Source organism: Argopecten irradians, unplaced genomic scaffold, assembly GCF_041381155.1.
Source record: "Argopecten irradians isolate NY unplaced genomic scaffold, Ai_NY scaffold_0270, whole genome shotgun sequence".
NCBI classification, from domain to species: Eukaryota; Metazoa; Mollusca; class Bivalvia; order Pectinida; family Pectinidae; genus Argopecten; species Argopecten irradians.
The window spans coordinates 1-65,210 of record NW_027187737.1 but is presented as its reverse complement, the minus strand read 5'-3'; the positions used below and the strand labels follow the sequence as shown (position 1 = coordinate 65,210).

The window sequence follows — 65,210 nt, the reverse complement described above, 5'->3', positions numbered from 1 at the left end:
ACAGATAGACATCTTACCTTACCTAGCCTGGAAGTCTACAGAACACAGCAGCATACCAGTGTCATACCTGTATACTCTGCTCCCCACCCCACCCAGGAGGTCTCCGCTAGTCTCCGCCCTAACTACCAACCCTGACCCCCTCCCTCTAATAACTCCACCCAAAATCTCCACCCTAACTAATAACTCCACCCTCCATCCCAGTAAGTCTCTAGTCTGCCTGACCCCCTAAAATGGCCAATGATTCTAAATGTTAACTACTGATATAATGATAAATTATAAATACAATCAAGATGTACACTATATCCATTATTTATAGAACCAAAATTAAGATTCATTTTCCCCCATAACATAATAACCAATTCCCAAATAATTTTTTTTGAGAAATTAATTCTTATCCCCCAAAAAAGACAATTTAGGAAGTTTCAAATTTTTTTTGCAAACATTACCTGGTTATATGATACTATATTATAATCCTTTTTCCTTGACTCAAACTTTAAGTTAGTATGAAGAACTTAAGGTATAAACTCAATGTGCGCAATATGTGCAATGTAGAATTCTCAGTACCATTCACTGATATATACCAAAAAACTTGAGAAAACTTCTCAATATATCAGTATAGACAATGAGTAAGAGTATATAACTAGATATGTTTACCTAAAACTATGAACTTGGTGCTCCGTCTTCTAAACACTCACTGGACATCAACCTCAGTTAGTATACACTTATCAAAATAAAACTTCAAAACTCGTACAAACTCCTCAGGTTTGTGTTTTCTCACCTTTGACCCTAATTAGAACACCTGAATACAGGTAATACTACACTAACCATACTGTACCTGTCTGCACATCAAATTATAACTGGATATACTACAACACTTACTTTGTAAAAGCCTCGGGAGGTATATCTGGTTTGATGTTCTTGGCAAATCTGTGCATGCTGGAAAGACAAGAGATGAGACTGTCAGGTAAAAATTTCTCACCTCAAGAAATAGGTTACACCTACCAAATTACTTGGGCACCAGGTCCATCAATGGACAGGTAATTTTAATCAGGTGATCAATCTAATTAGGGCATGATGCCTGTACTCTAGGCAGACAGGTATAACTGTAATCTAATTAATACAGGTAAAGACTGATATTTAATTAACAAGGGAACTCTACTCTTCAACTTATATTTGTCATTTATAACTTATATCTGACAGTGGCATTTGAAGTTCTTACATTGAGCAATGTATTTAAAATTTGATTTTTTTTGTGTATCTGACATGATTTAAAAAATTATTATTTTTACTATTTTTATATTAAATTTTTTTTTTATTATAATTGAATGGGTGTTTAGTGGTAAAGTTTGTACTTGATATCCTGTATTTAGTTGACTTACCAGTGGATGAAATGTGTCTATATTGAATATCAGTGATCAGCTGAATTTGAACATTTCATTTATGTTTCAATAATAACTGGGCTTCAGGTTTCATTGTATATAAATGTAACATTCTGAATAACCTGAAGCAGGTGGTCCAGACCTTGTGTGGTTACTAATTTACGGGTAAGGACAGGGTGGGAAATGTGAAGACAACCTACCATTGTTATGTACTACTGTAATCATACTTCAGTTCTATATATGTTTATTTATTTGTGTTGATTTGGCTTCAAAAGACAAATGAGTTAGGTTGTAAGATTTCTCTGTATGTGTGGACAGGTGCCATGATAAAATGTAGGATAAACTTTCGACCTAACACTTGGTTATACAGCGATAATTTGTACGGTCATTGGTGTTTGGACTGACATTTGGGGGGGGACTAATAGTAGAAGAAAGTTTGGCTTCAGTATAAGGATAGAGTAATGTAACCATTTTTGTTTTGGTCATCGTAAACTGCTGAGAAAAACTAGATGTGTGTCCATGCCAGGGTTTTGGACAAGGTCAAAAGTTCAAAGACACAGAATGCCTAATATAAAGCAGCATGAAATTGATATGAACAATAGCACAGCAATCCAGGCCAGGCCTAATGTTTAGGCCATTGAGTTAAATTTAGACAGAGACCCAACCTAGCACAACTTTGCATATAACAGGTGTAAATACCCTTTAGCATGACTCCACTCCATCTTGGATTACAAGGCCAAGTACCAGAGGTTGTGAACAGAGACAGACTTCGGCCAGCAAAATTACCATGCATGAAATTGAGGCAAAGGACAAGGTCTTCACCAATACGCATATGACTCATGGATTTTCATTACCAAGGCCACAATTAAAATTTCGATAAAAAGGACTTTAAGCTGTTAATGTCCTAAACAATGTGTCAAAATATAAAATCCGAGATCTAGGCTTTACCCTACAGGCCTACAGTCTTCTTACCCCAAACACTTTTAATGAAAGTGCACTGAATTAGGTAAGGAAATATAGCATCTTTGGTTATGAAAAATGAATGTCTTCATGCACCATACTTCGATAGTAGTAATGTCGAATTTTCAAAAACAGTGACACGAGCGATCCAAATTATTATAGCTGTCATAACCTTTATGTACCAAAAAAATACATTCCAACATTATTAATTGACTAGATTCCTCATTCATGCATCAATATTCTTAACTTCATTTTTCCTCAGAAAGTGTATTCATTGTCATGGTTTGGATGTAAACTTAATTATTGGGCTTTTTCATACAGTAGTGTTGAATATTCTGCCATCCCCCTTCTAAATATGTTGATTCCAAAAATAAATTATTTCATCTCTAGGAAAATTGAAAACTCTCCTTTCCTCAAATAATAATTCAGTTCTATTAGTTTAGATATATATAGATTATATGACCACTGTAGATCGATTTTATTATCTGTATCTAGTGTAGTGATTACAAGGACTGACGATCAATTCTTCCACTTGCCTAAAACATATTATTTATATTCAAAGTTTAGTAACACAGAAGTGACATTTGCATTAAACTTACTTAACAATTTTAAACCAAGTCAAAATAATTATGGTTCCAAACTATAAGGACTAAGAAATTATTTTTTGCTAATGAAAATATTTAAAAATTTCTATTCATAATCGTCAACATAAATATATAGCTTCATCACAGGGTACATGTACATTTTTTGACAGGGATCAAGAGACAGGGAATAGGGTGAACAAAATGGTCTCTGGATAAGAAAGCTGCCTACTTGTTGTAACTCAATGGGAGATAAATCTGTGTGGTTTATCCTATATGATTTATTGCAACCACAAACATGTTTAATTTACACAATTATTACTTAGTGGACCCTACCAAGTGTATACACAGATGTAAAGTAATAGCTAACATCAACTCTATAACTTATCTGGACAGATCGGTCATGGTATCTGATTGGCTGGGATAATACAGGGTATAGTATACACATGTCTACCGGAGAAAGTACCCCTATTACCAAAATGGGCATTGTTCGATTGTGGTAGCTAAATATGTGATAATCATAAGTCCACAGGACTAAGAGCATGATTCTAAAACAAATACCTCATATTTATAGAAGTAAAACACACGAACATAAAACGATAGCCCAAATTAAAAATGAAGACACCAAATTTTTAACAAGCTCCAAATCAAAAGAAAGGTTATTTATGAGCATAATAAAATTCATTACCTAATTGATACTATTTTTGGATAGTGAAAGTAGAGTACCATAATTGCTTAATTGACTGTATTGGAATAAACTGCCTAATAAGATAACCAACAATTCTAATCCATAAAAACATAGAAATAATACATAAAACATTTAAAACCGTTAAACTTATGACAGGACACAATATATTAAGTATAATACAGTTTTGGATAATCAAACAGCTGAGACAAGAGAGAGACAGATGCAACTCCCAACATTTCATCAATCAGCATACCTTTCTAGGGACTGATGACATTGTCATCCAATCTCGGGCCCATTTCCTGTAATCGCTATACAAAGGTTTGAGGTCATGCGCCCAATTTCCTGGTAACTATGGGCACATCTGCTAGAGACTCGTCTAGCAACTTTTGCAGTGTAACCTCATTTACATTTTTAATGAATGTACAAGAGGACAGTTGGGGCTACAAACCAGTCTCCTTTTATCACATCCCACAATTCTTTAATAAACAGGCCACAGCTCCAAATTCATTCACAATATAGGGCTAGAATTAGAGCAGGGTCATATCAGGGACTTTGTTTAGGGCTCTCACACAAATGGTGTTCTGAGGTAAACAGCTTGGGAAACCCACAGGGCCACTTATCAGGGGCTAGCTTACCGCACTAAATAAAGGCTGCTAGTATATAGTGTGTGATTGGACCCCTATCTGCTAGCTTTACAGGGTCAAACTTTGGCCTGAATGGGGCTAAATAGGAAAGTATTATCTGTAGTGTAAACTCAGCTAATCTACCTAACCCGCCCAATACAAACAGGGGCATGGTGGGCTGCTTTCTAGGTGATTTCAATGGGAAAACAGGAAAGAAGGAGAAAGCCAGCTCAGCCATTGTCAGTAAGATTAGGGGTAATACAAGGCCATAAATCTGACCTGTCTGCATACTTGTCCAGAATGACATAACAGCTGTAGCAGAAGATGAATGAACTCATTTAAACGCTTCATTAGACATCCCCTGAACCTTGACCCAAACAAGGTAGACAACTATGTAACAACTACAACTATTGTAAGGGTCTTCTATGAAATCAAACAATGACTCAAATTACTTCTGAGGAATTTGGGTTTTTATGAACATGCCTCCCAAAAAAATATATTCAACACCATTCTTAATGGAAAAAGTAATTTTTCATCTTTTCTTTTATGCAAACAATAAATACTAAAATTCTCTAATCAAATTGTAATGGTCAGCATTTCTTTTAATAATATTTCAAAAAGGGTCATTTTAAAATTTCATTTTGAGAAGTATAAATTGGTAAAAAAAGGTTATCTAGTATGGGACTAAGTCACAAATTAGAATTCATTTTTTTTACATATTTGACGGGTAAGTGGGGGCGAGGGGCCAAGAGGGCAGTGAACTGAAAATAATTTATAGTAAATGAATACATTTCTCAAATTAATGTTAGGACCAATACAGAAAGAAACCCCTTAATTCTGGACATACTAAGTCTGATATGACAATAAACAAACCTGTCTGAAAAAGTTTGGTTACTCGATACTGTCCCAGGAGGAGGCAGCCTAGCTCCTTAGGGGTCAGTTGCCACCAGGAAAACACAATCCACAAGGGGTGCTCAGATAGCAGGCAGGGCCCTAATTAATACAAGTAGGTAGAAAAAATAGGCCAGACATCTACAGGCCTAATTACTGTAGGCAGAGAAAGCACATGGATACCAAGTCACATGTTCAACTCATTAAAAATTATGCAGCAAATAAAAAGTTGTAGATGTTATTAAGACCATCATTTATCAGGAGTGATTCTATAATGAGTTTAACTCTGACAACTGTAGTCTTTTTTTTTTTAGTTTTTTTTTTTTTTTTTTTTTTTTTTTTTAAACTTTAAAACTCATTCTTTTTCCCTCTAATTTTCAGAGTAATAAGTTATTTTTTCCTTGCAGGGGCCTCACAAGTATAAATTAAGTAACCTCAAAGATGAATTTAGCTGACCGAAGATTTATCTTGCGATTGTTAATTTACCTGGGTGTTATGACCCCCAACTAAATTCCAGTGATTCTCTTTGAACGTAAACATTGTAGTCCACTTCCAGTGTGACATAACTTACATCGAGTACGGAAGTGAGTGGAAAGTTCAAAATTTACAACCCACCCATACATGTACTGTAGGCCTGAAAATTGATTTTCTGATCAAAGGGAACATGGATAGTGTTGTATCACCTGGCCGTCCTACTGGCGATGATGCAATAGGTGGGTTTAATATCAATCCATCAACAACTGACCAATACTGACCAGGGGTCAAGCTAAATCACCATCCACCAGTCATGCATTGCACAAGGTCTCCATATCATTTTTACACCAGCAATGACAAGAGAAATATAGGCCAATATAATTGGTAATGAAGTCATAAATATCCCCTTAGCCCAGGTGTATAATCTAGCCATGATGAAGTATGATACTGCAAATATTGACCCAGAAGGCATGATACCTTATATCAAGAATTTATCCTAAGATAAACAATTAGCAAAATAAGTAAAAATTAGGACGTTTAACATTTGCTTTTTTCAAAACCTCAACATATACTTTACAAGCCAGCCAAGTAGTATGTATATCAAGAGTTCAGCATATCACTCTTTATTATAACAATTAATCTCTGTAAATGTAATCTATGATGGAGTTAGTACCTTTCATGTTTATTTCTTTCCTTGGCCACAAAATATACCCCAATCACACATGAAAAATACAATCTATCATTCCTCTATACATTCTACACCTATATTTTGGGATTTTATCTTATTTGAATCTTTTTTTCTCCTTCGCTCGCTCTTCCTTTACCCAAGCCAAAGAAAAGTCCATGTGCTAGTTATTGATTTTGAGGATGAGATAATAGGGGACAATATTGTACATGCTAAACAACCCATATTTGTTTTGGCCCTGGAAACCTATCTTGTCTTATATGATAATATTATATAAGGTGGTGCATTAGGGGTGCAGTATCAAAAGACTGGGTTTATCAATGTAACATTGCCTAATGTAGGAAGTACTAGAACACCTTACAACCATTCATCGGAAAAATGATTTCCTTCAAGTCAACTCATGCTAAATGTTCTACATGTAGTTATGATGCAATGTATAGAAAATTATTATCAATCAAGTGAATCTGCTCCCCTTCATTTCAAACTCATTATCAGGGTGTGTGTTGAGGCCGCCCCCCCCCCCCCACCCCCCCCCCAACTCCATTCTAATTTTAACATTAGGGGATCCCAATTAATCCCCATTTATGAAATACCCAGCACAAACCAAATTATTTTTTCATTTTCATAGGATAAATCAAATGTGATGAAAAATTTGCTGTCACTATACATAGGTAAGCTAACTTTGTCTTACTGGCGGGAATTTAAGGCATGCAATTCTGATTTGAACTGGTCAGAAGTTTGCCACAAATTAGGCTACCTAAGTCCTGAAAATGATATTATAAGTCATGGCATTTGTTTTCATTACAGTATAATCCATTTACATAGTTTGCCAGGCCAGTAAGCACATTATTATTTCAGCTAATCTAATACATGTTTGAACATATGGCTCCTATTCTGACCAGCCTAATCCACCTCATGTGTGGGGTTTATCAATAAAAGTGGAAAAGGGCCTAATTAAAACTTTGGATAGTATCATGTCACTACCACTTGCTGAGGAATTAAATTCTTCGTAAATTACCTTTTAGGCCAAAAAAATTAACATGTGTAAAGCAACCTATAAATGAGGGTATTTATTAGAATTAAGGGTGACCAATGTGTAAATGTAATCCTGGAGCGATACCAGTTGGGGGTGGCCTAGTCTTTAGACATGGTACTTGTTATCCTTGTCATCTGTAGTAGGTGAACAATGTGGTGTTCAACCAGTACATGTTCCATCAATAAAACCAATTGGTTAGGCCATTCATGTTACCACTGATCTTCCTGAACACCATTGTAAGAAGAGGCATATTATTAACATTACCAAGTTTGCAAATTGATACCAAAAGAAAAAACAGAGATGAACAAAAAATACCAACAAATCATCCTAAAAACCTTACCTTCATTTTCCAGTGTTCGGTGAGTCTAAAGAGTTGGTGAATCCACAAAGCATCCTAAAATTTAAAATGAAAAAATATCTTCAGAATAATATATGGATATATTCATACATTTGGTTAATCCATTAATCACATAAAAAACATTCTCTTGTTCCATTAGCGAAAAAAAAAAAAAGGGGAAAAATCCAATATATCATCAATTCAGTACCTTGCCATTGTATAGACATATTTTTTTTTTGTTTATTCTTGATCAACAGAATAAACGATGTTCAAACGTCAGTCTCCAGATTTCATAATGAGTATACTAAATAGATCACAACTGTCCTGTCAGAATTACCAACATTGTAACACTAAACAGTGCTAACAGTTATGACTCCTATAACAATAGGCTTTTCAAATTTTGACAGATTTTGAATGAAATCTAAAGAAAAATACACTGACAGGTCCTTTGAACTTTACATGCTGCCCTGCAAGCTCTGTCAGCCACTTGCCTTGTGATCTGCCAATACCCTCATATAACTGTTCTTAGAACTATTGAAAAATAATAATTCACCCCCGGGTTAATTTATGTATTTCTGTAAATAGAACTTGTTTTGGTTTGTACGGGTAGCACTGTGTGCAGGTAAACCTGTCACTTCAACTGTCATCCAGATAGTTTGAAGACTCAAATGCACATTTTACAATCGATTAAACCTACCCAAGGGCAAAAAGTGACTCTAGATGCAAAACTTGATAATTTTAACAATGGGCTGGACATTGACATAATCCATATGATACCATCATTACACATTCAGACCTGCTATACTTGATTGACCATAAAGGCAAATTTTATGCAAGCAATTTAATGCTTTCAGTGGTTTTTGCGATATCATAAATAAATTGAGGGAAAATGCAACCAGAAAAACATATTTTGACAATATGGACATGCACAGAACAATACAGAAAAGAAAGACATGCAACATGATATAATCCTGCATAACTCTATAAGGTTTAACGCGCATTTTTATCATATGCAAAGACAATATCACTTATTGCTATAAGACTATATAGGTAAAATACAATATTTAAAACTAAATAAAAACTTCTTTTGACCCAAGAAAGACAGCATTATTTTGATAAAGAAAAATTATCAAAATAATATCTTCATATATATTTTTTTTTGATAAGGAATAAATTGACAAATCTTTCAAACAGTATATATGAACACCAAACCATCTAAAACAATGAAATTTAATGCTATAAATTTTGAAATAACTTTTCCGTTTTCATTTGTTTTTTAAGTAACTATTCCTTAAGGAGAAAAATCTCTATAGTTTGTAAATTTTCAACTGCCATTGACCTTTGCAAAAGCCATAGTGAAACAACCAATCTCATATTTTCTCAGAGGAAATAACTCATACTTGTAAGACTTGTCTGGCACAAATTTAACTGGGAAACTGGTAACTATCTAAGTTACCTGTTGATAGCATGGTCATAATGTTATGTAGGAAGTGTAATGTTGGGGCAAGCTATGGTTATCATCTCTGATATGAATATCTTAATGAACTACATAGGACCCTACAGCTATGAAGGTTTTTCATAACCTTAAGTGCCCTAATGGCCATTAAAACTGTGACTAAATGCAATAAACATTACTTGACCCATCTGTCTTTTCCTTTTTCACTTCACTTCCCATTTCCTCCCAAGCCAATCATTAATCCCTGAAAAAACTGACCAGGTAAGCTGAGGGGCGGGGCAAATAGACTAAATGTGTTTAGGAATTTAGGTCAAGAAAGGGATCAATTGTATATCAATTACAAATGTGTGTATTTGTTTTCTACCACACTTCCTCTTCTCTTTACAAAAGTGAATTGAAGAGGATTTCCTTTCCCTATGACACCGACATGGTTGTGAATAGATAATTTATTATGTAAGAAGATTGAAGTCCAAGCTAAATTCATAGAAAAAGGGAAACTCAAATCACATAAGCCAACGAAAATGTACATATTGGTTATAAAATGGATCTGATAGAAGTTATACTTGTGAAAAATTAAATAGATAAATTATGAACTAAAATAAATATCAAAGGAAATGTCATGGTTAGCTTACTATTTGCTTAGGTATATACGTTTCATTTTAAACAAATTTTGATTAAACATAGTATGAAGTATTGATAATGATATATACATCTTGTATTGATTACATTATTGATTTACAGACAGTGACATCTTCTGTTGAAAATTTGCTACCACATTTAAGTTGAGGTCAGTTCCTCTGATATAGGTCTTAACTAGGCCTAATTAAAAGAAAAATATAAGTTATGTTTTTGTTCATGTGTTTTGAATGTCTGTCCTACTAATTAATAGTAATATCTTATATATTTTGACGAAAATAAAACCACAAACATAATACCTGATTCTGTAGAACTCATTCTTTCTGGTGTAGGATGGCATGATGAAGATGGTGTATCTGTACTTGATAATGATAACTTTCTCCTTGGGGTACCTCTGCGAAAAAATGAAATTCAAATGGCCATAATACACTATTACTTATTGAGTAAAAAAAAAAAAAAACTGTCAAAATTTTTTAATAAAGAAAAAGTACGATATGGTATTTACACTGTGTTTACAACTGTTTGCAAAAACCACCATTCATGGCTTCAGTATTTAATTGAGCATTATTAACCAAAATGTCAATGACATATTTTGCTCGGTCATTGTCGAATAGGTCTATAGTCGTATTCTATTCCTGAGCACTAAATATATAAACAAGAGATGACATAATATTGTTTTACAAATGTCAAATGAAGCATTAACAGATGGGTTACTAATTTTAAGATCCATTGACCAGGGATCTTTTGTGGTCTTAGTTTTAGTATTTTACAATGTCTATCTTACCTTCCTGTTGACAGTTCGCTTAAATTAATGGCCAGATTTGACATAGGTGAATTCATCTTAATTATGTCTGATGTTCCGAAGCCGAATGCTGGCGAAAGTGTATTGCTGGTTGCTAAAGTTCTCAATGGCAGGTGCAGTGGGGGAAGTCGACCATGCTCACGTCTGCTTTTCGACATTTTCCATTACTTGACTCACACACAAAATGCAAGCCACTATTCTAGAACAAGTCCAAGCTACGAACATTCACAGTTCCATAAACTTTCGTTAATACTCATGTGAGAACAACTTATCAGCTGGCGAAGCTGTCGAGTGTCGTGTTGTCACGGTGTTGCAAAACCTCGTATGCTGGAACGCAAGCACGTTTTATGTTCGAAGCACAGCACGTCCCAGATAAACAACAGACTCAGGATGACATGTCGAATTGAGGGAGCAAATTTTACTTCCGTGGTATCTACCTGGACATCATCGTTTACTGTTTTTTCTTACGTTCTATTGTTCATAGCATTAGATGTGTCCAGGCAGATAGACCGCCGCCGTAGAGTTTGAAAAACAACACAGAGTTGACCAATCAGATCACTCGTTTCTTAGCATGTGTAGACAGGAAGTTGTTTCGGTGGCAAGCACCTTATTTTTTTAATAAAAAAATGAAAAATAATTTTACCGAGTGGATTTTTCAAAACACAAGAAATAATTTCGCAGAATTATTCTCTATTCAATTTTTAACGATACATTCAGTTGTTAAAAAGTCTTATGAATATTCATAATGTGTATTCAAAGAAACGCGCTTGCGTGGGCAGCTGGCGCGAAATATGCTGGGCGATAGGGTTGCTTTGTAGGGGACGTTAGGGCGAAAAGAAAAGTAGGTAGATCTAGTCATTTGTAAATAACATTTTACACCAATTTCACTGTAAAATCTAAAAGCGCGAAAATGTCGGAAAACTCACCACGAAACGAAAGACGACAAAGATCTGCATACAGAAGAAGAGCAACCCAGAAACGAGAACACAGAAAGCACGTGTTGTTAAACATTGCAGTGTATGCGCAAACTCCCGGGCGAATTGCCTTTGTCAGGGGCACGCTGTAGGTTATATAGAATAAATTAGGATAAACAAAAACGAAAGACGGATCTACTACGTAAACATATTTATAAATTTTTATGTATTTAAGTATTAACATTAAAATGTACATTTTTTTATGATATGGAGATATAACACACAAATCTGAGTACTTTAAATAAACCGCGATATTTTTTTTTCTCTCAGACTGGAGATGTTTTTCCTCGGACATCTGCATCTTTATTTCTTTTTTGACTTTAAAGATAACGTTAATTGATATTTATGATTAATCAAAAAACCCAAACATTGATTTATAATGTTTTATGTTAATTGCTTATTTCTAATCTATGAACAGCACTAGTCTACAATTGCTTTGTGCATGCTTTCTGTAATGTAGTAGCCAGGGTGTCCAAAAAGAAGGACTTCATTCACTCCCTAAATACCTAGTATTCCTTTTATCATATTTTGTCTTTAATCACTTTTACATTTTGTTGGAACAAACAAACTCAAAAATATATTTCAATATTATCACTTTATTGATAGAACTGTGTTTCTATTCTATAAGAAGAAAATTTAGCCTTATGTATTATTTTGTATTAGAATTTTTCTAGATAAGGCAACACAGAATACCAAAAAAACAGGGGTTCCTTATTATTGGAAGTCATCAAGACACTTGAAATGGAATGGGAAATATATCAAAACGCCCGAAACAAACAAGCGCTGTTAAGATATACTGGGGGCAAAGAGAAAAACTGTTGAAATTTCAGATTTCTGTGTTTTTGTTTTTTTTAGTGATTCAATTTGGGATTTTTTCATTGTAAATGGGAAAAAATAGGGAGTACACGTTTGGCATTGTTTACGGACCCTTGTTATATAAGGAGAAAAATCACAGGTTGTCTTTCACTACAAGTGTAGCGAGGGAATGAAAGTTAAAATTATGTGGAAGGACATTTCTCGGGTAAAGTTGAATCTTTTTTTTTATTGATTTTTTTTTTTTCAGAAATGAAAGATACTTTTCAAATGGTCCACTGAGTCCCCTAAGAAGTCCACTCAACCAAAAACAAGGCCCAAAACATGCTGATGAAAGAAGGTAAAACTGGCAAAACAGCTTAAAAAATTTAAATGTGAAAGTTGAAGCATATTTCCTTGTCTACAAGCAGAAAAAATCACTATCTTGGTGCTATGAACAAAGAAATACAGGTTTGCATGATATGTATATATGTATACAGAATTGTATGTCTGAAGTATGTTTGAATGAAGGAGAATCACTTTTGGTTAATTAAACATTGAATCTTCTTTAAATTATCTTCTTCAACCTAAATCTACAAGCATAATGTATTCTGTTTCCAGGGAACGACGTACCTGTTGGAGAGAGTTGGACAACCAAGAATTCACAAAGATCAGTCTGAAGGATGATGATTTTCCAGATTTAGGATGTAGCCGGTTTGTTCTTTAGAATTTAATGATATGAAATTTTGTTCTGTGCAATAAATGATGTTCCTGGAATCCCTTTGGATGACCAAATTCAATTTTTTTTGCAAAAGGTCAACAGTTACCCTTTACTATTTTTAGTGAAAAGTGTAATCAATCAAGTATTTGTCTGAAGACCGTGAACAAAATTTATTTTAGATGCTTTGTTGGCAGCACATCCACTTGGTTTAAACATATTTTATTGAAACAAAAGGATTGGGCACTAATCCAATAATATTAGATCTCGATATTGAGAAACTTCTGATGTGCAATATCGAGATCTAATGCCCGAACCCTATACGAGTCTTCGCAAGTTCCGCCCTCGAATTTGAGCGGAACTTTGACGCTTAATTACCAAGTGAAAAACTTACCAGAATGTCAAAAAACATGTATAGCGTGAATCAGTAGTTATCCATGAACACATCCTGGTATAAGAATAGGTATGACATAACATTAATCCACGGAATAATCACACATTTAAGAGCTGACCCATAGCATCGCTGTATAATCAAGGTTATTCCTATTCAAATTTTTGTCACTTCCGGTTCATCAAATTATAGTAAGGTCTATCAAATGGAAAGATAATATTAATAGTGGTAACCACGGTTGTTTATATGCACGGAAACAGGTATTTTTTATCAGTTCTGATTGATTCTGGAAATATTTAAATAAATTAATGCATTTTAGTCGAAATACTGCAAAACATTTCATAGATAATGATACTTTTACTTTCCGTCACCATTCCGTAATTTGTAACAACCGAGTAAAAATGGCGACCGGGTAGACTTACAAATAGTGGTGGGGGTAAAGAAATGTCTAAATTCGGTATAACAGTGCAATAGTGACGTTTTGCATTTTGGATTTAACATGATTTGGGATAATTCTTTCAGGATATAAAAGGTTAGTGTAAACACAACTTGAAATTTTGAATTTATATCGAGCCCATTTCTGCGCCGTGTGAATCCTGCCTCGATTGTTAGAGGTTAGACACGACGTAATGATCAAAAGTGTCTCGTCGTGCTATACCTCTAACATTGTTGGAGTAGATTGGGCACAAGTTATTTCAACTTATATCAAGCCCTCTCCAAAATATTACATATATATATAATCAACATTTGAAGATGGCAGACTTATTTGAAAGTCTTGTCTTAGAATTATTTTCTTCAGATCAAAATATATTGATAAATATCAACAGGTTCTTCTTAATATCAGGGGTGTAAAAATTTTTCAAAGTTTTGCCCCGGGCATTAGAGCCCAATAATTCAGATAATTTAATTCAAAAACACCATTTTTTATCGCAGTCTACAGAAGGTTGCTAATAAAAAAATAAAAACTTCAGTAACTCGCATTTCTAACATTAGATATTAAAGTTGCCTTCTATTATTTGTACAACAATTAATTTGCAGTTTTTTAGCATTTTGAAGATCAGGTTCCAGTCGGAAAAAGGTACCCAAGTCGGAGGTACAGATTTCTATGGCTTTTAATTGTGTGAGTTCTAAATTTATAAGGTTAATTATTGTTTTCAGTTGAATGGTCTTCTTCTCTGAACTGTAAGTTTGATTTCGATTTTTTGTTGTGAAAATAAAAATTGGTTTCTGATCCTGAAAAAGTAGGTATCATAATATTTTAGGCAGGTGTTTGGAGTTAAAGGATTGAAAACTTAGTGCACCATTTACAAACGATGCTAAATATATCTAAAAGCAGAAAAGGAAACAACATTATTTGTATTATAAATATTGACTTTCCATGGTGTAGAGATTTTTAAGAGGAAATAATGGTTTTGTAGATTTCGTAGGAAGTTGGAACTGACAGATAACAAGAAAAACAGCAAGAAAGCATACAGGTTTGTTGTTAACTTTGTACTTCAAATACTACTTCATTATAGTCGATATGAAATGAGTCTAATACACATTGGATAAATCAGTAATAACTGGTTTCAGAAATATGTAATCAACAGAGTTGTGTCCCCTTGATTTCAGAAAAACTTTGTACAACAAGTGGTTCAGGTTACTAATTTGATTTAAATTTGTTTACAATATTGTTAAAGTACTTTGCCTAGTTTGAATTTTTTCAGATACACAGTTTCTATGTAATATCACAAACAAAAAGCATCAGCAAATTTCTTGTGACCTTTGTGACAAAGTTGACAATTCCTTAGGCAGTCTCTCCCAGGGTGCATTGCGGTCCCCACATTTCACTTTTGGAAATTATCCACGAAAATTTTTATGATCCTTGAAATCGTAATTCAGGTGCTTACTAAATTTGTATTAAAGGTGCTCCACCGCTGACAAATGGTTATTTTTCTCTATTAAAACTGGAGCAGATGATTTAGTAATTTTCTTCAATTACAAAAGTTACTCACATTACACCATTACCACCATTAAAATGTTTGAGGTCCTTATTTTAATTCAAGATAAAAATGTCAAAAATAATTAATTGCATCCCTGAAAAATTCTGTGGCACTAAGGCCTATATGGAATGCAGTACTGACTGAAGCAAAATGAATTATTTTTAAATTACTTCTTTGTGTTAATTAGACATATATATATACACGATTAAGCACCAATTATTGTTCAAATGATGGGTATCATTTATGCTATGTTGGAGATGGAGCATCTTTAAATATTTAAGTTTTCTTTGGTATTATTTGCCTATAATGGCTGCTAGTTCTGACCATAATTTGATCATTCAATATAAACCAAACAATATGGATGATTTTGCGGATACACAAGATTTACTTGTCAGTAAATGGTAGGGCTGGATCAATATATTGATATACCGCTACGTAACGGTTTTCAGCAGCGTATCAAATATCGATACACAAACATGCTGTATATCGCTGTATCGTTTTAACAACCCAACCTACTTTTTTCATTATAGAAAGAGGATACAAAATTTATTCTAAAATATCATTCAAGTAAGAGCATTTCAATCAAAAATCAAAAATCAGACGGCCAGTCCATGAGGTGAATGTGGGTACCGCAATGAACCTCAAGAGATTTTGTTCCTTTAGAAGGCATAGGATGGTTAAGATTTAATAACTTGCATTCTTTTAGTTCAAAATTGAATTATTAGTACAGTCAAACCTGCTCTAACGACCGCCTGTCTATAACGACCGGTTTTTAGACTCCCCGTGCATTTTTACTATATAGTGGTACTCTGCATAACGACCACCTGTCTAATGCGGCTAGCGACCGGTCATTTTAGCCCCTTCAAATTTGTCTAACGACCGGTCGCTGAGATCGACTTTTCGAGTACCGAGTACAGTGTGTGTGTGTAGTTAATTACTGGAAGTATGTCAAAGGGACGCTACTAGGGCGCGGCTAAATACCCAATACTACCCAATACCACCCAATACTACTTTTTCAAATTAGGCCTATAAATTTACGTTCGATTTCTTCACGATTATAGAGTCAGTTGGATTATCGCCCGATGTAACCCGGGTATTCTTGATGTGTTTATCAATAAAATACGGTCCCATTACTTGGTAGAAATGCTACTGAAAGTTAATATGTGTACCTTCATTGTGATTTTAATAGTTTTGAAGCTATATATTGTGAGAAAACGCCTCTTAATCTATCTTTCATGTCCCGAGATTAATCCGTCAAAACTGGTTACACGGCAACATTACATACGACTTGCCAGCGAGAAAGTGTTGTACAAAATATTACACGCAAAAAATCTGTTTTATTTACTGGCTCGCTGGTTGGCAGAAAGCCCCAACCTGTCTATAAAGGCAACCTGTCTATAGTGACCGTTTTTCTGTCTCCCCTTCAGTAGTCGTTTTAGACAGGTTTGACTGTATTGAAGTTTTTCGTTTTTTTGCATGCTGATTTTCTTTGAAAACTTTGTATTTTGTTATATCTCATAAAGATGCTCCACCGCTGACAAATAGTATTTTTTCACTATCAAAAACAGGAGCAGACGATTTAGTATTTTTCTTCAGTTACAAAAGTTACTTACTTTACACCCTTACCACCATTGAAAAGTTTGAGCTTCTAATTTTACTTCAAGTTAAAAATATGAAAAATAATTAATTGCATCCCGAAAAAATTCCGTGTCACTATATCCTATATGGAAGGAAGTATTGATTGCGCATGCACCAAAGGCGAAATAAATTATTTTATATTATTTTTTGTGTTAATTAGACATATATATACATGATCAAACACCAATTATTGTTCAAATGATGAATATGATTTATACTTTGTCGGTGGTGGAGCATCTTTAAGTGGATAATGAACGTTTATATATCAAAGAATATTAGGAGATAACTTGATAATTTTAAACAAAACTAAAACTGTAGCATGATAAATGCCTCAATATCATAACATCTAGCCAAAGCAATTTTGAGAATACTGAACCAATATTGAGTGATTTTGATCTGGATGTAAGGTTTTATGTTCTTGGAAAATACAGTGATTTTCTGAAAATTCAGTGTTTTTGGCCTCAAAAAATTAGTTTGACAAGAAGAGTCTTAATTTGTACTTGAAATTATTGTTTCTGGGAAGGATGATATGTTTTGACTGATCAAGTTTTTAATTTTTAATCAAAAATTGTTATTCTCTTATAGAGAGACCAGTAAACCAGAGTCACGTGTTGAATTGGAAAAGGATGAGGCAACACTGAACAGACGGCAGAAGACACTCGATTATGGAAAGAATACCATCGCCTATGACAACTACATAGCTCAGATTAAGAGGTAAGATAAAAAAAGTTTACTTAAAGATGCTCCATCGCTGACAAATGACATTTTTTCGCTATCAAAAACAGGAACAAACAATTTAGTATTTTTCCTCAGTTACAAAAGTTAATTACTTTACACCATTACCACTATTGAAAAGTTTGAGCTTCTTATTTTACTTCAAGACAAAGATATTAAAAATTATTAATTGCATTGAAAAAATTCTGTGGCAGTATGTCCTATATGGAAAGAATTATTGATTGTGCATGTGCCAAAAGCAAATAAATGGTTTATATATTTTTTTTTGTGTTAATTAGACATATATACATGATTAAACAACAACAATTGTTCAATTAATGATGAGTATGATTTATGCTCTGTCAGCAGCGGAGCATCTGTAATGTGCTGTATCCCAGTGAATCTCTGTTCACAAATAAATTATTCCTTCTCTTCTTAGTATAGAGTAACCTCCCTTGCGGGAAAGTATTGATTGTGATCTCATTGTTTTGTGAGAAAAACTTCCAGCTTTTTCTCTAAAAAGCAAAGACGTTACACTCATAAATATGACACAACAATCAGTACCTATCCACAAGGGGAAATAACTCAATTTGTTGACACCTTAATAAATTAACATTTTGTAGTTATCAAGAATTAATTCTATGATGAAAACCACAATTTGATGTTTTTGGTGTATACATGGCATTTTCTTTAACTTTTGTTTGTCAATTGACACCTGACTTGTTTGAATAGACAAGAGAGACCTAAAGGATATCCACGAACACCTGATAAGAGCCAGAAATGCAGTCGTCGGTCATGGGACCAGCAGGTTAGATTATGGAGGATAGGACTACATCGTTGGAACAACTCTTCCACACCTGGACAAAGGTAAGTCATGTCTAAAAAATGCTGATGGTTTAAACCTTAAACGCTAAAAACTTGGGAATTAACACTAGTTAAATAGGAGTTGTTTGGGTAAGATGTCAGTTTGAAACAACTGTTCCACACCTGGACAAAGGTAGGTCATGTCTAAAAAATGCCGATGGTTTAAACCTTTAACGCTAAAAACTTGGGAATTAACACTAGTGAAATAGGAGTTGTTTGGGTAAGATGTCAGTTTGAGTATTTTACGTTTGTGCTGGAACGGTTAGTAAAAATGCCAACCGGTTAACCGGATTCAGTGTTTTTCCTGCCTTTTTATTTGGGGCCGAAATAAGGCCCCATTCCCAAATGTATTTCTTGTTATTTTTTCCCAAATCTATGTCTAAATTTCCCAAATCAGTGAGTTGACGCCTATTTTGTGTGACGAAACAAAAAAATTCCAGAAATCCCAAGTCTGAACGTCGTATTTTAGTATACATTCTTACACTTGATTCTTAGAGAAGGATAATTGTTTATTTCTACCTTTTCCAAAATTTCTATAAACGCTGTTGAAGTTTTTCATTTCATACTTTTATCGCAAAAAATTTCCCAATTTTCACCAGGTGGCAATTTCCCAAAATGCCCAGGAAAAATACTGGGATTGGATTAACGGAACCGTAGCCGGATAACCGTACAATTTTGTTACTGTTTACGTAACGTTTCGGTCGTACATCGATGCCATGAATTAGTCCGTATTCCATAACAATTGTTCATATCTTTCAGGAAACGCTCATTTAACACTAAGAATAATTACTTTGAATTAGATTTATTTTGTTTGTTTATAATAAAACCATGACGTTGAATGAAAATCAGTGTAAACACTTAAAATGTCAAAGTAGGCCTACTTCCTGCACATGGTTTCTTTTGCACACGGCACTTGCGCACCCCACCCTCACTGAAACATTTGCATAGAAGCCAAATGACACCTATAAGCATTTTAGTGACAACCAAGTTTCCGATAACAACACTGTTGTCGTAACACTTTTAATTTCATTACAAAAATACGCTTCTGAAATCATGTGTACTTCATACTATAGGTGAAGACGATCGTTAGTACAGGAATTTCATTACTTTTAGGAGTATTTTTGATGTACGAAAATGCATATGACGCTTATCGGATAGCTAAAATGCTAACCGTATACAAGCTGAAACCGAACTGTGAACCGGTTATCCGGTTACCCGTTCTAGCACTATTTTACGTGAAGTACTCTGACCTACCTCCATCTTAATTAATATAAACTGGCACATCTTTAATTGACACAAACTGTTAATATGACATAAAACAAAAACAAACTTCTAATATGTTTGATTATGATATTAATAGAAAGGCAGTCAAACTGGATGAAATAGATTGATCTTGGTACCCTGCCTTGGTGCAGTTACTAGGTATTATAGATGGAATAAATGTTAGTTAGAGACAGACTCTTTTTAACCTTGACAAAGAATACAGTATTTAGAGTTGTTAAGGTTAACTAGACACCATTATACTCTTGGTGACATTGATCATTCTTGGAATTAAAATTAGGACAAACATATCTTCTGAAAACTCCATGTAAAGGGTATTGTCAAAGAACAATTTAAAATTCAGGGCTTTTCCTCACTGCTTTGGGAATGGGGTCTGTGGCTTTGAATTTGGGAAAATGGTGCACCAAAAGCATGATTTGGGAAAATTATAAATATGAAATAAAGCATAACAAATAAGACGTTTTATTTCCAGTGTAGTTTATGTACTTTTCTGAAGCCAATTCACAAATATTTAAAGCCTTTACCAACTAAGTTCATGCAATATTTTTGGATAGTTTTCAGGAAATTTTGATTTTGGGAATTTTATGCTTGAATTGGGAAAAATTTAGATGTTTTGCCATAGGGAATGGGGCCGAAAATTGGCCCCAAATCATGCTGAAAAAAAGCCCTGAAATTTCTTCTGTATAATATCTTTATCAAAGATTGAACAGGTAAACATCATTTGAATTTTCTGTTTGAATTCATTTTTAGTGGACAGAAATAAATGTTGTGGTTGTTTGATGTATTACTGCGTCTTCAGCTAGAGACAAAAAACATAAATACTGCAGATTATTCTTGTTTCAGTATTGAGGGTCTTTTTGCCGATACGTCGTCCGAGAGTGCTTCAGAGATCGGAGATCGTAGTTCCACCCCATCTGTTATATTGGAAGAGTGTGACTCTGTTGAGTATGAAGACAATACAAATTGTGCTGACGACAAAGTATCCTGGGCAGAACAGGTAGCTCAGGATGAGAGTGTAATGGACAACTTTGATATAGAAATGTGTCTGAAACCAGAAACAATTTCCTTTGATTGAGAAATGCCCTAAGCCAAGGGTAACAGAATTCTTCATTGGAACAAGTTTTAAATTTGAGACTAATTTTTTAATCCAAATTGATTTATTTCTAAGGATACCAATGTATACATAAAATATCAGCATTTTAAACTATGTGTATCATAGACTGAAGTAAAAGTTTTTGTGGAATAATTAATTTGTTCATAAGGTAGCTATTCATTTGGATATTTTTTATTTGAACATCATAGCATGTAAGATTCCTTACTCATTGCATCATTTCATCACTTTCACTTGTAATATAGAAACTTCATAACTGCACATCAGTCTTGAAGATTTTTTTTTTAATTTATTCATTTGTAACCTTAATAGTACTGCTAAATATGTATTTGACTTTGTGGAAATACTGGAATGTGACAGAAGGTGCATATCTTAATTGAAATGGCTTTTGATTTTAAATATGTATTTAAGTAATATGGATTTGTTGATTTTATGAGAGTCCCATACAGTAATAGCTAACTGTTTATATTATACTACACTTTTCATCACTTCCTGGACAATTATAAAAGATGCAGTATGTGGTGAGGGTGACATTAGCTGTTCCTCACGAATAGCAAACATTTTACATGGTTTCCCACAGGGAATCTTGCATTTGTTTCTGTTTCTACACCTTTAGCCTATTATAAATGAACAATGTTGATTAGGTATACGCAATGAACCATACTAATTAAAATGTTATCAAGCCATCAAATTATTATATGAAATTTGGACTAATAGTAATAACCATTTACATTTTGTAAGTTTTCTTTTTTAATTCAACAAATACACCTGTTTTCTCTCTAATCTATTTATGAACTAGCAGTAGGTAGATTAGTATATTTTATGCCATTGATATAGCAAAAGATTTGCCAATAGTTGTCCAATAATGTCCTAAACCTGTGTCATTAATGGACTTAAAACCTGTGCTCTGACAGCATTAGGTATTGACCTAGTATTTATTGGAACATCATTTTAGTTTTGTAAATATTTTTTAATCAATATCGTATACAAATCCTGTTATTAAAAGTGAATTACATAAACTGAAAGTGGATGTTGTATTTTTGTATACAAGTACATGTGGATTTTGATCTAATAACTAGTGAGGGTGAAATAGTGCTCTTTTAAAATAGGAATTAATATTCCAGAGAAAATGAGTGTAATAAATTAGAATGGTGTGCAAAAAAAGAATGCTTTTATGTATTTTGAATGTAAATATGAGCTATTGTGCCTTTTAAATGCAGAAATGGTGTGTAAAACTTAGGCATGCATGATGTTGTGAATTATATAAAATTAAAACCGATCATTAAATATAAATAATACAGTATGATTGTAATCAATTCCATATTATAGGGGTTCTTTCCAGAATTTCAAAGTATTTTGTCAATATTTCTACTATTCTGTCTTTCCATATTACAGAGTTATCTTTCTTACAGGTAGGTATCAGTTATGATGTCATTACTTTGTGAGCAAAAATTACGTTTTCTCGGAAAAAATATGACAATAGTCAGTACCTACATACAAAGGCAGATAACTCTGTAATATACAAATGCAGAATTTGTAATAACAGAAAAGGGGACCAAAGAACTACTAGTTTTAACTTGTATGAAAGTAATCTCCCTTTCATTGAACTAGAGATATATGAGAAGACATCTATTAAAGAAGGGAGTTTCCCTTTATTGTGGGAAATTCTTCAATGAATCATTGGTGTAAACCAATTTCGTTTTTGTGTAAATAAAATGCTACCGGTATTTACTATCACAACATTTGCTATCGGAGAAAATTCACGAAAGTTAACCTCTGCTTTACACCCTATTTATTGAAAGGAATTTGTTTGATAAATCCACAAATGTTAGGTTATCTTCACTTACTTGTTTTGAAATGGAAATAGCGAAATTCAGTAGCCACAGAAGAAATTGGTCTACAGTAACTAGGTTTTAAGACCAATTATTGGCATAGCAGTGCTGCCAGCCCCGATTCCTTGAAACTAAAAGTATATAAACCTATTTCTCAAAACATTTGACTTGGTTTGTTTTGAGAAATAGGGTCCAGGTACTTCTATGAGTTCCCTGTGTCATTAAAATAATTAAAAGTAGCAAATGGACAGCACCTACTTCTGGTGTTCATTGTGTGGAATGCAGTATTGACTGATGTGTTGTCATGATTAAGACAAACAAGACATTCTTTTAAAAGAATTCAATTAGGGAGAAAATAATCAGTTTGAAAATGACTGAAGAGTAGTGAAATATATTGAATGCTGGGTGAGCTAAATATTGTTTTATAAAAGTTAAAATATAGGTAAAATATTGAATAAAACTTAATATCTTGCAATTCATGTGTTTGTAGTGATGATTATTAGGTCACCTGAGACAGTCTGTTGACCTGTTATAGTTGCCTTTTATGCATTTTCAATTTCTGAATAACCATGATGACTATACTGAGTCTGTAATATGCTATCGATGAAAGGATACAAAGTTTGTTCAAATAATCACCTTTACATTCAAGGTCGAGGTGGATCGCCAGTTGTCGATGAAAATCAATTTTTGACCTGGTTACCATAGCAACCAAAGTTTTGACAAACGAAAACTTGCATGCCATCTACACATGGTCACAAACATTACTGCCAAGTTTGAATTGGAATTAATCCAGTAGTTTAGGAGGAGTTGTCTGGACAAATTTTTTCACAAAAACCTGTGTATAGTGATCTGGTTACCATGGCAACCAAACTTTTGACAAATGAAAACCTGCATGCACATCTTCACAAGGTCCCAAACACTGCTGTCATTAAAATTGTTCAATAGTTTAGGAGGACTTGTCTTTTTCTACTATTGGCTTAACTCATTAAAAACACTTGGAAATTTTCTGATTAAAATGCTGGAGTAGTTCATTAAAAATTTTCAGGATGCCCCCGATGGAATGTGGAAAATTGTTAGTTTGTTTTCATATGTGTTAAAGCCAGGTACTGACCACATGTCTGGTTTTTTGTATCGCCTGCGACGAAAGTTCACGAACATTTCACTTTTAAAGTTTTGTGTTTAGCTGTTTCTCAAAAAGTTCAATCCTAACTTTAAACATAGCTGAAGGACATCATTATCACCTCAACATACCTAATTATTGCAGGATTCAGTTCAGGCCGTGGGATGCAGAGGTTGTGAAACTTGGGGATGCTAAACCATTTATAAGTTTTGCATTTAGCTCTGTTTCTCAAAAACTATAAATCCAATCCTCACCAAACTTTACAGTCGTGCTACCTCAACTGAGAACGACGCATGTAGATAAACCCCTACCGCTCTACCACTGACATGTATTGAATGAGTGTAGCTGTAAAACATAGCTAAAGGACATCATTATCACATCAACGCACCTAATTGTTGCAGGATTTTTATCTGTGTGGATTTCAGAGGCTGTGAAACTTAGTGATGCTAAACTACACTAAGCTCTTATTTAAAAATAAAACTATAAATCCAATTCTAACCAAACTATAAACATAGCTGAAGGACATCACTATAAAAGTCAACACACCCAGTTGTTGCAGGATTCATTTCAGGGTGTGGGATTCAGATGCTGTAAGACACAATTATGCTGCATTTCACTTTTCCTTCTTTTTGTTTTGCTTTTAAATGATTTTAAATGTTCCATTAAAGTTATGTAATAAATCCACAATGCCGTACGAGCGATACTTATAATTAAGCGTAATTCTTGTCTCTAGTTATTGTGGTTTTCTTCCACTTACTAAACCTGGCATGTACTTAAATGTTTGGTTTGTTTAGTTTTACGTCCTATTAACAACCAGGGTCATGTAAGGACGTGCCAGGTTTGTTGGTGGAGGAAAGCCGGAGTACCCGGAGAAAAACCACCAGTCAGCGGTCAGTACCTGGCAACTGCCCCACATGGGATTCGAACCCGCATCCCAGAGGTGGAGGGCTTGTGGTAATATGTCGGGACATCTTAACCACTCGGCCACCGCGGCCCAAATGACCCTGACTGTTAATAAACATCAAATCATATATGTACGGTGTAAGTTGTCTTAACCGGATGTCATCAGAACCAATATATTTGGCCAGTATAGCCTGGTTTCTGGATTACTGTATTCGCCGCAATTAGCACCCAGGGTGCTTAAATAATTGTATCAAAGGGGGGCGCTTATTAATGAACCATAATGTAAATTATGGCATAAAACTGTTACAGTAAACATGCCTATGTCTTTTATCTTTTGAGATGCATTATTTATATCATGATTCATATGTAAAAGACTCCCAACTTCATGTCATATTAAACACAATGCTGATGTAAGTGGCGTGGTGTATTGTAAAACATTGTTAAATTCATGGGATGGGAGCGTTTATACAACTTCAACTCTTCTCTACAAGGGAAGGGACGCTTATAGAGGGAGGGGTGCTAATTACCGCGAATACAGTGCTTAGATTATAGGTTTTGAATACTTTAAATTAAGAAGGAAAATGCTATACAATTACGCCAGAATACACCAATTATTTACTTTGGACTTAAAGATAAAAAAAACATGGTTAAGTTCTTTCCAACAAGTTTAATGTTGAATCACAGAAATTATATACCTCTTATGAAACATTATAAATTCCTTTGCATAAACAATTTATGACTAATTGCAACATAACTTTATATTAGTTTCTACATTAAATGGTATACATATGCATAAAGACAAAAGAAAAAAAACTACTGTGTATTACAATAATATTTCTGATGTGAATATTGCATGTATTTTGCTGTGTATATAGAACTCAATGTTTAAGAATTCGTTAAAACCCATTATCATCATTATACATTATTGAGTCAAAAAATCCATTCTTGTAATAAAACAAGAAAGATAACTCTGTATAACAGAGAGAAAAAAATGGCCTCAAACTCACTGTTGAATCAATATATTGCACAGTACTAATTCATAATGAAATCAATTGTGATATGAATTTCCTGAATGATAATGAATTTTATACAAATCATGAAAAAAATCATTTTTGCCATATGAAATTATTTTAAAATATGAAATTGATGTGATCATGTCTTTCGTCTTATGCCATCTCTTTACGGGTGAATATTGCCGACAAATGATAATAATTCAACACATTATTTTATATATCAAACAAACAGTAAATACAATAAAAAATCTGTTTTGATATATACACAACATATTGCTAAAACTGAAAACAGTAACCTGTTCATGATAGATACATATTACAACAATTAGAGAGATTTAAATTAGAGCTTTCAGAGTTTGTTCAGTTTTATTTAACCCAGACATGATCCTTAATTACAGAAAAAATATAAAAATGTTCAAACAAATACTGGTATGAGTAAAGATGGACCATTTATAGCATTGTTCTTTGTCGAGATTCTAAAGTAAGCCAAGATCACATTTATATGCCCGATCACTGTCATTCCCATAGACAAATGTAATTTTTGTGAAAAATTCTTTGATATTGCTAAAAAAAAAAGACTCTTTTTAGATTTACCTAGTACTTTAAATGTCTGCTTTAAACGCATGTAAATACCTGGTTTTTAATTATTCAAAGAAAGAATTAGAAGTAATATTTGGAAAATAATTCACAATCCAACAACAATGAACTGCCTCCTGAAAAACAAAAACCTATATGTACTATTTGACATGTCCTATGTAAGCCCTATAGATACTGTAAAACACTGGGTCTCTCAGTCAAATAAACATCATCCCCAGTCACTACACTAAGCTATCTATATATACATGAAATATCTGCTATACCCAGTATGTCTTTTACAGGTAACATCACAAGGGTTGGTGTATTATACATCAACTTGAGGTAGAAATATATATTTTAAGTCAATCTAATTCTAGTGAACAAAAATTGATATTGAAAGGTTGTTCAAAAGATTAAAAAAAAATGTTTTGACAAAAAGAGTTCTAGCTAAGCAACAACATATACCAACACTGTATTGCTCTGTTTTACAGGTAAATTGAAGTGTTTAAACTCTAGAATCCTTTATTCTATATCTATTATTATTTTAAAAAGCTATACTTAAGAATGAAATAAACACTTGATAGTTATCTAGCTACACCTGATCTCCTCTATCTCTAGGGTACAGTATATCTTTTACACGATTCACGTACATGTAGTCGCTATCCATACATTGTTAAGTTAGGGGAAAAGCTGCATAAATTTCAGTGTGTACATTACACCATTTCTTGCACAATATTTTATGCAATGATGCATGATAAAAGTAATAATTAGCACAAGAAATAAATGAGAAGAAGTCACATTAAGTACACTACGATATTGGTACATGTCGAACCAACTTGTAACGCCTAATTTTAATTTTTTGTTACCTTTTTTTTTTGAACACATGGTTGCCAAAATCTTCTTCCTTGGTTTAATTCTTACTATCAAATAATACATTTTCGAAAATAAATAAAAATAAGTGTACTTGTAACTAATTTCATTCAAAAAATCTTGCCATTCTGTCATGGATTTTCAGCCACTTATTTGTACATTGCTAAATTGTATATGACTCCAGATAATTTTTTCAAGAAATAAAATATTCCGAGAAAACATTTTAGGAGAAGTGAAACATAGAAACTACTGTGAAAACTTCACAAAGGCACTGGTGTATCTATATCACTACAAACATATCCTGGGTTTACACATCAGTAGAAAATAAACAAACATCCCTAAACAAGGGAGGTAACTCATCATTTAAAGAGGCACTTATCAAAATTACCCCAATCAAGTTTATTGCATGGATTCACCAATACATCAGGAATTGATAAGAGATCTGTTATTTTCTTAGTTTTGCTGGTAGAATGTTCAAAGTGAAATTGCCGTAGCAGGTTGGGGAAATTTTTTTCCTGGTTTGGGAACAGTACAATTGTTGATTTACCTAGTCCGGACTCGGAAGGATACCAATCAGACAATATAAACTACATCTCTAATCGACCATTTGCCAACCGGTATGTAGCCATGCCTCATGTTGCTTGCATGTATCTACCAGTATTCAATATCGTAGCATACACACTGCAACATAAAAAGTCACATGTGGTACCCCGGCAGTTTGATTGACAGCTGACTTATCGTCAATTCAGAAATTAGACTTGTAATTCTGTTCCAATACCATACTTTATGATATGCATTGCAGTTTATGATAGAGCATTGTGGAACAGAATTACAAGTCTAACTTTATAATCAGATTGATAGAAACTAGATGCTATCTGTTATGAATTGTGCCTACAGTTACAGGATACATATATCAATACTAATACTATAGGAATTCTACGAAAGTTTGGGAGATGTACCTTTGTATATACTCTACCTTGCCGACCACTCTAAATAACATACTAGGATTTCTCTACTCGTGCAAACTTTAAAGATAAACATCATAAATGCAGTAACAATTCAACTATGTAACATATAAACATAACAACAGGTAACAAGTCGATTATGAAAAAACATTCAATATAGAAAATATGCCAGAATTACCTTGACATTGGTGAATGACCTTGACAAGCAAAACTTTCTACAATGCAATTGAGATTCACAATGTTGTGTGATTTAATGTAATTGTTTTATGAAGCTTCAAAAAAGACTTAATTGAAATACAAATATCCCATTTGCCAGATTTTTCAAAAATCATAAAGAAGTCAATAATCTATGACATAAAACTGATATTTTTTTTAGAAACACTGATCTACATGTTGCCTTTAGGAAATAATAATTGCTTCATATGTTAATTTCCTGCTATAAAGATACATATCGTATTCGACCCAATAAGCGCCCCTCCCCCTTTTTGAGGCCTCAATTTCAATTGCCCATGCATAAATAAGGACCAAAATTACATAAAACGGTATAGATTTGCAATAATTTCGACTCAATAGCACCTTTTCATTTTTATCAATTTTTTAAGCGCCCTGGGCGCTTATTGGGTCCAATACAGTATTATACAATCACTTTAATACAGACAAACCTTTACTACTAAGTAAAACAAATATCAAGAACCTTTGATTCAGTCAATATGGGGTTATACAGACCTGGTGGAATCTATCATCAAGCTTTGTGTCAGATAATATTTGCTTCTACCAGGTCAATTATAATTAACTTCATCAAAGTCCTCTACTGTCATTATATTAAACTAACTTTTCATAAAGAGTCTGACCCTTTGACCCTGAATATGAAATTAAAATTAAGTATTGCTATACAGTTCTGACATTCTGGAGTTTTAATGTATTTTAGTGCTCATACCATGAAATCTATCTCTTACACAAAAAAAGTAAATGCGTGATGCAGTTATTAAAAAGTTACTTAATTAACACAAACGTATTACAATGTAAATCATAATCAACTCATCTACTATGTATATCAATATGAATGTTAATTACATATTAGCATAACAAAATTGTTTTCTGTCACACGACATAAATTTTATAGATACTATTGAAGTACATTATTTTTGAAATATTTTCTTACAACAAAGTTAAATTAAGTAAAACAAATTTTGGGAGAAATTCTATATCTTTGTTGCGTAATGACTCTAAATAAAAGTGTTTTTTATCCTCTCTTTATCAAATTTTGCAGCATGTTTCATAGCAGTTTTAACAATAACATTTATAACTGAATACATTTCACACACTATTGTATTGTTTTGTAATCATGTATGTTCTGTAGTTTCTTTGGATACAAAACTTGTTAACCATCTTGTGAATCCAAGTGTCTCTTTGGACATGACACTTATTGGACACAGCGAGAGAATGTTACTCAAATAATCTCACAATGTTTTTTAACATCATGATCTGCCTTAAATAAACTACTATATCTATCTTGCCTACATTGATGTATTTCCAAATACAAGAAAACAGAATATTGCAAAATGTAGATATTAATGAATTAATGTTTTCTTAATCTCCTGAGAGAATCACCTTTTATATTGTTAACTAAATGTTCTTAATACATGATTTATATTATATATTAAAAAGAAACTCGAAAACAATGATCAAAGAGTTATATTGCAAGATTTGACATGATTTTTCATGGAAACTGTGCAAGTATATAGCTGCCTTTTTAATCAGTTACAAATATATAAGCCCGAACAAAGGAGCCAACAAATGGTCAAGCCACACTTGCACACCATTACGTTCACTTAAGTAATGGAGACACTGGCAATAGTTACCAAAATGTACACTTAGCAATTTATTTCAGCTCTACATTGGACTCCATTACCAAGAAACAGTAAAAGATCTTCCTAAATACTAGATAAAGTTTTCAAGTATTTGACCAGTGGTATGACGACAAGACCTGATACATAACGGCACAGTAAAACATGTAACATGCAAATTAACACTACTTTGCATGTGTATAATGGGACTTGTCTTTTGTAGGTAATGGGACTTGTGGCATGAACATTGGCATGCCCATCGCTGAGTATGCTCCTCGTTGGTCCTGACTCAGCATCTCCTCGTAAGCTGCAGCCTGCGCTGCGTTGGCTCGGATTTGTGCTTCGAAAAATTGATGTAGCTGCATCGGTGACGGGAAGTAGGGTTGCTGTTGGAACTGGGGTCGAACCATGTGATTATGGAAGGCTGGATGAAGCAGCCCTGAGGGATCTGTCGGTGAATGCATGGATGCTGGAGTTGACGATGGTACAGAATGTGGCAACGTTGTAGACTTCTTGGATGATTGACTTAAGTCATTTGTCTGAGGAAAAGAAATCATAATTCATTTGATTCTATTATTAAACAAATTATTCATAAGGTTTCCTACACCTGGTAGGTTATAAGTCTCTAAGAGTCCAATATGTTTATAGAAAAGAATGTTTAGAGGCTGTATGGACTTGTAGAGACTTATAACACACTTAAAAATGTAACTATTCATAGGATTCTGTAAACCTGGTTAGGTTATCAGTCAAAGTTCATGTCCAAAAAATATAAATTAAATGTTGATTAAAAAAACATTTAGATGCTACAAGGACTTGTAAAGGCTAATAAGACACAAAAAATAGCTACATCTGATGTCTTAAATGTTGATACCACTGTTAACCAAGTTAACAAACTTATTTTTAGGTGTGATAACATTTCTTGTAATTCACAGACAATTGAAAATAGCAGAAATTGATTGCCGTGAAAATGTTATCGGCAAAGATACAGTAGAAGCACATAAATTACAGAGTGAAATTGTCGTAGAGAGCAAAGAAAACATGAAATCACAGGCTAAATAGATCTAAGGTAAACTTCCAATCGATATTTTTGTGTAATAAGCAGAAAAAATGTACATCACCCATAATTCCACATATAATAGTATATAAGCCTACCTTATTGCTATGGGCTGGTGGAGGTACTAGCGGCCGGTCTGTAGATTTATTGCCGTGAGCTGGTGGTATACTGGGACTGGACACGGACGATTTAGAGAACACATTGGCCTTAACATCTGGACTATGGACTCGATCCAACAACAGGTGACTGCGGCTAGACATATTGGGACTGGGGTAACGCGACGATGATATAGATGACTGAGCCAAGGATTTCACTGAAAATGGCGATGCGGCAGGAGAGTTCCTGCCCTTGTCCATTAAAGACTCACCATTTCTATCGTTAACACTCTTACGTTTCATGCTGAGGTCACACGGTTGTTCCACTTCAGTAGACATTTGTTTATTGCTGTTACCACTGTGGGCAGGTGGCGTTTCCATTTTTGGTCGCTTTGCTGCCTCAAAGTCAAATAGCAGTGATCGATTGTTGGGGTGAGTTCGTTGTGGATTTGGAATGTGAGCCTCTGTAGGCATGGATGATGAAGTGTACGAACGTTTCAGTAATGATGAGGATCCGCCTGAGTGAGCTTTTGGGGCCGAGACTCCAGGGGCATATGTTGGGGAAGCATGAGAACTTTGGGGATGTGGCTTTTGAGCAGCAGGGCTGCTGTCTTGTTTTGAACTTGATGAGTGTCCTGGAGCTGTCTTTGATTGGTGTGCATGCTGAATGACAGATGGCCTTTGTTCAGATTGTGATTTTTGCGAGCTGTGATGATGAGCTGACTTATCCACAGTAGCTTTGGCTGGCTGAAGTGGTGTCTGCATTAACTGCTGCATGGAAGCTGGTAACTGATGCATAACGGGTAAACTAAGAGGATGGAGACCACCCATAGGTATAAACGGAGAGTAGAACATCCCTCCGCCCGGTAACGCAGCATGGCCAGGCATTTGTGACAGTCTTGTTCTATCAAACTGTAAGAGGCTGGCCTCCAGATTATTGGCTTGCAATGGATCTGCCCTGAAAAGTTTAGATTGACTAACAATGCTCTTATTGTCCTGGGATAAGCCCTCCGAGCCACCACTGCTACCATTCACTTTTTCGGATTTCACATCCGTCTTGCCATTCTCCTGCACTAATTTTTCTGTTTTTATCTTTTCAGTCAAGTTGTTCTCACCATTTTCCGCCATCATTTCCAGGTACGATTTCTCTTTTTCTGCATTGTTCAGTAAGGATTTCACAGTTTTTGTATTGCGAGAAACTTTTCTCATCTGGAAAACAACAAAGATAATTGTTTAAGGTATGTGATATTCTAAATTGTGATTTAAACTGTCAGTGTATAGAAAAAACATAAGAACTTTAATAACCTAATGTCATCAGAAGACATTGGCTGATAATATACTAAACTTTTCTGTCATATGAAATAACAATATGTGTCCAATTTTGTCATTTTCCACATTTTTGAAATGGATATTGCTGATATTGACCATTGACAAGGCAACAGCTTCTTTTCATATTTCTAGAGACTCCATAGGCTGATTATGACACATATTTTCAAATAAAAAATATTACATGATTAATTGTCAAAATAAATCAAATTTTTTACAATTAATAAAAGGAATTAATTGTCAAAATAAATCAAATTTTTTACAATTAATAAAAGGAATTAATTCCAAAATTATCTGATAAAATAAATATAATAAAATATATCTTAAACTATATGGCTGAAATAAATACATCAGTTTCATCTAAAAAGTAAGCTAATCAAACTAAAAACATTCAAACACTCTTGTAAGCTTCTAAAGCTTACATCTGTACTAGCTGTAAAGAAATGAAAGTTCATAAGATCCACACTATAAAAACCTATTTATGAAAATAAGGATCCTAACAACTGATACATTGATGAAGCAGGTCATAACATAAGATTTGTGGTAGAACGACTTACAAAAAACTAGATTTGAAAAATATTTTGAAAGCTAACATCATGCTTTGAAAGCAATTCTTAGAAAAAAATAGTTTACACAACAAACAAAGCAAAAAGTATGTTTTATCGCCTTCAGAAAATGTTAACTTTTTTTCTTAAATAAATCCACAGCAAAAATGAGGCAGAAAACAGAAGCAGATGATTGGCTGTGAGACTACCTTATCTCGTTCTACTGCCTTGTGTTTACGTAGCGTCTCCCAGAGCTGGACCTTTTCAGCAGAGAGGCTAAGAGGTTGCCTCTTCTGTAAAAGATTCACCTACTGATAAAATCCTCTACAGATCTGGATGTAGGTCTGATTTAAACCCTAATCTCAATTGAAGCCAACCCTTTATCTAATACATGTATATGGGAAAAACCATGAATTTAAAGATTCAAAGTCATTTCTGTATCTAAATTAGATGATCAACCAACATGTTACATGTAAACTAATATGAACAGACATTTCACCAAAAATTGACAAGAATTTTACCCTTAACTCATTTTATAACCCATCATCTACCTTAATCAAAGTAAAACATTTGCTAACATATTTTAAAAATTCCTTATATATTATTTTTTTTCAATTTTTTTTTACATGTAAAAGGGATTAAATTCCACCCAAATACTGAGTGACTTCATATGGAGTTGGAACAGTAAGGGACATAACAGGGTAACACCCTATGCCTTAACCATTTATTGAAAAAGGATTTCCCAGGAAGCACTTTATCGGTGATTAATACAATCCAACTTTATCAAAGAGTCCATTTGTTTAAAAACCACATCTCAAGATCATGAAACAGTCTTAAGTTTAGACTTGTCCAATTACATACGATGTTACAAAAAGTTACATCATATTTGATTGGCTAATTCTAAACTCTAAGTCTAAGATTGTTTCATGATCCTGAAGCCAAAAATATCCTGATTTCATATGTTGATTTTTGGTCTTAAGACAGGAACGTAACTTACTCTTTTCATAGCATGATTTTGCTCCTCTTCATAATCATAATCAGAGTCTTGTGCATCCTGGAGCCTCTCTTTGGCTTCAGCCCGAGCTTTGGCAAGAAGTTCTGACTTCCGTTTTTGTTTATTTGACACTGTTGTTCTTGTAGACTCTTCCTCAACGTACCGTTCATAGGGCAGTAGTAATCTGGGAATAGATAAATAAACAACTGAATATACATAAACATACTTATACAATGACAGAAACAAACCTGAACTCTATCTGTTACACCTATGACTTGGCTGGTAATACATGTAAAACTACTACATTATGAATATTAGGAGATCCGGTTTTCGACCCTTAGACACAACTTATGTTAATCGCTGCTTTAAAATACAGTGCTAAACTAGTTGAAATTGTTATCATTCATCCTGTTTTCTTTAAATTTTTGAAAAGTACAAATTATATAATCTGTAAAAATAAAATACCAAGACCTGTCCACTCTGTAAATATGTAATTTAAATAAAACAGAAATATAATCACTTTTCATAATGTCTACGTGTACAGGTGGCAGCACTGGTACTTCCTGGATTTCCTCCCAATACATCGTATAGGTGCTTCCATAATCGTTTCCTTGTGATCTGATCAAGAAAAGTATATTACATATGAATGAAACCATTTTACACTCTATGGACTATTCCAGTACATTGTATATCTATCTCTCCATGTGAACGTTTTTGTTTTCTGTGTGTCTTGATAAAGGGGTGGGCTCTCTTGAAAATTTGACAATCTATTTTGTCTACAAGATTAATTCTTTGCCCAAGATCTATCCAACCTCTGACTCAAGATTTTAATGATTGTTTTGTTTGAAGCCCTGAGGCCAGGCAGAATTTATTTTGATTAACCCTGATTCCATTGTTTTTAATATATACCTACCTGTTCATAGCCACCAAGTTTCTTTGCATAAGTATAGAAGTACCAGAGGTCAACTGAAATACCAATGTCATTTTAATAATATAATTTGTCAAAATTTATATTAAGCTAATTTATATATGGTATCACTAATTTTAAAAACATTTTTTTCCAATCAACTCTACTTAAACATGTCAATACATCAGTGCAATACTCCTGAACCAAAACAAAGATATACATTTACCTTTTAGGAATAGATTAGAGACCACTTTTCAAGATACAAATTTTGCAATATAACTGTACTTACTTTGTTTAAACCCTAGAGAAGGAATTCTGTCTATAGGGGTCTGGCGTTTCTTCATAAACTTGTGCAAGTCTATTAGGAAGGCCTGTTCATCCTTGCTGATCCTGTCCTTGTCAAACCTGAAGCCGTTGCGTAGTGCCGATTCTCTCTTGCTGGCCTAAACGACATAGGGAAGTGGTTAAGTAATTTCCAGTACATGTATGTCTAATAATGCATGCCCTCCTGTGTATCTGTTGTATGGATATAGTTTTTGTGTGAACTGTAATGTTTCCTGGTTGTCTCATTGTGATAGCAGAAACTCATATTAACTTTATAGTGCTATCTTACAAAATAACACTGTTAAGGCAAATGGCAAGACACATCATCAGTGGCATCTTACATTTATTATCAAATACACTGTAGCTTGTTAAAATTAGCTTTTGTCCAATCCAAATCTCCGTCTATCATAGCTTAATTTCATGGCAATTATTTAAAGCAATTAATACCTGTAAAATATGGAGACAATTGTTTAGTCTGGTCAAAAAGCCTGATCCTGATGACATTAAGTTTATTTAAGTTATACTGTACACTACGTATTTACATACTACTATGACAATCAACATGCTTTGAATTGTAAATACACTATACACACATTAAACTTTCATTCTGTTCTGTGTGATGATCCTATGATGAAGAACAGGACAACAGATAATTCATTATAATGCGAGCTATTAGATGTCTGCAGACCTGTTCTATACTATAGACCCATAACACAATACAGATTAATATTTAATGTGACAACAACTGATTATATCTCAATAAAGATTCCTTAACTTTTGTAAAGCTTTCCTTACATTAAGGAATGTTCCTAATACTGGGGTTAGAAACAACAAATCTATATTACTAAGCTCCTCACTTTTACCCTGGAGGAAGGCGTCGATATGTCTGAAGATGTTTCGTTGCTGTCCGATTCTCCATTCCCATCACTCTTTGATGACCTTTTCTTTCGAGGTCGTCCTTTTAGATTTGGAGCTGTGAAAAAATTACATCACTATCAATATTGTAATTTTTTCATATTATGAAGACATAAAAACAGTTTATCTCTATTTTCTTAAACATCAGTCATATTAAACCAATCAGGACTGACATAGGTTAATCTGTAGATATTGTAGGAGTTTTCTATTGTTTCTTTTTGACATTGGTATTACAAGTATTTATATTGGGGAGATTTGCTCAATTTGAATACAGATTCAGTAATTTTTATCAACGTAATTCCTACATAGACAAAAACAAAGTTCTTTTTTTTCCCAAAAGAAGCTCTTATTGGGTATGTTACCAACCTAAATGGTCCATTCGTACTTCAAGGTCGTCGAGATCAGGATCATCAAATGTGTCACGACAGAACATGATACGGTTGTTATGATTATTGGAAGTGATGCCCCCTAGAGCACAGATGATCTGCTGCTTAAGACACTTGTCAGCCATGTTCTCGAGTCTCTTCATGATGGCTCGGTACCGACAGTACTGGGGAAAGCTGAATACCTTCACACAGGTTGACGATGTCTTTTGTTCTCCTGAAAACATAAACCAGAAATATTTATCATTTTGTCCGATGTTATCATATTCAACGTCTCATCTACTCTTTATTTCGTCTAACAGAATTATCTGCCTTGTGGATCAAATGTGTTGTCATTTTTTTCTCTCGTGTCATTTTCTCTGAAAATATGATTTTATGTTCACAAACACATAATGTTACAATCAATACCCCATTTGGTACATGACCCCTTTTGGTAAGTGCAGATAATTCTGTAATGGGAAAAGACAAAACAGATAGGTAAAAGGTGTCAAAAAAGTAACAACTGCAAAATATGTTATTGTTATCGCAGTTGTTACTGATTGATTAATTTCATGTAAAGTATTGATAAGTTATACTTTTGAATTAACATTTATTCCAGTATCTGTTTCTGCAAATTTTAATATACAGTTGTCCAAGTATAAGTACCAGTAATTATTCAAAGATAAATAGAAGCTAGATATGCTCATTTGAACAAACCATTTAAATCAAAAGCAAATTACGCAAATGTCTCACCCAGTACATCAATTTCTTTTTGGACGTCATCCATGATGAGTCCTGAGTTTCGTGTGTCAGCAAAAAACTTTGTCTGAGGATCTGATGGTTTGACATCACCCTCCACATTGTCTTCATGGAAAAGGGCGAGTCCAAAACCCCACTCGACATGGTCCAGGTATACCAAGGTCACAAGGTCGTCCAACCTCAGAATCAACTTCTCCGAGAAGGCCAGAATCTCGTGCTGTAATGGAAAAATTTCAGATTCAACACACAATGCAGAGGAAATAACTAATGCTTATAAGTTTTTCGATTGACAGTGTTGCATATTTTAGGCCAATTTTAATTGGTATGCATTAATAGGGCCTTCCTCCTCTAGATATCTCCGGTAAGCATAGATATCTCAGTATCAGCCTGAAATCAAGTGATAACACTGTATAAGTCATTTTACAGTGTATTTGAATAAGAAATTAAGATCAACTACAACTAAAGCTTTTGTCACTATCAAGAAAATGTATATATAAAGTATACATATAAAAATAAATAATTAATAATAAAATGTAAATGATATATATTTGTTACAATCTGTCTATAATACATAAAGCATACTGTCTACAAGACTCAATGCACTCTATCTAAAGTAGTTTGTCAATTGATTTCATAAGAGTTATTTCCCTTGTAAAGCAAGCTTGAACCATTGTATGGTAAAAATAATTTAAAGAAAGCATTGTTCATTGTGATATACGCTGTACACTGTGCAATTTTACCCAGTGTAATTCCATCTTGTATATCAAGTGTTCAGCTGAAATTTGATTATAATGGCTACCTGGGAAAAATCATCAAGGGAAAGACAGTTAAATCATTAGATGTTCGCATTAGACTATCAATTATTGATACATTCTTGGCTTGCATATCAAATTGGAAAAAAGAAATGTTCTAACTATTGAATGCATAGAAACAAATTACCCAACCAGAAACACTTTTAAGCTTGAATAAATGAAGTTGATAAAAAATGTGAAATAAATGATATATTCCTTACGAGTAGCTGGGATAGGTATCTTCCAGCGTATGCATTATTCATTCTGTCTATACATAACACTGATAGTGAATGTCAATATTTTTATCTGTTGTTGCATTGCGTAATGCCTGCAGTTTAAAGGTCTATTCTTACTCTGACTTACAGCTTCAGAAATTTTAATTTGAGTAATCAAAACCCTATCCCAGTAAAAGGCTGCTTTGTATTGAGTTTTAAGGATGTGTATCTGACCCGGAGTTTATGATAAACCGTTTTAGACTACTGTACACCGCACAGTCTGTGATATAGAACATTTAAAAACACTGAAAGCATAGCTTGTGCACTAGTCAACACAAATCAATTATTCTCGTATGAATATATATACAGAGCCTTGTCTTGATTTTTGGCACATTCTTATAGCAATATAACATATCTATCAGAATAACAAATTTATTTTTGTCAATAAAAAACTTACATGCACTGACAGTCACTGGTTTTTACTTTTTTTCTAACTGTGTTTTATCCCATCTAAAATGAATCCATAATTTAAATTGCCTGATTTGTTTTTCTTCATTGTAGCACAAAATGAATATCATTTTCTCCTTTTTATGATATTTTATGTTTTCACTTCAAGTTCTCATTCCTTCTAATTTTAGATCAGTGGAAGCTCACCCTCTCTGCTTTTCATATCAATTATCTTTTTTTTTTCCCACTCACCAGTTTAATTAGTTTTGTTTTTGTAAAATTTCATCTGATTCATTAATTCTGATATCCCGATTAAGTATCATATCTGTAATACTGTGACATTTTTATGTTTCTGGCTCCAGTGATTATCGTCAGCATTATCACCCTGACAGATTCTACGGGTGTTTTAATGGCTTAATCTCATGGGAATAAGATTTTTAAAATCAATTTTTAACACTTAAAGCATTTTTTTTTCTGTTCATATACATTTCATTCTGAAAATTATGCTGCAATGCAATACGGTATATGTATCTTGTAAATTGATTTTTTTTCCTGGTCTTATCTCAGATGAGATACACTACTATCCACGGCTTTCACATGGACTGCTCGTTCAGAAGTTGTACCAGGAATTTGAAACAGACTATAACAAAGATAGCAATCTAATTGATTTTGCTGTACGCCTTGAGATAAAATAATTCAGTTTAGGATTTAGTGCTTGTGAGAGGCACATATTAAATTACACAACATAACATGTAATACATATATAATGATAAAGCTATGATTGCTGTTAGATAACACAGGAAATTAATAATGCATTGTTGAAATACACTGGATATTAGTTTTGTTACATCCTCATTACTGATAATTAAAATTGATACCACATTATCCAGTAATTTGCGTTCTGTTCACAAGATGAATGATGTCAACAAGATCATTTAACAACTTGAATTTTCTTATATAAAATTTGGTTTGTTCTGCCTTGTAAATATAATACAGGATTTGGTTTGAACATCCTATTAACAGCCAGGGTCGTGAATTTAAGGATGTGCCATATTAGGAAAGTTGGAGCACCTGGAGTAAAATCATCGACCAACTGGTGATTGCTTCACCACATCTTCTTATAATACACTCCCTTATAAATACAGGAAGAATTAAGCTTTGAAAGAAGACAACACCAAGTATCAAATCACAAGTCCTGAAAAATGTCCTTATTTCTTTTTCTAAACCTGTAACACAAAGCACAATGCACAGACACACATATTACTAGTAAAACTGTAGCAGTACAGTTCCCTCAGTAGTATAGGGGTGGTGCTCATTCCTAGCTACCAGCTATATACCTACACAGCTCTGTTTCAAACCAATTTCCCCCGTACAAAGAGTTTACTAATTACCAAAGATAAAACCCCATTACATAGGTACTGGCATTTCCTGAATTGGTTCATTAGAGAAGTTTGACCTGCTCCAAAACATTTTACAGAATGTTTTCAATTTTACAAAATCGCAGAAACGAGATAATTATGAAAGCCAAAAGAAGAAGGCCCCAAAAAGGATAGCTATACAAGATTGGTTTGTTGGTTCTATCAACAGTCTATACGATGGAAGAAAGTCAGAGTACTCGGAGAAAAACTATCAACATTCAGCCAGGGCCCAGTTTCATGAACATTCCTTAACTTTAAAGAACTCCCTAGCATAAATTGCATTACAAAAGTTAAGGAAAAATCTTAAGTTAGGGAGTCTTCCTTAAAATCTGTAATGCTTTCCTGTGGAGAATTTTAAGTGAAGGGATCCTTTAAATTTTAAGGACTCTACATGAAACTGGGCCCAGATCAATGTATGTAGCTAGATTCAAACTCATGACCCTGAGGTTATCAATTTAATAACGAAATCTGTTTGGAATTCAGTATCAATTATACATATGAAAAATTACAGGGACTAAATAAATTGACATGAAATGAAACTCAACTATCAATATAATGTAGTGTGGTAAATTAAAGTAGCCCGACAATAATGATCCCTCCTATAACACAGGAACAGGATCTTGATTACACATTAGTGGTCGAAAAATCGTGTCCGCTAATGTTAGATAATGTAAGAATTACATCTCATTATTGAGAAAGTAACATATGTATTTATACAAGAGTAGGAACATCCTGTCCGTGATCATATAGATTAAATATACAGTACAAACATACATTAGGTGTATAACATCAGTAATCACAAGGTCGATGATATATGTATTATGGTAAGTTAAATTCACATCAAAATATGAGTCAACAAAATTGATATACCAAGTAGTCATATTCACTATCAATCTTATGAATAAACTAATATCTAATGTTCATTACATGAATAAAATGATATATTATATTCATTAATTAAAGATGCTCCATTCCTGACAAACAGTAGTTTTTAATTATCAAAAACATGAGCAGACGATTTAGTAGTTTTCTTAAGTTGAAAAAATTACTTACTTTACACCATTACCATCATTGAAAAGTTTGAGCTTCTAATTTTACTTTAAGTTAAAAACATAAAAAATAATTAATTGCATCCCGAAAAAATTCCTTACAACTGTATATCCTACATGGAATGAAATACTGATTGCGCGTGCACCAAAGGCAAAATAAATTATTTTTTTTATATTTTATGTGCTTATTAGACATATATATACATGATTAAACACCATTTTCGGTTCAAATGATGAATATCATTTATGCTCTGTCGCGATCGGCGGTAGAGCATCTTAATGAAGAATTAATATTGTGATTTCTATGGCCTATAGCTAAATACTTTACATATCATGATACATAATAACAAAACATGGATTGACTAAATAAAGAGTTACTGTAGGTTTAAACCAGATTTAATACCTGTAATTTCCATGATGACCTGAAACCCCATTTCTTGTGCCTATCATTGCAACTTTTTATCACCATCTTTAGTAGTGATAAAGTCCAGCTCCCCAGTCTTTATATTTATATAGGCTTTTTTTTACATTACGTTCGTGTAAATTGTACTATTTAATATACATGTATAATTGTGATTGTTTTTGAGAGCGATGAAGAGGATCTCTATTTAGATCTGTACTTTATTTTGGTATAGGTATCCAACTAGGAAAAGGTCATCAAAGCATGGATTTCTCAGCAACAATGTCAATAATTCACATTGTGGTGGCCATCTTGAATGCTTGATTAAGAATGAAATTTCTACAGCTAAGTCCCTAAGTCCAATATGAAATGGTCATCAGTCTATAACTTTCTTCAGTTTTGCCTCATGCAACTTCTGGTTATATCATATTCAATGTTGAGACTTAAAAGGACAGGTTTTGTGTATTTATTAGGGAAAGGGAGTGTGTGTGTGTGTGTGTGTGTGGGGGCTTAATTTAGTGGGGGGGTGTGTGTGTGTGGGGGCTTAATTTAGTATTGTCAAATATGGCTCATATGTATGATAAACTGGATCAAAGACTGTATGAATTTTATAATGAGCGATTGCCATCAAACTAAAATCAATACATATTTCCTAGGACATATATATATTTTCATCCACCATGATGCAATACACCACCCAATATATTAAGAAGTACCTGAACCACTGTGGTATTACACTATGTAATGTATACATCTTGTCTCCATGGTGTGGATGTAACCCAGAATACTCAGCTTATTACAGTAGTAATACAATATGGTGCCAAATCTCCACTACATCACAATAGCAAGGTCGGCTGATCTGATCAGATTCCTTGTATATTTATTTACAGATTATAGTTAGTACACACACATACACACCCTAGTATCTCCCATATATGTGCATATAATATCCTTATATATGTACATAATTACAGCACATGCATAAATAAAATTTCATATCAAAGTACGGTATGTACATGTGTGTATGACTGTATGTCAACAGCATTATAATACATTATGTATGTGTACATACATTTTATTGTAAATAATATGTACATCATTATGTGAACACCATATATTAAAGCATGTATGTTCATCATTTTTATGTATGTTTGTATAATCTGTACATCAATTACATCATATTAAAGCACACATATGATTGGTATGTACTATTTCCATCCTTTAAAGACCTATTACCTTTCCGAAACAAAAATGAAAAGTTTCTGAAAAACAATTATCAGTGTTCCAGCTAGGTCGGTTTAGCAGGGCGCGGCGCCCTGCCCTTAATTTCCAGCGCCCTGCTTTTTTTCCTAACGCCCTGCCCTTTCCCCCCATCGCCCTGCCCTTTTTTCGATTTCCCCATACTGTCCCGATATCGTCGGCCCAAATTCCGGACTTAGCAAGTCTAGCTAACACAACTTCCTGCTTCCTGTTTGCTCGCGCATATCATTGATGTCTTCAACTTCCGACTTACAATAAACAAATTTACAATGTTTTTATCTCGCCAAGAACTCAACAAATCGGCAAAGAAATGTCACGATCTTTTGTGGATGTTCAGGTATGTAGTTATATGCAATTTTCGTCATATATTTTGATACATTTTTTGCCTCGATTGCTTCAAAATCGGCGTGGCATTTTCGCGTGTCGGCTTCTCTTTGATGTGCAAAAAGTAAATAAATTCACAAAATAAGAAGTTTTATCGGTCAAGAAGCGAGATTTTGAATTGGCAATTATTATTCTAGGCCACCGATAACACTTTGGAATAGATATATTGTGTAATTTGTCGTTTAATTATAGATTTTATGGTAGTCTGAGCCGTGAGGCATGGCTTCGTTAAGTCCAGGCACAAATCATCAAAATACACGGAGTTATTTCAGTCATCGAATTTCTCATTTAATTCTATACATCTATTTCAACTTAATTTGAACAAAAAGTATTACTATAAGCCGTATTTTTCGTTCACAAACGTTAATTCAGAGACATGCAATTTCAAATAATTAACATTGAGAATAAAATTTGAAGAATGGTCCAATTGTTTAATATTTTGGGTTTCTTTTTAATTTGTAGAGCTTCCTTCTACTCCATAGATGACAAATCTGATGCTGAGGACTAGTACTAGTACTCCTGATGTCCAGCGCTAGCTGACACATTTGAACACCTCACAACCAGCCTTATTTTATTGTGTGTCAGTGATTTAGTGATGTGTGACAAATTTCCTAGGTTATATATACACATACTTTTATCAAAGAACTCTTTTTGAAGTCAATTACAATTGTTGTTAACTACTTAATTTGGACATGCAACTTTGTTACAATTTGTATATATTTTTTTATTTCAATTTATTAACTTCTTGATATCATGGATGAAAGTGTTTTTGTTTTAATATTGATAACTTGTAATGTCTGAGAGATGTGTAGGTATGTCTACTGAGTGCATGGTGAGATTACAGGGAGCTGTGGATACATTGTTTTCAACATTTACTAGCTATATAGTTGTTAAATAAATTGAATTTAATTGAAAGAATTTTGTTTCTTCTCTTTTCATTCTGTAAATACATTCAAGCTCATGGATAGAACTAAATTCTGAAACAAAATGGTAAACACATGATCACTTAAAGACAAATTGTGGCAATTTATAATGCATGTACTTATTTGGTAAATGTTACTTGATGCAAGACTGAATGGATTTTGTAAATGACAACACACATTGCAAAAACAAATATATGGAAGATTTTCTTAAAGTAAGACTTAAGGAATCAACAGAGAGTACAGAGACAACTACAGAACTGAAACAAAGCAGATTTTGTGGCATCCTGTTAATCCAAATAAAAAATAAACAAATTATTATCAAAACAGTCAACATTTTCTTTCTATGTCTCAGACATTTTGGAGAATTCACAAAACACTCCCAAAGTCTACTTGATGCCATAATATAGGTATTGATATTACAATCATTGATGATTATGATGCAATGATATACATATTATACAGTTGTTTCTGATATTAGCTGTATGTCATATATAAAATGCCCTAAAAGTTTTATGTCGCGGAAAAAAATGCCCTTTTTTTGCCCAGCGCCCTGCCCTTTTCAAATCCTAGCTGGAACACTGTATTATAAAATAATAAGAATTATATCAATGACCTAAGATGAGGTTACAACACCAAGCAAATTTGAAATCATTTGCGTAATCCATGTTAACCATGTTAACAGTGAAGATTAATTTCGCTGTTTTGTCGTCTGGCGAAGTAATAGTCAACCAACGCGCGGTAATAAGGACGGCGACGGGAAACATAAGGCGACCTGCGTTATGAAAATTAACATTTAATCTATTTCAATTAAATTGCTTAAAAGGTTATGATAAGTGAATTACTAACAGTAAGCTTATAACTTTTGTGTCTCTACAAAATATAAAAATTTGTTTTGTATTCCCATTTTGAAAATAAAAAGCCGTTTCAAAAAGGTAGTGGGCCTTTAATTGTTTATTATTATCTATTTGTATTTTGCAGTTAATGCTTCTAATTTTTATACTCTTCGTTTAATGAAAATTCAGAGTAATTAATTATAATTTATGTAAACACAACAAATGCCATAAATACAATCAAAGTAATTAAGTGAAAAAAATGACAACCAAATAAAAGCATGCATAATTAACAAAGTCGAATTTCATAACACAATTATCGAATATACATGTAGTTACTTTGAATTTAAGTGACAGATGTATATACAAAACTGTACATGTGAATTGATAATTAGCTGTCTTTTGTGATATCTGTAATGACATAAGCATTGACTGCCATCTGTTAATTATAAGCTGGTTAAGTCACCAATAATACAACAATTACAGTCTGTACATGTATACAGCGCATGTATACCAGTAATTCACCTACAGTACAGAGAAGAATCAATGTTGTAAGCTTACAAATGCCAGCTCATAAAACTTATAATTATTCTACAACTTTAATAAACATAAAACCTTTAGTAACTTGTGCTATAGGATATTACCAGATTCAGCATGTTAGGAACAATAAATCAGTTCAGAAAGCTAAGAAAAATCTCAGGATATGGACGTCTATAAGCTATGAACAGTATTTTATTAAAATAGCATACAGGAGTGTTTACTGATCTTTGTTACAAACTTATTTAAAAAATATACAGTGTATACATATACCATATTCAACCCAATGAAAACTCTCAGGGCCAGTTAAAAAATTGAAGGAGCACCTTATAGGACCAAAGAGGGGCTACATTTCACACAATTATTGTACAGAGTTTTAGCCTTCAGCTAATTTACAAAAGATATCAAATAAAGAAAACTTCACGCTTTTCACGGTTTCAGTCTGTATTTAAGTCAGTATAAGTGAAAATGAGGCCTTAAAATGGGAAGGGGTGCTGTGAGTGTTTATTGCGCTGAATACGGTATGTACCATTGAAAGTATCGTTTATTAGGCTTGACATCCTATTCACAGATAAGGTATAAACTTAAGGACTGACTTAATTTTTTAGCTTCCCTTCTGGGAGACTGTGGTATATGTATTCATGTGTAGTTAGTACTCTGCCTTTTTATAGTGCTATCTCACCGAAGGATTCCACAAAAGACACCAAACAACACACCTTACTTGGTCTCATTATACTAAGACCAGGTAAACCAAATTGTTACAAATCTATTGAATATCTACAAATACAGCACTTATGTACTTACAGTACTAATGTACATTGAAATTGATAGGCAAGTAATGTCATATTTTGAATAATTTATCTAAAGCAGTTGAAATGAAAATATTGACTTCTTGATGTTCAGAATTTGAAAGCTGCTGTAGTATTCAAATATGAATCAATAATAATACAACGAGATAATGTTACAGATATTTCAGTTATATCAACTGTTCTGGATAAATATTGACTTTTGTTTTGAATTCAGATGTGTGTTAACGTTAAAATATTAATTAATTTCTTTTTACTACTATAACCAATATTATACAAAATATTACTGTAGATGTTTCAGTTATGATCAATGATCTGTGTCACTGTACGAACATACGCAGTGGTAACAAAATCAATACTGTATATTTCTGATACTGGCATACACTATTATCATTCATTAATGCAAGCAGTTAAGCATTTTATATCATCGACTAATAGGTCCTGCATTCTCAATTCGATCTGCTATATTGTATATGGAATTCAAAATGTTAATTTGATAACGTACCCATCACAAGAAATTTCTCTGAAGACCTAAAAATCTTTTTTTTTTTTAAAGAGAAACAGAGTTGACTAAGATAGTTAAACCATTAAAGTGAAAATATTTGTCTGATCTGATATTACATTTGAGGTTTGGAAGCCCTCATCTGAGTCCTAGTTAACCAAAGTTAAGGTTTGATATAAGACAATGCCCCTTGGGAGCCCTCATCTGATCCCTAGTTAACCAAAGTTAAGGTTTGATATAAGACAATGCCCCTTGGGAGCCCTCATCTGATCCCTAGTTAACCAAAGTTAAGGTTTGATATAAGATAATGCCCCTTTGGAGCCCTCATCTGAGTCCTAGTTAACCAAAGTTAAGGTTTGATATAAGACAATGCCCCTTGGGAGCCCTCATCTGATTCCTAGTTAACCAAATTTAAGGTTTGATATAAGACAATGCCCCTTGGGAGCCCTTATCTGAGTCCTAGTTAACCAAAGTTAAGGTTTGATATAAGACAATGCCCCTTGGGAGCCCTCATCTGATCCCTAGTTAACCAAAGTTAAGGTTTGATATAAGACAATGCCCCTTGGGAGCCCTCATCTGATTCCTAGTTAACCAAAGTTAAGGTTTGATATAAGACAATGTCCCTTGGGAGCCCTCATCTGAACCCTAGTTAACCAAAGTTAAGGTTTGATATAAGACAATGCCCCTTGGGAGCCCTCATCTGAACCTTGAATCAGACTATACTGTGCTATTGATGTATTGATTTCCAGGCCAAAGCAATAAGCCCCACAATACATATTACAAACTCGCTGAACTGGTTGGACCTCATTCATTTATAAAATTGATTTCCATTCGGCCAAATTACATGAGGAAGTGGATTATTTCTATTCTAATCAAATTTTACTTGTTCGTGTAATTAAATAGCTCGTTTTTTATCTCCTGATTACCTTTAATGAAAATGCAATGTAATGCATGTTGTTGTTTGGTAGAAGGCCTGATGTTTTTTAGAGTACCATTATCTATTCTATTTGTTGATTCACAAGGGTAATATATATCTAGAACCATAACCAGTTATATGAACGTAAATGTACATATATTTTTTAGCAGTCTTTCATTAATCATATTGGATGTTTGAGTTTATGTAAACCGGCATGAAAAACTGTATAAATATACCAAAACGTTTATGGTTCAGAGAACACAGCTAAAGTGTACACAATTCCTGCAGTAAAACTATACAAGTACACACATACTATTGCCATTAAGTACATTACATGACAAGACAGATACTAAATAACTTTGATCACAAGATGTTTGCGAAAATGTACCATTAATAAAAAACCGACACAGTATTATTATTACAAACCAGGTCAGTGTATCAATTTTCAAGAATTGAAAAAAAAAAAAAAAAAGTTTCAAATCCCTTACACAAGAGATCCTTTGTGGTTTGTCTAAAGCATTAGGGCAAACCAAAGACACAGCTATCTCATAATAAATTAATTTGGTGCAATAAAATTTAATGCAATTAAAGAAGTGCAGGTACAGGAAGCATACTGATTTAATTTGTTTTACAAACAAAGATATATCGTACACTACCTGTAACCATTAATTATCATAAAGAGCTGCAATCTTATAAAATAAAGATGAATCTGAAAACTTTTTAGCCCCGGACAAACTAAAAAAAAAATTAATAAAAATTATACAGAATTGATTTCTTGTTTACGTCATCTTAAACATGACTATGTCTGATAGATATCTTTACCTGTCAATAAATATCCTTTATTTAACATACACAATCAAAAGCATTTTTAAATGTTGATTTCCTTTAAATTTCAGGACGTAAATCAATTCTGTCAGAGTTATAAATCTGTTGGTTACATTGTTAGCTTCGTGAAATATTTATTATAGAGCATGTGCCATACATTTAAATAGATTGTGTTGGGTTCAATTGGGGTAGGCAGTGTGCTTCAGTGATCATAGCACAACCCACCAGTATTCACTTTGTCAAAATGTTTTTGTAAGCTAGTGTACAACAGGATAATTTTAAGTCAAAACGAAGTACATTGAAACGTACATCATACTTAATCAACTAATGATATAAAGTTCATGGGTCTATAAACAATTCATTTAACCTTGTAAAGCTTTGGCTTAATTATTTCTCTGAAATTTACTATTTTATGTTTAATGAAACTTTTTTTCAATCACATTAAATTGCAAAACCCTATTAAATCTTAAGTATCATAGCTGGGTTTAATTAATGAATAAAAAACCCATATCAACTAAGGTTTGCATATATAATCTATATTGTTCCTACAGGAGTAGCAACACTTTTGACCTAAGTAAAAAGTTAAGAAATGAGTCATAAACTGTTAAAATATTTCATTCAAGTAGGCAGTATTGAGATGAGATAGCCGTAGGAATAATGTCGTGGATAGATTAGATTTAAGATTACACATAGATTTTAAACACGTATAGTCCATTGACATCATTTAAAAATTAAAGTGGTTTTGGTAGAGTTAAAGAATAAACATTTTTAGAGTATATCAAGTTTTTTTTAGTTAACAAATGCTACTTTTTATAATATTTTCTAATGGTTTGCTTGGAATTCATTTCCATTATAAATTATGAATTCGTAATTCTGATAACCGCCATACCGTTTACGCATATTAGATTAAAACAACCATGCTCAACTAAAAGCAGTAAAATGTTTTACATACGTGAAGCTTCACAAAATATGTCTTAACAATAAGTTTGTCGAATTGAAAAAGGAAATGAAATATTGAATGTATTTTTAGATTGGTTGCTAGGTCATTTTGATTTTAACCATGAACAATTGTAAGCCTTTACCATCTATGGGCCTGTAAATAAACCCTGGACACTAGGGGTTTGCTGTCATTATTAAGCCATTTGTAATCTAATCTGAGTGACCGGACCTCATTTCCATATCTTCACTCTAACATGACCCTGTGGTCTGGTCTTAGATCTAGACTGGACTTCACTTTGTGTATTTGTAAAAGGCTACACCTGCTAAGGTGTAATGTTAGTCATTTATTGTTGTTCACATTTTCTCAGTGATGTACAAAATTTGTCAGAGAGATGATCAACAACCTTTTTTTCTTCATAGATTACAGTAAAACATGGTTATAACAAACCTCTTGGGATTGACCTGAGAAATTACTGTTATAAAAAATAAGCATATTAGTTATACACATAAGAAAAACATCATACAGGAACTTTAACAGGGAATGAAAAGATATCATGTTATAGCCTTGAATTTGTTGTAAGTGTGTTCATTATACAGTAAAACATTGAGGGAGCCAACAAAATCACACAGGAAAATGAAATAATTGTTATTAGTAACCACAAATTTGTTATAAGCATGTTCATTATTAATGTGTTTTACTGTAAGCATGTTTTACTATCTGGTATAACAGGAATATCAAATTCATTTAAATCAAAAAGAAAATGCAGGTCATTAAAAATGGACGCATTTAGATACGTAATTAACAGGTAAATTTCATCTGTAATCTCAAAGACATGGCCTGGACAATCTGCATGCGTTTTGCATTTTTTCTTTAAATTCAAGCTAACATAGGCCAATTAGAATAAAATAAGTAATTTCAAATAATGTAAAATCGTAATCATAAAATTTCTGTCATCTACAGTTAATTCAGATTGTTAATTCTACATTTTAGCTGTTAATAAGTAACCCTGAAGAGGATGGAGACACATGTAATAAATCTACTGGTCCCAGAAGGTGAAGATATTAGCCGTGGGCAATCAGGCCAATGCTTTCATACAGGGCAGTCACTTTCTTCTGGAGATATCACAGACACATACTCAGATATAGAGTCCTGATAGGGAGTAGCAGGGTGTAGCATTACCACTAAACATCTCTCAAAGTGATGCAGTAGATATATTTCACCATCAATGAAATACTTTTAAAGAGAACAATTTATCAGTCTGAACAGTTTATTGGTTAAAACACTGTCTGGTTTTATTAATATATGCAAATTACTTCATTCTCTGTCATGCACATTTTGTCAGAATATCATCATCACCAGAAACTATGTCATTAAGGTTCACTAGAGTTCTCCGGCATGTGGGATTTTTTTGTCTTTCTAATTACAAAATTCCCCTGGCTTCCCTTGGTTCTGATAATGGACTCTGCCAGCAATTGACAAATGATTAGCAATATTGAATTTCAGGGGTAAAAGTTTTAAGGCTTATTGATCTTTTCCTTTGTGCTCATGCATAAAATATCATACCACTCAGAACCTTTTTTTCTTCTAAGAAATATTTAATACACACAGTATAATGTAATATAAGCACTTACATAAAAGAAAATATCCAGATTGATTGTGTCCATGCATATATATATGTATGTATGAAGTCTTATTATTGATCAGGGCTACGTACATAATTCATCTTAGTCCCATACTAATATACTACTTACAACTGTAATCATAAGTCTATGCTATCATTTACTGGTGTACTACAGGGCTACGTACATAATTCATCTTAGTCCCATACTAATATACTACTTACAACTGTAATCATAAGTGTATGCTATCATTTACTGGTGTACTGATAATCTGAAACATGTTACATCAATTCAAGTCTGCATCAGAAGTCAATTTGATGATCCATTTTGTTTACGAAATATTGATTATGAAAATTTCTATTTTAGAATTATAGTAGATTGTTATAATGGATGCAGCAAATATTGATACATATGATTCTGTTCAGTGTTTTTTTCTTGGGTAAACAAAAACCACAAATTTGTTTTCCTGTGTTCTTGTTTTTTGCTTTCATGTCGACATTCAAGCACTGTTAGTTATCCCCCATACATAATCATGGTTGGTGCAGTGTTTGGAATGTATATAGCTATTCATATAAGACAGAACATTTTGAATTTTTTCTAAAACTCTACACTTGCTATAATAAGAAATCATTTTCATTGATCGATGTTAATAGGACTGATAATTGATGTTCAATACTGTGGTAAAACATGTTTGCAATAAATGTGTTAATTAAAATAGTCACATAATAACTCTCTCTCTCTCAGGACTGTAATGTTAATATTGTCATAAAAAAAAAACCAATTGGACACCATTGATTGGAAATATTCATGCCACAATTTATCATTGATCTGTCGAAGTTCAGTAAATCAGCTAATTGAAAATTCTATTTTATTTTTCTTATCACACATTGTATTTCATTGTGATCAATAATGTCTTGTCCCATATATATCCTGTTTAGATGTAACAGGTTTTATTTTATCAGTTTTAGGTTTTATGGTTAAAATTCTGAATGTGTAACAAACTGTGACTATATTGCTAAGAGTACATGTTAAGTTTTAAGGAATTTATCTTCAATGCATGACCACAAAATATGGAAAATAACACCTATGGCAAGATTAAACACTGTTTTAGCTTTATAAATGACAACATATATATTTATAAAATGTAACTGGAATTATAGATTTCTAAAATCTACTTCTAACAGATGGATATATATCAATACAGACACACACTACAAAATAACAACAGTAGCAGAATACATAATTTCGTTATAGTGAAAACATTTATGAATTATTTATTTTCAGATCAATATCATCTCATGTTTTAATGAAAGAAAGTGATCTATCATTGAAAATAATGTGTTGAAAGTTCATTAATATGGATTTAAAAGCAATATTGATACAAAATGAATTTTAGAAATATTTTGGTATCTCTGTATTAGACGGACTACTTAAGTACACATGTGTATTTATAGTTTATGGTAATCATGTCCACAGCTACTATTACACTGAGACCTATATTACCCTGTAGTCAGCTGTGGCTGTGTGTGTAAACACTTGCTAGCGTGTATGCTAGTCATTTCTATCAAGCATTGTCAGCTTAACCTACTAATATTTTACAAACTTTTTACTGTCTAATTTCATCAATAACAACAGATAATTTATATGTTTTCATACAGACTATCTTTAAGTAAAGTTAATCAGATTCACACAGTTGCAAAATATTTTTTTTGAAAATTTTATCATTTTCTAAATGATTTTGTTTAAATCCAAATGAAGACAGGAAGCACACCATACTTGGGATGTGGTGAATGGCTGTTGCGGCTGTATAAATGCCAATGTGTGTGGAAGACTCAGTTCAATGGGTATATATATGTGAGTGTGTGTAATGAAATAACATCTGTGTCAGACCTGTCACATGTACAATCCATTCAGGAAATGTATTGCAGGAAAGGCATTTTTACAATATCTTTAACAATAAATTAAAACCTAAAGATACTGAACACAAAAACAATTTCAACAACTTCGAACACATTTATATCAAATCTGTAACATCATATCAATAACAGGTGTAATTTCTATAAACATGTTGTTTTTTAAAAAAAACACCCCAACATTTCTTTTATTTAACTGATTTAGCTTTAACTAAATAGATTTTTTTTTTATTTAAATAAATTATCAAAACATTTTTTTTTTTAATTTGATATTTTCAAAAATTAAACTAAAACAGAAATATGTTATAAAAAGTTAATCCACCAATCTAAATTGAAATTTTGCGTTGAAAAGATGTTATTAAAGCAATATTTATTTTGAAACAAATATTTTTTGTTCTCCCATGGGGAACCCCTTTTCTGGAAAAAGGCCAAAGGGTGCCAGCTTGTCAGAGCACACATTTGTCAATAAGCCTAAACCTAACCCAGTATATCCTGCAAATTGAATAAAAATCTAATTACCAACTGTTTAGACTTTTCCTCTAGCTATAATCAGAACTTATAAATACTTTTGGATGAATTCAATAAGACAAATTAACTTGAATTAAACACATTGTTCTAATTTAATTAAGATTACCTAAAAAAGTATTTAAATACTTACGGAGGTTTTTTTATATTAATTAAATTTTTAAACGAGATTCACTTTTAAAGTTTCTATTATTCCCATGTTACTATATAGCGTACAAACAGAAATGGAAATATTGACAATACACTACATCAGTGGAGTCTCTTATACACATAAAGACAGGAAGGTTGCTGTATTGAATATGTTTATCTCCAGGACGATTATTTACCTTGAGGATATTAATTACAAAATGTCAGTTAAGATCATTCAGGCGTGACAATAAAGGAGAAAATTAGTGTGTGGCATTACTTAGTTGCCTAAATTCCGGCCTATATATGGGATCTCAAAGAAAAGATTTACACAAATTTAAAACTAACAATAACAGGGTATTAATCATTTTAATGTTACATCATTTCAAATTAATATTCATCGAATCATCAAAATGAAGATTCATTTGAATGCGTGTATTTGTGGTATGTTGCACATAAAGTTATATACATGTACATTAATTACAAGTAATGTAGTTTAAATTTTTTGAAAAAAAGAAATGATCAAATTAATTTGAAAACACATGAAATTGATACCTATATGAATATATAAAGCATTCAAACTCAATGCCTGAGAAAATTAACACAAAAGATTCTGATTGCGAAACTGGTGATGCGTGGGTTTGCTAATGTAAACAGAGAAATTGGGGTAAAAACGGGGAAGTTTTGGATCCTGTTGTGAATTGGACTATTATTCCTCTAAACATTCCTTTTGAAAACCTGATCTCGGTGTAAATGCTGGCCCATTGAAGTGTTGACTGCCTCTACACCAATTAAAGACGATCTTTAAATACCATTGTCGAACCAATACAGAAATTGTTCTATTGTCTGCTGATCATAATCTTTGTGAATGCATGCCTTAATGCTTAGGGAATCATTACAATTGATCGAGATATTTAACAATTAGGACAATGTGTTGGTATTATCTTGTGTTGAAATACTCTCGACATTATTGTAATTTTTATTAAGTCAAATCTACAGAGAATTCAATGTTGTTTAATTTTCAATTGAGACAAGGATTTGTATACAAAATCTGTTATTATAATTTATGGATACATGTTAGAAATTGTTATAAAATGAATGGTATCAATATAATCATATTGTTATAAATATATTGATCATAATACAGAGTCATGCTCTGATAACACTATAATATAAACAACCTTATAGTATCTCAAAATCTCGAAACTCGTTCCGAGCAATTTTTATGTTACAAATTTAGACCGAAATAAATCTCCAGATATTTTAAAACTTAAAAAAAAAAACCTTAAAAAATATTTTCTATTCAAGGATTTCATATCAATCAAATAACAGAAAACATATTTTATAATTGATCTATGCATGATAACATAATCTGAAACTTGTACTACAGCTATTCATAAAAATTTTCTCATATCATTATATGTACCTAAAAATAGACACACCTCACCTAAGCCATAGGGCATATGGAAACATCTCTCAGCTATCAGGTTACAGGGCTTGCCCTATTTTTTAGCTTCCAACCCTGACAAATATTTAAACTGGCATGTAATAGCATGTTAGATTATATAAATGCACACAAAATCAGATTAAGTCCAACCTTTACAAAAAGGTTATTTCCTGTTCGATATATATATTACGTAAAATATCATATAAGGTTTTAAAATTCTCAATACTAACGTGGTCTTATACTATACTACAACCTATACAGATATTGACAATATTACATTATGCAAAACAGAAATGCCTCGTGGCATTCTGTAAATGATAATCAGACAAAACCGGAAAAATAACTTGATCAATAATTTTATCTTCACTTGCTTTGCCTATGCTCATGACACCTATTTTTTATTTGTTCGTTGCATAATTGATAAATGGGTTGAGGTATATTACTTGCAACTGTGTAAACATGTTAATAACAACTAAGAAGCAAAGCTTGTCTCATAAACCTATGATCTAACAAGCAGATTTAAAAAAAGAAATTAGAACGCCATTGCCATTGAGAGTATAAATCTCAAGCTGTTCCCAGAATTTAAGCCAGTGTCTGTAAAATCAATGAAATTATGTAAATTCAATATGGCTTCATAAATTATCTAGAGTTTTGAGTAAAATTAACTAGATCTGCATGATCAAAAACACAGGAGAAGCCCTTCAACATTATAACAAGAGATTATAAAAATAGTGACAGCACAACCGATTAAGGAGTTTTAATTAAAGCAATTTTGATATTCGGAATTATTTCATTTTGAAGTCGTACAGATCTCATACGGAAACAATGCTAGTAAGAAAATTTGTTTCTGATTACATATCCAGAACTAATCCTAGCTGGGTAAATATTGTTATCTGGAATAACCAAGGTACTTTGCTACCTCAGGGATATAGGCATATAGCCTTGCTACGGGATTATATATCAGCCACATGTGGACAGAACATGCTGTATATTTTAACATAGACTGCATTGATTTTCTTAATAGAATATCTAACTATGTACATTTTTATTATCTTAATAGGATACATGGATAAAAAAAATCAAAATAAATCCATTACATTTCAATGTGAAATCTAAATTAAAAAAAAAAAAAATCTTAATTATTGTACTGCTAGTAATTTCCAGTATATAAATAGAAATTAATCTTTTTCTACATGAAAAAATGAGGTCTTAATTGAAAGCATATTTATTCAATTTGATCTAAAATAATTCCCCAACGGTGGCCTCTTTAGAAGACATGTTCTTGAGTCAACATTATAATATTACTGCTTTTACAACATCGCTGTGATGACCTAGAAGATATTGTTTCATCATAAATTTGCCTGGCAGAAATATCTATTTGATGATTAAAGCGAGTAAATATGATTTAAGACATTTAAACTGTAATGCAAAACTAAATTATCTTATAGATTTTCAAATAAAAGTCAAAGTTGTTACATATATATTGTATTGTAAGGGTATTTAAAAAGTTCAATAAATAATGGAATACATTTTGAAATATTCTAAACTTGCTAAGTGAGTAGCTGATTACACATTCAATAGCGTGTGTGTAAGCGGTCACCACACACATGCTTTCACACCGCCCGTGAGGCTCATGGACAGCCTGTCCACTAATAACATGAATAACAAGGGCATGAGGTTTTTACATCTGTTTATCACAGAAATGCCTTCAAGGCGATAGGAGTCTTTATTGGTTCCCCCGTGGGAGGCCCCACATACACATCAGAGTGATAATCTACAAGTGTTAAATTTTTTTTCATGTTACCTCTCGCTGTATTAAAGACCATGTAACTGAAATTCATAACTATAACAAACAATCTTTCAGCCAACAATAGAATGCAGAGATTGATATTTTTTGATGATTAATGATAAAATCTAATTATGAAATAATTTTTCGTTAATCAATATCATGACCTGTAATTTATGCAATGCTTTTATTGTATAAATTCAAAAGATGAAAAAGAATTGAACAAAACATTATTAAATATTTATGGACGTGTCACTTAATAACTGGACACAATATAAGCCTGTCAAGTTCTGTGTAAAACCACTCAAGTGGAAAGAAATATTCATTCACACATAACTCCATTCAAAATATTTATTTCAATCTGCGCAGGGGAATAATGTAAGAATTGAAGAATAAAAATATTATACCTCTCCATGGTAGTTTTCTCTTCCTGCTGGTGTGTGTTCTGGCAGATAATACAGTCGGACGCTGGCAAGAATCTGATGTTCCTGACTATTTTCCCACAACAACTGAAGTTCCCCTATACAAATGGGGCCCTCTTTCAATATCTTCAGAAAGAAAAATTCTCCAAGTGTCAAAATTCTAAATTTATTGTCTCTAAAATATTTGAACGCTTTATAAAATGTATATGGTCCATGTTTTCCACACGACGCCCCGACAAACTGAAAAGAAAAGCAATAAGAATGAAAATCAGATATATCGGTATGTGTGTAAATCGCTGATAAATTTTCCCCTTCCCTTCTCATAGTAGGTCACTTGTTCAATAAATAACATCCTAGTTTCTGTACGTATTTCGGGCATTATTTCAACGCGTTTGAATAAAAATTCATAGAAAATAAATTTATAAATGAAAATGTATATTTACCTGGACCTTTTGGGACTCCATATTCCTATAAAAGATCGGTTTTCATCTCGATGATCTCGGCATGCAGAACACCAACAATACTTTATATTTAGGACCTAATTACGTGACGTCACGAGTGTTGAGTGTGTGTATCCTCATTATCATAATTTATTCCAAATATTAAGCACGTCACACAAAATCAAATGATTTTCGTTCATAATATTTTAAATACGTAATAAAATATTGCAATATTGTTTTAAAATGAATTTGATGCATATTTCAGGCGCGATTTGTAACAGATTTAGCTATCCCATGATGCCAGAATTCATCAGCCATGGCGGCCCTTGTTGTTGACGGAAGTCGATGATACGCACGGTAGGATAGCTAAGTTACATGTCTTCAAACCAGATATGGGTAAGTGTCATAAGATAATTAGTACAACATTCATTTACAAGATGACAGCAGTTGACAAACGTTGCGGGTGTTGTTTTGATGAAATTTGGCGCGTAAACGTTTGACACTTTGTGGCTCCATACTGGACATAGGTCACAAGTCTAGTTTCGCTTTGCCACTATCGGACATAATCGTAATAACCTTTTCATATTAAACCACCGCAACGAAAAAAATGAATGCACAATACACACTAAAGCACCATTAAAATAATTTAAATGAAATATATATATATATTAGACTATCCCATTTTTTTAAAATTCTCCAAAATATTGTTGTATACTCCCATAACATGAGAGTCGACAGGTCAGCCTTTTTTTATCGGACGTATTTTGCTGACTGTCGACTCTCATTTCCGAAGGCCTGTTTCTTTGATGCAGCTTCCGACATCAGATGAAGGCGGAAGGAAAAGTGCAATAATATCAATATTTCTTGCTCTAACAGTGATAACATTGATGTGTACTTACAGTTTCGATATTAATTATCCCATTTATCTAGGAAAACCATAACTTGAGGCCTCATAAAATAGTATTTTAGCGGATTAGATATGATGAATCCTTTCCGTAACATTTTGACCTAGTTTTAAATATGGCAGCTGGTTACTACAAAAAACGGAACGTGAATTCAAGCGGGCAGAATGCAAGTAAAAGTAAAGGCAGATCAAGCGATTTGTTTTTTTCATTTACCGGCCGGATCGCTTTCATCATGAAGTTTTGTCTGGGTCATGAAAGTTTACGTTAGGAGATGTAAATATTTGTTTTAGATGGATTTTACGACTGATTTTGTCAAATTACTTGTTGATTTATGAAAAAGAGGTAGGTATTTGACATTACTGATGATTTAAATATGATTTAAACGTTTTATATTGTCACAATCCAAACTTTGAAAATGTTACCCTCAGCATCGGGTAAATGGCCTATCGGAAGTTAGAGGTTAGACACGATGTAATGTTCCAAAAGTGTCTCGTCGTGCTATACCTCTAACATTGTTGGAGTAATTTTGTATCGTGAAACTGTGGTTCCATGTGTAAAAGAGTGGTCAATGTGGTTTGTACATAGTGTTTAAACATGGCGTCTGTCACGTAGCTGACGGAGCATGCTTCTTTGGCTCAGTAGATAGAGTCATATTTTTTTCACACCGGAGATGACCTGGGTTCAATTCCTGGTCAGGGCACTCGACAGGAATCATTTGTGTATTTTCCCTGTTCTTCTACATTGGTACCAAATTAAATAATCCATAAAAGGTGGTTTAATGACGTTCCGAACAGTGATCGAATGCGCCGTTCGTCTGGACCTCCTCATGTCTATGAGTACATTCGGAACTGCACATGAAATCCTTTTGTGACTAAAATTATGAAAAATAGCGATCTATATGTTATCCCTCTAACGATATCTGACATTTTTACGTTAGAATCAGGATAGTATAGTCAACAAATGGCGTATTTGTCGATATTGTACATAGTTCGGTTTGCCGACAGCTTGATACCGGGTGAAAATCAAAGTTTGTACGGTAAGTGTAGGACTTAGTTTCGACAAACTAGAAAAAAAATAATGTCGTCAGATCTTTAAATTTGGCTAGGCTATTATAACATGAAGCTACATGTATCTTTTGAGAAGCAAATTACATAACTCATACAAACGGACTGATATATGCAGATACGGTCTTGATCTTGTACTGAATAAAACGAGATTTCATAACAATCAATCGATTAAAACATTTTCTGTTCAACTCCGTTAAACTGTGAATATTTGACACTTAATATACATGTGTTTTAAGGGAGATGCAAAATTAAATCAAGATATTCCTATTTTGCCGAGTAATCCTCTAGTATAAAACTACAGATACAGAAATATTTTCATCTCTCCATCGCCCCACCCCTGCTTTTCGCTAGTATATTTCGTGAATATTGTGTATGTAGATATCTACATGTATCAAGTTTAGCTAATATGGTCCTCAATTAGCACTAACACGTTCGGGAAACAAGATTTTATTTACCGTATTTCACCGCAAATAAGACCCCCCTCTCAGAGAAGAAATAAAGGTCAAAAGTGGTGGGGGGTCTTATTTGCGGACAACCCGCCTGATAACATCGATCTATGAGGTCGCCATCTTGGATTTTTAGGTCATCTGACCCGAAGGGTCAGGATGACCTATAGTCATCATGTTTCGTCCGTCGTCGTGCGCCGTCCGCCGTCCGCCGTGCGCCGTCCGCCGTGCGCCGTCCGCCGTGCGTTAACTTTTCACATTTTGAACTTCTTCTCAAGTTTGACCAGTGGGATTGAGCTGAAACTTACCTGAAATGATCCTGAGATGGTCCCGACAAAGTGTTGTTATTTTTCGGGTCGATCCGAAATCCAAGATGGCCGCCACAGCCGCCATCTTGAAAACACATTTTAAACTTCTTCTCAAGTTCTACCGGTGCGATTTGGCTGAAACTTGCATGAAATGATCCTGACATGGTCCCGACAAAGTGTTGTTATTTTTCGGGTCGATCCGAAATCCAAGATGGCCGCCACAGGCGCCATCTTGAAAACACATTTTGAACTTCTTCTCAAGTTCTACCGGTGCGATTTGGCTGAAACTTGCATGAAATGATCCTGACATGGTCCCGACAAAGTGTTGTTATTTTTCGGGTCGATCCGAAATCCAAGATGGCCGCCACACCACCATCTTTAAAACACATTTTGAACTTCTTCTCAAGTTCTACCGGTGCGATTTGGCTGAAACTTGCATGAAATGATCCTGACATGGTCCCGACAAAGTGTTGTTATTTTTCGGGTCGATCCGAAATCCAAGATGGCCGCCACAGGCGCCATCTTGAAAACACATTTTGAACTTCTTCTCAAGTTCTACCGGTGCGATTTGGCTGAAACTTGCATGAAATGATCCTGACATGGTCCCGACAAAGTGTTGTTATTTTTCGGGTCGATCCGAAATCCAAGATGGCCGCCACAGCCGCCATCTTGAAAACACATTTTGAACTTCTTCTCAAGTTCTACCGGTGCGATTTGGCTGAAACTTGCATGAAATGATCCTGACATCGGTCCCGACAAAGTGTTAGTTTTTATTATTCGGGTCGATCCGAAATCCAAGATGGCCGCCACAGGCGCCATCTTGAAAACACATTTTGAACTTTTCTCAAGTTCTACCAGTGCGATTTCGCTGAAACTTGCATGAAATGATCCTGACATGGTCCCGACAAAGTCTTGTTATTTTTTGGGTCGATCCGAAATCCAAGATGGCCGCCACAGCCGCCATCTTGAAAACACATTTTGAACTTCTTCTCAAGTTCTACCAGTGCGATTTGGCTGAAACTTGCATGAAATGATCCTGACATGGTCCCGACAAAGTGTTGTTATTTTTCGGGTCGATCCGAAATCCAAGATGGCCGCCACAGTCTCCATCTTGAAAACACTTTTGAACTTCTTCTCAAGTTCTACCGGTGCAATTTCGCTGAAACTTGCATGAAATGATCCTGACATGGTCCCGACAAAGTGTTGTTATTTTTCGGGTCAATCCGAAATCCAAGATGGCCGTCACAGCCGCCATCTTGAAAACACATTTTGAACTTATTCTCAAGTTCTACCGAAGGGATTTGGCTGAAACTTGCATGAAATGATCCTGACATGGTCCAGACAAAGTATTGTTACATCTCTGGTTGATCCCAAATCGAAGATGACAACCATGACACTATGTATAATTAAGTTCCTATATTTAAAGGCCCTTGGGCCTCTTGTTTGAAATAAAATTTGTTGAAAGAAATTGAAAATGATCCTGACATGATCCTGACAAAGTGACACCATATATAATTAATTTTACTATTGTCAAGGTAGTCAGATGACCGTTAAGGCCCTTTGGGCCTCTTGTTTAACTGGATGACCTGTCATCGTTGTAACAGTCGTATGACAGATGGGTAACAGCAAGATGTTCAAGTATTTATAATAATAATGAAGACGTATGAGTTACATTAAATCAAATATTATGACAAATTAAAATATAATTTGTTAAACAATATTAGGGCAGTTGTAAGTCTGAAAGGAAACGCACATTTTTGTAAGAGTCACGCGGACATTCACCAATGAATCAAAACGAAGAAACAGCATCATAAGCAATGTCTTTTTAATCTAGAAGTTTTAATAATCGTATTGTTATTTTAAAATATTCAAATTAGTTTATTGTTTACGATCACAACTACATCTCCGTCTTAGTAAACACGTGAATCAATCGCCGTGAATCGGAAGGACGATCGCCGTTCAGACTCAGGCCTATTTAAAATTCATTGCAAACGTTTACATATCAAATTTGTTCATAGACAGAAGAATTTACGTACATTTGTCTCAGTCAAATGAGCAAACGATCGTGATTTAACTTCAACGTGCCGACATGCACTGATGCAGTTGTTTGTAACATCGTACACACATGTGTAGGAAAATGGCGCCGGGTTGAAGCCATACTTTCACATTTTGACACCGGGTCGTGTTTGGGAATTTGATCGGTATTGCTATTGATACGACGATAGTTTTTGATAATATTTCAGATATTAATCCAAGTATTAACTGCATTAAAACATCGTAGCAAGTATTTTGGTATCCAGAGTAAAATACGAAACTTTGCGGCTAATCATATTATACTGACTGCGTAAACAAAACATGGCGGCCGAAAAGTAAAGCATGGTTTCTCCAACTGATCGTGAACTACAGGTACGTTACGTTCACAAATAAACATATTTGAAACTGTAAATGCCTTAAGTAGATGTTTTAGGTAATGATTGTATTAAGTTAGAATCTACGAATGCAGAAACGATCTGCATCAATGACGAATATCTTTGCCGATGCATATAAAAAATGACAAGCCGTACGAACACTAAAACGTGTTGAAGTGTTCATGGAAACAAATATCGGCGTATTTTGTTGAAAATAGCCTCCGATTAAATATAAGCACTGTTCACATTTCGTAGTTATTGATAATTAAATTAAATCACCCGTGAATTAACTTGAATTAAATGACAAAAATAACAAGCACACAAACAGTTCTTTACTACGTGATTTTTCTATGCCGATAAAATAAACAAAAAAAGTTCCGATACAAAGTCATTTTGGTGATATTTTTAATTACTCCATTGCTCAAATCCATCATCCAGTAAACTGAAAAAATAGGTGGGGGGTCTTATTTGCAGACATCCCCCCTAAGTCTGAAAATGTGTCAAAATAGGTGGGGGGTCTTATTTGCGGGAGGGGTCTTATTTGCGGTGAAATACGGTATTCTGTATAAATGTACGATAAGACATAGGCCTAACTACTGTAATTAGATGATGCATGTATTTCCCGTTTTGAGAAAATGCATGGAAGTACTCTGATTCAAGTAAGCAAATACTATCTTACGAAAAAACACACGTAAGCTAGTGTCAACAACAGTATTATATTTGTGATATAGAAACTAAACATGTCCATGTTGGCATAGACTAATTATTTTCCTGTCTACCATAATCAGCTGAAGGTAGATCAAGGATTCAGAATAAAAGATTTTTTTCTGAGGCGTATACTTGCCGTATAGGTTATATTGAGGATCCAAAAATCTGTTTTAGTTTACTTAACTTAAATTCAGATAATGAATATATATCTACATGTATTAGATATGCAGATATCTCCTCAAAAAACATACAAAGACATACAGTTGTGTATGATGACATCAATTTTATCGACATTGTTGTGATCAAATTGAAGTTATCAACTTCGATCGTTGTCATGTAGACGCTTTTCACGGCTACAATTTTGGCGCCAAATTCAAATTTATGCTTGAATACCTGCCTCAAACGACTATTGAAGTTAAGATATCTCAACGATGGAAAGATAGATTTTGATAAAATATTTTTCCGCTAAAACAATATAAAATCATGGATTGTCTAAAGGGTAATTGAAGTAGAATCTTTACACAGAATTTTCCATATTCATTTTTAGCTCACCTGGCCCGAAGGGGAACAGAACTTGTATAAATTTTGGCTCTGACCCCCCGGGGGCAGGAGGGGCGGGGCCCAATAGGGGAAATAGTGGTAAATCCTTTAAATCGCTACTTGTCCAAGAGTTCTGCATGGATTGTAACCAAATTTGGCCACAAACATCCTTGGGGGAAGGGGAACAGAACTTGTATAAATTTTGGCTCTGACCCCCGGGGGCAGGAGGGGCAGGGCCCAATATGGGAAATAGCGGTAAATCCTATAAATCGCTACTAGTCATATAGTTCTGCTTGGATTTTAACCAAATTTTGCCCAGAAACATCCTTGGGGTTAACAGAATTCGTATAAATTTTGGCTTTGACCCCCTGGAGCAGAAAGAGTGGGGCCCAATAGGGGAATTAGAGGTAAATATTCAAATTCCTTCAGAAAAGAAACTATGAACCTGTATTCAGAACATTACTAGGTATTACAAACCAGGTGAGCGATACAGGCCCTCTGGGCCACTTGTTCAGATATTATATCAAGGCAAAATAATGGCTTATTTGTGCCATTTCTTAGCTTTGTATAGCATCAAATCAGTAGCATTTAATTGTCACAAAAAATTAACAGGTATAACAATTTATATTATCAGACTATTACACTTTATAATATTCAATATATAAGATGTTCTTTACGAAAATATTACCGCTCGATTTCGGTCTAATAATGTAATTGTGACAAAAAACTTTTTTAGGGGGTAGGGGTATAGAAAGGGTAATTACTCAAAAATTCCGCAGTCAATTTTTTTATATTCTTTCATCATGACCCAAACAACTGTCTAATTATGTGGACAAAAAAATAAAGAAAATTAAACGACACAATTTTTATGGAGGCGTGTGTAATAC

The 65,210-nt window shown here is 33.5% G+C and overlaps 2 protein-coding genes and 1 long non-coding RNA gene across 5 annotated transcripts; 2 read left to right on the top strand and 1 right to left on the bottom strand.

Annotated features, from left to right (window-relative positions):
- Positions 1-14,830: 14,830 nt before the first annotated feature.
- LOC138312275 (histone RNA hairpin-binding protein-like) lies at positions 14,831-22,715 on the top strand (the record flags this gene model as incomplete). The annotated part of the gene is made up of 4 exons (XM_069253239.1): positions 14,831-14,898; positions 17,629-17,757; positions 18,490-18,624; positions 20,746-22,715. Coding segments are annotated over 4 exons (564 nt in total), but the record flags the coding sequence as incomplete, so codon positions are not given.
- A 2,800-nt stretch (positions 22,716-25,515) lies between these two features.
- Positions 25,516-58,163, bottom strand: LOC138312276 (AT-rich interactive domain-containing protein 5B-like). Of its 3 annotated transcripts, none has more exons than XM_069253241.1 (12): positions 57,945-58,163; positions 57,487-57,741; positions 37,415-37,637; positions 36,666-36,899; positions 36,248-36,357; positions 35,350-35,503; positions 35,067-35,119; positions 34,674-34,771; positions 34,157-34,337; positions 33,369-33,452; positions 31,292-32,497; positions 25,516-30,678 (listed from the first exon to the last, which is right to left on the bottom strand). In XM_069253241.1, the coding sequence occupies exons 1-12, from the start codon at positions 57,963-57,965 to the stop codon at positions 30,325-30,327; spliced, it is 2,973 nt and encodes a 990-aa protein (XP_069109342.1). In that variant the 5' UTR covers positions 57,966-58,163; the 3' UTR covers positions 25,516-30,324. The 3 variants fall into 3 exon arrangements, with proteins under 3 accessions (XP_069109342.1, XP_069109341.1, XP_069109343.1); XM_069253240.1 differs by having other exon boundaries at positions 36,242-36,357; positions 57,945-58,158; XM_069253242.1 differs by lacking the exon at positions 33,369-33,452 and having other exon boundaries at positions 36,242-36,357; positions 57,945-58,151.
- LOC138312278 (uncharacterized) lies at positions 43,114-44,302 on the top strand. Its single transcript, XR_011206897.1, has 2 exons — positions 43,114-43,337; positions 43,847-44,302. It is a non-coding gene; the product is annotated as an uncharacterized lncRNA (long non-coding RNA).
- Positions 58,164-65,210: the final 7,047 nt, after the last annotated feature.

What these genes read in the sequence shown, in the direction of transcription:
- LOC138312276 (XM_069253240.1), bottom strand. Translation starts at nt 57,965, where the DNA reads ATGGAGTCCCAAAAGGTCCAG. An exon ending in AAAAGAAATTGATGTACTGG is followed by an intron (nt 36,900 to 37,414) that starts GTGAGACATTTG and finishes TTATGTTTTCAG; the next exon opens with GAGAACAAAAGACATCGTCA. An exon ending in AGTACGAATGGACCATTTAG is followed by an intron (nt 36,358 to 36,665) that starts GTTGGTAACATA and finishes ATTTTTTCACAG; the next exon opens with CTCCAAATCTAAAAGGACGA.